This window comes from Triticum aestivum, chromosome 2D (assembly GCF_018294505.1).
Source record: "Triticum aestivum cultivar Chinese Spring chromosome 2D, IWGSC CS RefSeq v2.1, whole genome shotgun sequence".
Taxonomy (NCBI): domain Eukaryota; kingdom Viridiplantae; phylum Streptophyta; class Magnoliopsida; order Poales; family Poaceae; genus Triticum; species Triticum aestivum.
Genome location: NC_057799.1, coordinates 233651577 through 233723665, shown reverse-complemented (window position 1 = coordinate 233723665; position 72089 = coordinate 233651577). Strand labels below are relative to the sequence as shown.

At 45.9% G+C, this 72089-nt stretch overlaps 1 protein-coding gene and 1 non-coding gene across 6 annotated transcripts; one reads left to right on the top strand and one right to left on the bottom strand.

The window, feature by feature from the left end:
- Positions 1 to 38634: 38634 nt before the first annotated feature.
- LOC123056281 (small nucleolar RNA R24) lies at positions 38635 to 38721 on the bottom strand. The gene has a single exon (XR_006426710.1). It is a non-coding gene; the product is annotated as a small nucleolar RNA R24 (small nucleolar RNA).
- A 3402-nt stretch (positions 38722 to 42123) lies between these two features.
- LOC123052644 (DNA-binding protein EMBP-1-like) lies at positions 42124 to 49974 on the top strand. Of its 5 annotated transcripts, none has more exons than XM_044475947.1 (9): positions 42132 to 42461; positions 42550 to 42660; positions 42765 to 42910; positions 42989 to 43046; positions 43152 to 43200; positions 43281 to 43525; positions 44998 to 45078; positions 49253 to 49378; positions 49496 to 49974. In XM_044475947.1, exons 1-9 carry the CDS (start codon positions 42303 to 42305, stop codon positions 49655 to 49657), a joined length of 1137 nt encoding a protein of 378 aa, XP_044331882.1. In that variant the 5' UTR covers positions 42132 to 42302; the 3' UTR covers positions 49658 to 49974. The 5 variants fall into 5 exon arrangements, with proteins under 5 accessions (XP_044331883.1, XP_044331884.1, XP_044331882.1 ...); XM_044475945.1 differs by having other exon boundaries at positions 42547 to 42660; XM_044475946.1 differs by having other exon boundaries at positions 42133 to 42461; positions 42547 to 42660; positions 45001 to 45078.
- Positions 49975 to 72089: the final 22115 nt, after the last annotated feature.

The following is a 72089-nucleotide window of genomic DNA, read 5'->3' as shown; positions in this document are numbered from 1 at the left end:
AGAACTTAGGTGAAAAGTTGTCGTGCGAAAAATTGGTTATTCTCAATAAACCATTAAAATTCAACATAAGTAAGGCCGAGCCGAACTGTAGTCCTTTGTACATGTCGGAAGCCCCTGGTACCGCCTATGGGGGTATATCCATCAAACCAATCTCAGGTTTATCTAAGCTGTTACAGCTAGTGATGCGCCGGACTCGTCTAGCCGTGTCCGCGGTCTTGACGACCGATCGTTTATTCTGGTTGGAGGGGCCGTTTTAGTGTTCGGCTGCTAAAGCCGCCACACGTTCCTCCGCGCGTAAGGAACGCTCAACATTTTCGCTAACTGTGATGATGCCACGTGGACCGGGCATCTTAAGCTTAAGAGAAGCGTAATGCGGTACTGCATTAAAATGAGCGAAAGTTGTTCTTCCGAGTAGTGCTTGATAGCCGCTTTGGAATGGAGCGATGTCGAAGGTTAACTTTTCACTTTGGAAGTTCTCGGGAGAACCGAATACAACCTCTAGTACTAGAGAGCCCGTACAGTGGGCCTCTGGGCCTCGTTTACTCCTTTAAAGGTAGTATTGATGTGGCTGATTCTTGTCGGGTCTATCCCCATTTTGCGGACTGTGTTCTGATATATCAGATTAAGATTACTACCGCCGTCCATGAGGACTTGGGCGAGATGGTATCCGTCGATAATTGGGTCTAACACCAAGGCAGCCAATCCTCCGTGTCGGATGCTTGTCAAGTGATCCATGCGATCAAAAGTGATCGGGCAGGCCAACCAAGGGTTGGACTTAGGGGTGACGGGCTCTACAGCGCGTATGTCTCGGAGTGCATGTTTGCTTCTTCTTTTTGTTACGTGAATCATGTTCACTGTTTTGACCTCTGGTGGGAATTTTTTCTGTCCCCCAGTGCTTTGCTGGCGAGGCTCATCCTCGTCTTCACTTGGTGTATCCCTCCCCTTGTGTTCGGCGTTTAACTTGCTGGCCTGCTTGAAGACCCAGCATTCTCTGTGGGTGTGATTTGCAGGTTTATCGGAGGTGCCATGAATCTGACATAATTTGTCTAGAATCTTGTTTAGGCTGGACGGTCCATCTCTGTTGCCTTTGAAAGGCTTTTTCCGCTGACCGGGTCGAGAGCCCCTAAATCCGGCGTTTACCGCCGTGTTGTCTGGGCTGTCTTCGTTATTTCGACGCTTGCTTTTACTGCGTCATGGTTTTCCATTACCACCCCTGACTTCAGATGTGCCTGGGTCGCTGGTGCTACTACGTGCCAGCCAGCTATCTTCGCCCGCGCAAAAGCGGGTCATGGGGCTTGTTAGGGCTGCCATTGTTCTTGGCTTTTCTTGGCCGAGGTCTCTGGCGAGCCATTCGTCTCGGATGCTGTGTTTGAAAGCTGCTAAGGCTTCGGCGTCCGGGCAGTCGACGATTTGATTCTTCTTAGTGAGAAATCTGTTCCAAAGCTTTCGGGCTGACTCTCCGGGCTGTTGAAATATATGACTTAAATCGTCTGCATCCAGAGGTCGGACATAGGTCCCTTGAAAGTTAGCCCTAAAAGCATCCTGAAGCTCCTCCCAACTTCCAATTGAATTTTCAGGGAGGCTCTTCAGCCAGTGCCGAACTGGTCCTTTGAGCTTGAGGGGCAAGTACTTGATGGCGTGGAGATCGTCTCCGCGAACCGTATGGATGTGGAGGATGAAGTCCTCAGTCCAGACCCCAGGGTATGCCGTTCCGTCGTATGCCTCTATGTTCACGGGTTTGAATCCCTCTGGAAATTCGTGATCCAGCACCTCGTCGGTGAAACATAGGGGGTGCGCGGCACCCCTGTATTTGGATGTGTCATGGCGTTCTGACGGTTGTAGTGTTCGGTTTTGATTATGCGCTGGAGCGTGCTTCCTAGATCCATAGATGGATCTGGTCACGCCGTCCTTTTGATGCAAGTCCTCGCCTAGACCGTGTGCTGACTTATGTGCGGCCTCGTTAGCCGCCCTATCGCGGCCACGAGGTGGTCGATCCGACCGGTCGGCCATTTTGTTTTTCGGCTATGTGGGCTCTAAGGCCTCATCATCGAATTCAGGCAACAGCTTGCGCTTTGGATAGCTCTTTGTGTGGCGACTGCCACCATACTTTTCTTCAGTATCGAGCACTTTGTTCCATCTACTGTTGAGCGTATTCTGCGTGGCCTTAAGCCATTGCTTCTACTTCTTCAGACTCCTCGCGGTGGCAATAAGCCTTCTACGGAGGTTCTCTTGTTCCAAGTGCCTTTCCGGGATGATGTGTGCATCGTCGTCCGGACTGTTTTCCTCTCCGGAGAGAGGTTGATGAGCTTTATCCTCGGCGTCGCCGTGATCGGACAGCGGCTCCGTACTATGTTCGCCGTCCGCTGGTTCATCCTATTCTGTTGTTGGGTCAATGTGGTCGTCGTTTCCTCTGGCGTCGACCGGGGTGTTATTTTTTCTTGCGCTGTTATCGCTGTTCTTGCCGAGGTGGGATTTGGAGCGGCGCCTACGCCGTCGCTTTGGTTGCTTCTCGAGGGAGCTATCCTTCGCTGCATCCTTCCATTCCTCGTCATTGTTTTCTTTGGGTGTATCCACCATATATACATCCTGTGATGAAGTAGCTGTCCAGCGCCCTGTGGGCGGTGGTTCCTGTTCGTCTCCTGCATCGTCGTCCATATCGTCGATGTCTTCGGAGCCGAAATCGAGCATGTCGGTTAAATCTTCGACAGTGGCTACTAAGTGGGTGGTGGGTGGGGAGCGAATTTCTTCATCGTCCGCATCCCATTCGAGCCGGACATAGTTCGGCCAAGGTTCTCCTGACAAGGAGAGAGACCTTAATGAATTTAGCACATCGCCAAAAGGTGAGTGCTGAAGGATATCTGCGGAGGTAAACTCCATGATCGGCGCCCAATCAGATTCGATAGGCATGGACGCAGGCGGTTCGGGGCCCGTGGCCGGGGACGAATCCAAATGTCCAGCAACACGGGTCTCATAAGAGGTGAAGTCAGTGTTCGGCTCTATCGCCGCTGAGTGTGTGGCCTCCGTGGCGGGGTCCATCCTCCCGTCCTCGGACGGTGTAATTGCTCCGGATCGAGGGCCGGAGTAGCTGCAGGTGGGATCTCCCAAACACTGTCCGTCGGCAGAGCTAAGTCATACCTGTCGTGACTGTGCGGCGCACCTGACGCGGGCTCGAATCCGTCGAATATCAAGTCTCCGTGGATGTCGGCAGTATAGTTCAAGCTTCCAAACCTGACCTGATGGCCAGGGGCGTAGCTTTCGATCTGCTCCAGATGGCCAAGCGAGTTGGCCCGCAGTGCAAAGCCGCCAAATACGAAGATCTGACCGGGGAGGAAAACCTCACCCTGGATCGCATCGTTGCCGATGATCGAAGGGGCCATCAAACCTTGTAGTGACGGCACAGTGGAACTCTCAATGAAAGCACCAATGTCGGTGTCAAAACCGGCGGATCTCGGGTAGGGGGTCCCGAACTGTGCGTCTAAGGCGGATGGTAACAGGAGGCGGGGGACACGATGTTTACCCAGGTTCGGGCCCTCTCAATGGAGGTAATACCCTACTTCCTGATTGATTGATCTTGATGATATGAGTATTACAAGAGTTGATCTACCTCGAGATCGTAGAGGCTAAACCCTAGAAGCTAGCCTATGGTATGATTGTTGTTGTCCTACGGACTAAACCCTCCGGTTTATATAGACACCGGAGGGGGCTAGGGTTACACATAGTCGGTTACAAAGGAGAAGATCTACATATCTATATTGCCAAGCTTGCCTTCCACGCCAAGGAGAGTCCCATCCGGACACGGGTCGAAGTCTTCAATCTTGTATCTTCATAGTCCAACAGTCCAGCCAAAAGATATAGTCCGGCTGTCCGAGGACCCCTTAATCCAGGACTCCCTCAACCCACTTCCTATGCATAGGGATTTTGTGAGCAAACAACTTGTGGGAACAATAATCAACTAGCATAAGAAGGCAAAACAAGCATAACTTTAAAACTTTTAACACATAGAGAGGAAACTTGATATTATTGCAATATGTAGAAGCATATGATCCTCTCTCATAATAATTTTCAGTAGCATCATGAATGAATTCAACCATATAACCACCAAATAAAAGCATTCTACAAGCATAGAAATTTTATTACTCTCCACATAAGCAAATTTCTTCTCATGAATAGTGGTGGGAGCAAACTCAACAAAATAACTATCATGTGAAGCATAATCCAATTGAAAATTAAAATCATGATGACAATTTTCATGGTTATCTTTATTCTTTATAGCATACGTGTCATCACAATAATCATCATAAATAGGAGGCATGCTTTCATCATAATAAATTTGCTCATCAAAACTTGGGCGACTAAACATATCATCTTCATCAAACATAGCATCCCCAAGCTCGTGGCGTTGCATATCATTAGCATCATGGGTATTCAAAGAATTCATACTAACAACATTGCAATCATGCTCATCATTCACATATCTTATGCCAAGCATTCTTTGTAATTCTTCTTCTTGTACTTGAGCACAATTTTACTTCCCATCATTTTCACGAAAGACATTAAAAAGATGAAGCATATGAGGCACCCTTTATTCCATTTTTTGTAGTTTTCTTTTATAGACTAAACTACTGATAAAACAAGAAACAAAAATATTCGATTGCAAGATCTAAAGATATACCTTCAAGCACTCACCTCCCCGGCAACGGCGCCAGAAAAGAGCTTGATGTCTACTACACAACCTTCTTCTTGTAGACGTTGTTGGGCCTCCAAGTGCAGAGGTTTGTAGGACAGTAGCAAATTTCCCTCAAGTGGATGACCTAAGGTTTATCAATCCGTAGGAGGTGTAGGATGAAGATGGTCTCTCTCAAGCAACCCTTCAACCAAATAACAAAGATTCTCTTGTGTCCCCAACACACCCAATACAATGGTAAATTGTATAGGTGCACTAGTTCGGCGAAGAGATGGTGATACAAGTGCAATATGGATGGTAGATATAGGTTTTTGTAATCTGAAAATATAAAAACAGCAAGGTAACTAATGATAAAAGTGAGCACAAACGGTATTGCAATGCTAGGAAACAAGGCCTAGGGTTCATACTTTCACTAGTGCAAGTTCTCTCAACAATAATAACATAATTGGATCATATAACTATCCCTCAACATGCAACAAAGAGTCACTCCAAAGTCACTAACAGCGGAGAACAAACGAAGAGATTATTGTAGGGTACGAAACCACCTCAAAGTTATTCTTTCGGATCAATCTATTATAGAGTTCGTACTATAATAACACCTTAAGACACAAATCAATCAAAACCCTAATGTCACCTAGATACTCCAATGTCACCTCAAGTAGCCGTGGGTATGATTATACGATATGCATCACACAATCTCAGATTCTTCTATTCAAACCAACACAAAGTACTTCAAAGAGTGCCCCGAAGTTTCTACCGGAGAGTCAAGACGAAAACGTGTGCCAACCCCTATGCATAGGTTCATGGGCGGAACCCGCAAGTTGATCACCAAAACATACATCAAGTGAATCAATAGAATAACCCATTGTCACCACGGTTATCCCACGCAAGACATACATCAAGTGTTCTCAAATCATTAAAGACTCAATCCAATAAGATAACTTCAAAGGGAAAACTCAATCCATTACAAGAGAGTAGAGGGGGAGAAACATCATAAGATCCAACTACAATAGCAAAGCTCGCGATACATCAAGATTGTATCACCTCAAGAACACGAGAGAGAGATCAAACACATAGCTACTGGTACATACCCTAAGCCCCGAGGGTGAACTACTCCCTCCTCGTCATGGAGAGCACCCAGGATGATGAAGATGGCCACCAGTGAGGGATCCCCCCTCCGGCAGGGTGCTGGAACAGGGTCCCGATTGGTTTTTGGTGGCTACAGAGGCTTGCGGTGGCGGAAGTCCCGGTCTAGTCTGTTCCCCGATGGTTTTAGGGTATATGGATATATATAGGCGAAAGAAGTCGGTCAGGGGAGCCACGAGAGGCCCACGAGGGTGGAGGGCGCGCCCAGGGGGGTGGGCGTGCCCCCTGTCTCGTGCCTTCCTCGTTGCTTCCCTTACGTACACTCCAAGTCTTCTGGATTGCTTCCGTTCCAAAAATAACTCTCCCGAAGGTTTCATTCCGTTTGGACTCCGTTTGATATTCCTTTTCTGCGAAACACTGAAACAAGGAGAAAAACATAAACTGGCACTGGGCTCTGGGTTAATAGGTTTGTCCCAAAAATAATATAAAAGTGCATAGTAAAGCCCATTAAACATCCAAGATGGATAATATAATAGCATGAATACTTCATAAATTATAGATACATTGGAGACGTATCAGTGGATTGCCTCTTGGGCTGATGAAGAACAGTACAAGGGGAAGAACATCCTCCTGAGGTTGAGGTGTTCTTGTGCTCTGCGAACTTGTGTGGGTGAGACGGCTCTGAATGAGTTCAACCTGCCTCTACTGTGGTTCAACCTGCCTCTACTGTGGTGACTAGCTCTACTTATATAGGCCCTGGTCCTCTCCCCAAATATTGAGCGGGAAGGGAGCCAACAACGGCGGGAAAATTTGAAAGGGGACATCTAGTACAAGCTATCCTGACAAAAGTGGTCTTCGCCTGCAAAAGGCTCTGGTGCTGACGCCGTCTTGGGCTCCATGGTGACCTCCATCTTGCCGTCCTGCTAGTCTTGGTCTCGTTGCACCGATATGGTAACCTTTGCCTCATGCCTCAGTACTCTGCGCCTGCGCTTGCCTCCTTAGCACCAAAGAGGAAACAAGGACGCTGCGCGCTGGCGCCCGCCTGGCGCCCGCCTGATCTTGATCGTCATGGCTCACGTCACGAGAGGCTTGCGAGGTTTGCCCCGCCTTGATATCTCCGCTCCTCGCGAGGCAGCCTGGTGAGGCCGCTCCCGAGGAAGTCTTGCGTCGTCCGCCTCGCGAGGGTCTTGTACGCCTTGTCGATGAAGATGGGCCGTACAGGCCTGCTAACGCAGCCACGCCATGGGCCGCAGGCAGGCAAGTCTGGGGACCCCCGTTCCCAGAACGCCGACAGTAGCCCCCGGGCCCAAGGTGCACTCGGGCTTGGCTTCGAGGCGAAGCCAAAGGTCAAGTACGGAGCGCCGGGGGGCCCAAAAGCCTGCGGCCTCGGTTGACGCATGGCGGTTGATTAGACGTGGGTGTCTCCACTTCCCCATGCTACCTCGGCAACTGCCCGACTTGACAAGTCCCTGTGACATGCAAGGAAAACCATCATTACCTATGATCATGGGAGGCGCCGGTTGGCCTTCTTTCGCTATAAATGGGGAGGGGGCGGAGCCCCCGTCGCCCATCTCTCCCTTGCTCACTTGCTTCCTCCTCCTTGCTCCTCTGCTTGCAACAATGGCGCCCATCCGAAGGTTCTCCGCTGAAGAGAAAGGAAAGGCCCCCCGCGATGATCCGGGGCCGCTCCCACCGAAGAAGAGGTCAGTCCATCGTCGCGACGAAGCGGCGATGCAGGTGGTAATGAGGCCTTGGTGCGAACGGCCTCCTCCTTAGGGTACCCGCTTCCCTTGTACGCCCGAGCCGAGGGCTTAGGAGGGCGGAGCGACGAGCGGCGCCACCCGCGCCGCGCCCGTGGCCGCCGCGCAACAGCGATGCGTGCCGTTGCTCCTGGAATCCATGCCGCGGACTCCTCGCGCGAGCTAGTGCTATGGGCGCTGCCTCCAAGCTCCTGGATCCGCTTCCCGCGGTTCTTCTCTGACGCGATGCCGCCGAGGGGGCCTCTCGAGCTCTGGTTGCAGCATGCCGACTGCAACGCTCCGGCGACCGGAGCGGAGATCGAAGCGGTCCCCACCGGCAAGATCTTCATGACCCGCGGCTGGGGCGAGGTTGCGCGGGTCTGCCGTACGGAAGGCGCCCTCGCTATCCACTTTGAGTACGACGGCACCTCCACGTTCTTCTTCAAGGTCTTCGACGCGGAGGGCCGCCGCCTGGAGTGTTGCCCTGGAGGGGAGCGCCAGGCTGACGCGCGCTCCACTCGTGGCTACTCTAGCAGCAGCAGCCCCTAGGAGTCTAGCGATTCTCCTGAGCTTTACGAGACTCCGGAGATGAGCGACGACAGCTACGTGCCCCCGAGCTCTCGCCGGGCTCGGAGCAGAGCTGCGGCGCCCAGCCACCGCCACCTCTGATCTGGATGGGGTCGGCGCCGGCCTCCCGTGGCCCACTGTTGATGATGGTGTTCGCCACGGGAGGGTGTAGATAGGATTCCTCTTAGTGCTTGCTTTTGTTCCCTCGCGATAGCTTGTTGCTCTACGCTGACAGGTCCCAGTCCCCAGGCGGGCTGTAGTCGTCGCTGGTATGCCAGGTCGCGGCGTCTTCAGAGAAGGAGAAGCAGAGCGCCACCAATGCTACAGCCGATCATGAGGCGGCACTGAAAGACGCCAAGGCCGCCCGCGATCGCTGCCGAGAGCTGGAGGACGAGCTAAAGAGCCTGCATGACAAGCACGCCGAAGAAGCACGCGGCCGCCAGGCGAAGGAGGAGGAGATGAGGGCCCGGGAGGACGCCGTCAAGAACCGTGACACTAAGCTGGAGGAGTTGGGGAAGATGCAGGCCGCCAAGCGCAGCCGGCTGGAAGAGCTGGAGCAGAAGGTGAAGGCGAGGGAGGCTGATCTTGACGCCAAGGCACGGGTCCTGGCCAAAGATCGCGTGGCCTTTGCCGATCTCGAGGAGAGGTCTCGCAAGGCACTGAAGACGCTCTACGAGCATGGCTTGGAGAGGTCGCTGACCACCGATGAGGACGGCCCCACCCTGCTGCTTCCTCTCTTGGTGAAGGTGCTTGAGGAAGTCATGGATGGTATCAGTCCCATGGCGGAGGCGCAAGCTCGCGTCCTGTCTTTAGCTGCATTGACTCGTGTCTTCAGCCATCTGCACCTTCGCGACCCCAGCACTTGTCTTGACGAGCTGCTAGAGCCTGTGGCTGATGACCAATGCGAAGCCGCCACCGCAGCCGTGCAAGGTCAGGTGGAAGCCCTGCTGAAGAAGTTCCGCGGCTTTGCCTCTGCACCCTTGTCCGGCGATGCCGCCGGTCCTGCGGCTGGTGGTGCACGTGAAGATGACGTCACCCAAGGAGGAGCACCTTCTGCAGGCAATGGCGGTGTCCAGGGGTGACCTGCGGCTACTCTCCTGTTTCGCTCCTGTGACATGCATCAGGCCTCGTGGAGGCGTTAAACTTTTCATTTGGTATTGTTGGGACAATATGTTTTGTAATATTTGCTTCGAGATTTCGTGATTTCCTTCCTATTTGCTTTGCGTTCTGCGTCGGCAGAGCCCGGCCCCGCGCATACCTCAACCGCCATTGGGCCGACCGGAGACCAGGACGGACCAAGGAGTGAGGGGCTACGTGACCAGTTAGGTTCCTGAGTCGCGATGCTCAGGAGTCCCCCTTGACGCGCAAACGGCTTATAGGGAGAGTACGCGAGGATAGATTAATGTTCTACGTCGACAGAGCCCGGCCCCGCGCATACCTCAACCGCCATTGGGCCGACCGGAGACCAGGACGGACCAAGGAGTGAGGGGCTACGTGACCAGTTAGGCTCCTGAGTCGCGATTCTTAGGAGTCCCCCTTGACGTGCAAACAATTTCCATACCTGCCCTCACCGAGGCCTCGGGAGGGGCGTGCGACGACTAGGTCCGGGAGACCTGTTTGAGCGACGTGCGCTTGCGCGTGACCCGAGCGCAGCCCCCAGGCCCGGGAGACCTAGTTGGGTGGCGTACACTTGGGCATGACCCGAGCGCAGCCCCCGTGTCCAGCCCCCTCGCGTGGCTCTCCCGAGGGGAGGCGTTGCGGTGAGGCCGGACGCTGAGCTCTGGGGCTCCCTGAGGTTGGTACGACCGTGGAGCCGCCCTCAGTTGTTTATCACCAGCGCGGAGCATAGTGCTTCCGCTTGTGCACGGGCATAGCCGCTCCTCGGCAGTGTCGATGACCAGCGCGGAGCATGGTGCTTCCACTTGTGCGTGGGAGGGGGGCCCTCCGGGAGGAGCCTCCGGGGCGTGTACAGCCCCGCCCTGACATGTGGCTTGCACGGCAGGGCTGCGAGGTGTATTTGGGCACCCGTGAGCCAGCACGGGACTCATGAGGCCCTACCTCAAGGCGGCTTGCGCCTGGTCTTGAGTCTTTGATAGCTGTGCGTTCCTACGAGACGGTTAGGTGCAAGCGTTCTACGTCCTCAGGTCCCGGCCCTCAAGCGACCTCAGCCACCGCTGGTATGCCAGGTCGCGATGCCGTGGTCAAGGCCAGGGGGTGAGGGCTGGAGAGCCAGTAAGAGCTCCTGAGTCGCGATGCTTAGGAGCCCCCCTTTTAACGTGCAAGCGGATTGCATGGTGAAGGGATGGACCCGTGGCGGGTGGCAATCGAGCAGGTGATAATCATAGGCAGATTAAGCATGGAAGGCGAATCAGCTTGGGTAAATGCAGAAGATACATGCCACCGGGTCAGGCCCAAGCGGCTTGGGGGTGATGCAGCCTGTGGGGCGCCCCCAACAAGGTAAGCTAAATACATAAGCAACAGGGATACATGCCACAGGGACGGGCCCACGCGGCCTGGGAATAATGCAGCCCGAGGGGCGCTCCCAGCTAAACAAACTTGGAAAATGTCACCTGGTTCTGTTGATGAAGGAGAGTTGGGGCAGCTGAAGGTACGCGGCGAAGGAATGGCTCCTCACGATCCACCGGGGCCCTGAGCCTCGGGAGGCTCTGGGGGCTCAGTTGGTTCCCTGAAGACCGTCTCCATCTCTGCCAGGACGGCGTGGTACCTGGCCTCCTGAGCCGCCAGGACACGCCGCATGTTGCGCTGATAGGCTGATGCCACGCTCGGCAAGCGGAAGGGCATGCCAACGTAGCTGTGTGGTGGACCCTCGCAACGGCCCACACGTGAAGGCCAGAAAAGCTCCTGAGATGCGGCCATGTTGAGTCCTGGAACGTCAATGCAGATGCGTAGCCCGGCATCCTCGCCTGGATGGGGAGCTGCGCCTGGTGAGCGGCGGTCGCCGCGCATGGCCCTTGCGTCTTGCAGTTCCTGAGTGGTCTTGGTGATGAACTCCTGAGTGGTGGGCACTCCTTGCCCTGTGTTCTCCTGAGGGAAACGTGCCGCGAAGCATGCCTCCAAGTGGTGCCCAAGTGCCTCCCTCGTGAGGTTGGCAAGGTCTGAGGCCCTCCAGAAGAGAGCCCTCGAGCCCTGCCCGAGGAGGGCACCGGGTGCGCCTTCCTATGCGATGGAGGGAGGCGCCCCTGGAGCGGGCGCTGATCCTGATGAGGCTCCAGCTGCGACACCATCCTCCTAAGATCCTGCACGGCGCAGCTGCTTCTTCTTCTTGGGGAGGGCCTCAGGAGGGCCCTCGCCTTTGCTGTCGGGGTCGTCGATTGCTGCAGCTTGGAAGGCGCGCTCGAGGGAGCACACCGCATCTCTTTCTTCACATGGGACCGTGATGATTCCGCCGCTCCCTGGCATCTTGAGGACGTTGTAGCCGTGGTGGGTGACCGCCATGAACTTCGCCAGGGGCGGATACCCGAGGATGGCGTTGTATGGCAGGCGGATGTGCGCGACGTCGAAGTCGATGAGCTCGGTGCGGTAGTTCTTGCGTTCCCCGAAGGTGACAGGGAGGTGGACCTGCCCTATCGGTGTGGTGGAACCGTCGGTCACTCCTGAGAAAGGCTTGGTAGGCTGAAGCTGCTCATACGGGACTTGGAGGTTGTCGAACGTGTTGACGGACAGGACGTTGAGCCCTGCGCCGCCGTCGATGAGGGTCTTGATAACTTGTACATTGCTGATGACTGGTGAACAAAGCATCGGGAGGGCGCCAGCGGTGGCTGCGCACTTAAGCTGATCTGCCGAGTTGAAGGTGATGGCGCACTGGGACCACCTGAGCGGGCGCGTGGCCTCGAGCTTGGGGAGGACAGCATTCACTTCACGAGCGAACTGTTTGAAGATACGCTGCGAGGCTGGGGCCTGAGCGCCGCCCAAGATGCAGGCGATTGCGCGCGGCTCCTGGAAGCCCCCAGCCCCCTCGTCTTGATGGTGGTCGTCGTTCCTTCTTGGTGGTGGCGGCAACAGGGGAAGACCGGCGTTGCCCTGAGGACGATCCTCACGAGGCTGGTCCCTCCAGGCGCCCTCGCGAGGATGATCTTGCCAACGGTCCTCGCGAGGCCTGTCGCACCATTCCTGGCGTGGGCCACGGTCGTCCCAGCTTCCGCCTCCACGTCCTCCTCCTCGGCCGTAGCCCCGGTCGCTACGCTCGGGGCGTCGACCAAAGCGTCCTTCGCGAATGGCTCTGAGCTCTTGACAGTCGCTGGTGTTGTGGGTGTTCAGGTTGTGGAAGGCGCGGAACGGTCGACTATTCTTGGATGACTCGGGCTGGTCCCTGCCTCGCTTGGTGTCCGGCTCCGCGGCGAGCACGGCTGCTTCCTTGCGCTTCACGTCCTTGGCCTTGGTCTTCTTCTCCTCTGCGCCCGCAGCTGGCAGCTCGAGGAGGGAGAGGCGCCCCTCCTTAGCTCTCGCGCACTTGGTCGCCAAGTTGAACAGCTCTTGAGATGTGCACAGCTCCTCGTGGATAGCGAGCTCCTCCTTCATCTTGATGTCGCGGATGCCGTCAGAGAACGCGGAGATGATGGCCTCGTCCGTGACCTTGGGGATCTTGAGGCGGGTGTTGTTGAAGCGCTGGATGTACTTCTGGAGGGTCTCTCCTGGTTGTTGCTTGATGCGGCGCAGGTCACCCGCGGCCAGCGGGCGGTCGCGAGTGCCCTGGAAGTTGGCGACGAAGCGGTCGCACATCTCGTCCCAGGAGGAGATCGAGCCCTGAGGCAGGTTCAAGAGCCACGAACGGGGCGCCGTCCTTGAGCGCCATTGGGAACCAGTTCGCCATGATTTTCTCGTCGCCGTTGGCCGCCTCGATGCTCAGCTCGTAGAGCTGCAAGAACTCCGCGGGGTCGGCGGTGCCGTCGTAGCGAGGAGGCAGATCCGGCTTGAACTTGCTCGGCCAGGCGACGCTACGTAGCTCGGGGGTGAAGGCGCGGCAGCCGGCCGTGGTCGCCGGGGCCCGTCTCGGAGGTGGAGCTTGGTCTTGATGAGGCCCGCGTGCTGCCACCGCAAGTAGCGTGCGGTCTTGGCGAGGCGGCGTGGGGAGTGCAGATGCAGCTTCTCGCAGCCGAGGAATTTCTTGGCAGCTTCTTTCTTCACGCGCGGGCGCCGAGCGTGGTGGATCGCGCGGGGCCGCGCGCCTTGGCGCCAAGGCACAGTCTTGGGGCAGAGGTGGTGGAGGCGCCCCATGAGCCACGTCGCATGTGGCTGGCGGAGGGCGAGGCAGAGAGTGAGACGGTGCCGGGGAGCCCCCTACGGTGCGGACAAGCTCGGTGACGCGGTTGAGCCAGTCCTCGTAGAGGTCGTCGACCGGGCGATAGCACAGGAGCTCGTTCGCCATGAGGAGCGCGGCCTGCGCGTCCATGGGAGCGCGACGTGCGTGGGACGAGGAACCGGCCGGGGTCAGCGATGGAGTGGCGGTGCGGCCGTCCTGCCGCACCGATGGGTGCAGCGAGGACGCTTGCTGCTCGTTCCCCGCCGAGCCGGTGGCGGCGTTGGCGGCACGCGACGGGGAATGGCGAGGTGGGCCACCGACGGGAGCCGTGTGAGCAACGCGGGCGGTGAGGGCAGCCCGGTGCTCAGCTCGAGCGCGGCGAGCGTCCGCCATGGAGGCGACGGAGCGACGGATCAACGAAAGGGAAGCTATGGCGCACCCCTACCTTGTGCGCCAAATGTCGAATCTGGGGTTCCGGCAAAACCCTCAAGGCTCGAACTCTGGGGTGCGCACGAAGTTCTTTCCCTCCTACCGATCCACGCCCTAGCTCGCTAAAATCTCGTGGACGAACTCGACGAACTCGCAACACAGAAAGACACGAGATTTATACTGGTTCGGACCACCGTTGTGGTGTAATACCCTACTCCGGTGTGTGGTGGTGGATTGCCTCTTGGGCTGATGAAGAACAGTACAAGGGGAAGAACAACCTCCTGAGGTTGAGGTGTTCTTGTGCTCTGCGAATTTGTGTGCGTGAGACGGCTCTCAATGAGTTCAACCTGCCTCTACTGTGGTGGCTATCTCTACTTATATAGGCACTGGTCCTCTCCCCAAATATTGAGCGCGAAGGGAGCCAACAACGGCGGGCAAATTTGAAAGGGGACAACTAGTACAAGCTATCCTGACAAAAGTGGTCTTTGCCTGCAAAAGGCTCTGGTGATGACGCCGTCTTGGGATCCATGGTGACCTCCATCTTGTCGTCCTGCTAGTATTGGTCTCGTTGCACCGATATGGTAACCTTTGCCTGATGCCTCGGTACTCCGCGCCTGCGCTTGCCTCCTTAGCACCAAAGAGGAAACAAGGACGCTGCGCACGCTGGCGCCCGCCTGATCTTGATCGTCATGGCTCACATCAATAGAGCCTCGCGAGTTTTGCCCCGCCTTGATATCTCCGCCCCTCGGGAGGCAGCCTGGTGAGGCCGCTCCCGAGGAAGTCTTGCGTGGTCCGCCTCGCGAGGCTTGGCCCCTCGCGAGGGTCTTGTACGCCTTGTCGATGAATATGGGTCGTACAGGCCTGCTAACGCAGCCACACCATGGGCCGCAGGCAGGCAAGTCTGGGGACCCCCGTTCCCAGAACACCGACAGTGCACTAGTTCGGTGAAGAGATGGTGATACAAGTGCAATATGGATGGTAGATATAGGTTTTTGTAATCTGAAATTATAAAAACAGCAAGGTACCAAGCGATAAAAGTGAGCGTAAACGGTATTGCAATGCTAGGAAACAAGGCCTAGGGTTCATACTTTCACTCCTGCAAGTTCTCTCAACAATAATAACATAATTGGATCATATAACTATCCCTCAACATGCAACAAAGAGTCACTCCAAAGTCACTAATAGCGGAGAACAAACGAAGAGATTATGGTAGGGTAAGAAACCGCCTCAAAGTTATCCCTTCTGATCGATCTATTCAAGAGTCCGTAGTAAAATAGCACTAAGCTATTCTCTCCGTTCGACCTATCCTAGAGTTCGTACTAGAATAACACCTTAAGACACAAATCAACCAAAACCCTAATGTCACCTAGATACACCAATGTCACCTCAAGTATCCGTGGGTATGATTATACAATATGCATCACACAATCTCAGATTCATCTATTCAAACCAACACAAAGAACTTCAAAGAGTGCCCCAAAGTTTCTACCGGAGAGTCAAGACGAAAACGTGTGCCAACCCTATGCATAAGTTCACAATGTTACGGAACCCGCAAGTTGATCACCAAAACATACATCAAGTAGATCACGTGAATATGCCATTGTCACCACAGATAAGCACATGCAAGACATACATCAAGTGTTCTCAAATCCTTGAAGCCTCAATCCGATAAGATAACTTCAAAGGGAAAACTCAATCCATTACAAGAGAGTAGAGGGGGAGAAACATCATAAGATCAAACTATAATAGCAAAGCTCGCGATACATCAAAATCGTGCCTTATCAAGAACATGAGAGAGAGAGATCAAACACATAGCTACTGGTACATACCCTCAGCCCCGAGGGTGAACTACTCCCTCCTTGTCATGGAGAGCGCAGGGATGATGAAGATGGCCACCAGTGATGGATCCCCCTCCGGCAGGGTGCCAGAACAGGGTCCCGATTGGTTTTTGGTGGCTACAGAGGCTTGCGGCGACGAAACTCCCGATCTAGGTTATGTTCTGGGGGTTTCTGTATATATAAGAGGTTTTGGCATCGGGAACAAGTCAGGGGGGTCTCCGTGGCGGCCACGAGGTAGGGGGCGCGCCCAAGGGGTAGGGCGCGCCCCCACCCTCGTGGGTACCTCGGGACTCCTCTGGCCCATCCCCGGTGCTCCGTGGGCTTCTTCTGGTCCAAAAATAATCTCCGTCAAGTTTCAGGTCAATTGGACTCCGTTTGGTATTCCTTTTCTGCAATACTCAAAAACAAGGAAAAAACAGAAACTGGCACTGGGCTCTAGGTTAATAGGTTAGTCCCAAAAATCATATAAAATAGCATATAAATGCATATAAAACATCCTAGATGGATAATATAATAGCATGGAACAATCAAAAATTATAGATATGTTGGAGACGTATCAAGCATCCCCAATCTTAATTCCTGCTCGTCCTCAAGTAGGTAAATGATAATAACAGAATTTTTGATGTGGAATGCTACCTAACATATTTTTCAATGTAATTTTCTCTATTGTGGCATGAATGTTCAGATCCGAAAGATTCAAGACAAAAGTTTAATATTGACATAAAAATAATAATACTTCAAGCATACTAACCAAGCAATTATGTCTTCTCAAAATAACATAGCCAAAGAAAGCTCATTCCTACAAAATCATATAGTTTGGCCATGCTTCATTTTCGTCACACAAAATGCTCCCATCATGCACAACCCCGATGACAAGCCAAGCAATTGTTTCATACTTTAGTATTTTCAAACTTTTTCAACTTTCACGCAATACATGAGCGCGAGCCATGGACATAGCACTATGGGTGGAATAGAATATGATGATGGAGGTTGTGTGGAGAAGACAAAAAGGGAGAAAGTCTCACATTGACACGGCTAATCAACAGGCTATGGAGATGCCCATCAATTGATGTCAATGCGAGGAGTGCCATGCAACGGATGCACTAGAGCTATAAATGTATGGAAGCTCAACAAAAGAAACTAAGTGGGTGTGCATCCAACTTGCTTGCTCACGAAGACCTAGGGCATTTGAGGAAGCCCATTGTTGGAATATACAAGCCAAGTTCTATAATGAAAAAATCCCACTAGTATATGAAAGTGACAATATAAGAGACTCTCTATCATGAAGATCATGGTGCTACTTTTAAGCACAAGTGTGGAAAAAGGATAGTAGCATTGTCCCTTTTATTTCTCTCTTTTTTATTTGGCCCCCTTTTTTTTAATTGGCCTTTCTTTTTTTAATTTTTTTATTTGGCCTTTATTTTTTTTCCTTTTTTCGGGACAATGCTATATTAATGATGATCATCACACTTCTTTTTATTTACAACTCAAAGATTACAACTCGATACTAGAACAAAGTATGACTCTATATGAATGCCTCCGGCGGTGTACCGGGATGGGCAATGAATCAAGAGTGACATGTATGAAATTATGCATGGTGGCTTTGCCACAAATACGTTGTCAACTACATGATCATGCAAAGCAATATGACAATGATGAAGCGTGTCATAATAAACGGAACGGTGAAAAGTTGCATGGCAATATATCTCGAAATGGCTATGGAAATGCCATAATAGGTAGGTATGGTGGCTGTTTTGAGGAAGATATAAGGAGGTTTATGTGTGATAGAGTGTATCGTATCACGGGGGTTGGATGCACCGGCGAAGTTTGCACCAACTCTTAAGGTGAGAAAGGGCAATGCACGGTACCGAAGAGGCTAGCAATGATGGAAAGGTGAGAGTGCGTATAATCCATGGACTCAACATTAGTCATAAAGAACTCACATACTTATTGCAAAAATCTACAAGTCATCAAAACCAAGCACTATGCTCATGCTCCTAGGGGGATAGATTGGTAGGAAAAGACCATCGCTCGTCCCCGACCGCCACTCATAAGGAAGGCAATCAAAGAACACCTCATGCTTCAAAATTGTCACACAACGGTTACCATACGTGCATGCTACGGGACTTGCAAACCTCAACACAAGTATTTATCAATTTCACAATTACTCAACTAGCACGACTCTAATATCACCATCTTCATATATCAAAACAATCATCAAGTATCAAACTTCTCATAGTATTCAATGCACTCTATATGGAATATACCCATCTTGAATGCCTATCATATTAGGACTAGTTTCATAACCAAAGCAAATTACCATGCTGTTCTAAAGACTCTCAAAATAATATAAGTGACGCATGAGAGTTCATCTATTTCTTCAAAATAAAACCACCTCCGTGCTCTAAAAAGATATAAGTGAAGCACTAGAGCAAACAACAAACTACTCCAAAAGATATAAGTGAAGATCAATGAGTAGTTGAATAATTATGAAACTATGTGAAGACTCTCTAAGATTTAAGAATTTCAGATCTTGGTATTCTATTCAAACAGCAAGCAAAACAAAATAAAATAAAATGATGCTCCAAGCAAAACACATATCATGTGGTGAATAAAAATATAGCTCCAAGTAAAGTTACCGACGAACAAAGACGAAAGAGGGGATGCCATCCGGGGCATCCCCAAGCTTAGGCTCTTGGTTGTCCTTGAATATTACCTTGGGGTTCCTTGGGAATCCCCAATATTAGGCTCTTGCCACTCCTTATTCCATAGTCCATCGAATCTTTACCCAAAACTTGAAAACTTCACAACACAAAACTCAACAGAAAACTCGTAAGCTCCATTAGTATAAGAAAATAAATCGCCACTTAGGTACTGCTGTGAACTCATTCTAAATTCATATTTGTGTAATATCTACTTTATTCCACCTTCTCTATGGTTCATACCCTCCGATACTACTCATAGATTCATCAAAATAAGCAAACAACACAGTGAAAACAGAATCTGTCAAAAACAGAACAGTCTGTAGTGATCTGTATCAAACGTATAATTCTGGACCTCCAAAAATTCTGAAATAAATTGGTGGACCTGAGGAATTTGTCTATTAATCATCTTCAAAAATAATCAACCTAAAATCACTCCCCAGTAAAAAATGGCAGCTAATCTCGTGAGCGCTAAAGTTTCTGTTTTTTACAGCAAGATCATAAAGACTTCACCCAGGTCTTCCCAAAGGTTCTACTTGGCACAAACACCAATTAAAACATAAAACCACATCTAACCAGAGGCTAGATGAATTATTTATTACTAAACAGGAATAAAAAGCAAGGAACAGAAATAAAATTGGGTTGCCTCCCAACAAGCGCTAACGTTTAACGCCCCTAGCTAGGCATAATGATTTCAATGATGCTCACATAAAAGATAAGAATTGAAACATAAAGAGAGCATCATGAAGAATATGACTAGCACATTTAAGTCTAACCCACTTCCTATGCATAGGGATTTTGTGAGCAAACAACTTACGGGAACAATAATCAACTAGCATAGGAAGGCAAAACAAGCATAACTTCAAGATTTTCAACACATAGAGAGGAAACTTGATATTGTTGCAATTCCTACAAGCATATATTCCTCCCTCATAATAATTTTCAGTAGCATCATGAATGAATTCAACAATATAACCATCACATAAAGCATTCTTTTCATGATCTACAAGCATAGAATTTTTATTACTCTCCACATAAGCAAATTTCTTCTCATTCAGAATAGTGAGAGTATCATAAGAAACTCGAATACTATAAATTGTTTCCACATTGAAAGAATAAAGTTCAGAAAAAGGGTAATCGTAATCATGACAAGTTTTATAAATATAATCATCACTACTTTTTATTGCATAAGTATCATCACAATAATTATCATAAGTAGCAACTTTGTTCTCATCATAATCGATTGAAACCTCTTCCAAGATAGTGGAATCATTACTAAATAAAGTCATGACCTCTCCAAATCCACTTTTGTAATTATCACAATAAGATTCAACACCCTCCAAAATAGTGGGATCATTACTTCCTAAAGTTGACACTCTTCCAAACCCACTTTCATCAATATAATCATCATAAGTAGGAGGCATGCTATCATCATAATAAATTTGCATATCAAAACTTGGGAGGCTAGAAATATCATATTCATTAAACATAGCATCCCCAAGCTTGGTACAAACATTAATTGCAGTAAATAAATTCTCAAACATGCCATTCTCATCAAACATAGCATCACCAAGCTTGGGCCTTTTCATATCATAAGCATAATCACTCTCATCATTAATAGTATGGATAGCACCAATATTATATCAACTATTATCATCACAATGAGTAGTAGGAGCAACATAATTTGAGGGGGATTCCTTTTTACCTTTGCTTCTATGTCTTTTCTTTTTCTTCTTTGCATCATATGTGGGGTTAATCCTCTTTCTGGAGATCCTAATTAATGAGATTGGTTGAATAGAAGGCTCCTCCTCGTTACCTGATTCATCATAAGAAATAATAGGAGAATATTGGGAAGTCTCTTCCCTTTCATTAGTATTCTCTTCATCTTCTATTTGTCTTGTTTTCTTTATGTAATTGGCAATATAAGGATTTTCAATGCAATTCACCGCACAACACATATAAATTACCTCTAGATCAAAATCAGGAACTGTATCAAGGACAAATTCTGGAAGATCCTTAGTTATACGTTTCATTTCTTCATAACCCACAAGCAAACTAAGTTCATTATGATGTGCAAGGGAAATCAAGTCATCACAATTTTTGGACACGATACGATCATGAAACAATTTGCATTGGGGATTTAAATGATCGCGTTCATAGCAAAGTTCACAAGGATGGCAAAGAAATTTTAAATTTTCAGCACAAGCATCTAGCCTCTCTTGCAACCATTTAGTTTCTAAATACTTATGCCTCTTGCAAAATCTATCTTCCCTATTTGGTGTGTACTTGCAAACTCTATGCACTCCACAAAAATTGACATGCTTATAAGAGACATTTTCATCATGACTAGTGCAATCATCATTAGTACTATGGATATTCAAAGAGTTCATACTGACAACATTGCAATCATGCTCATCATTCAAAGATTTAGTGCCAAACATTCTAATGCATTCTTCCTCTAGCAATTGAGCACAATTAGCGGAATTCTTATTTTCATGAAAGATATTAAAAAGATGAAGCATATGAGGCACCCTCAATTCCAATTTTTTTAGTATTCTTTTATAAACTAAACTAGTGATAAAATAAGAAACTAAAGGATTCAATTGCAAGATCTAAAGATATACCTTCAAGCACTCACCTCCCCAGCAACGGCGCCAGAAACTGCTTGATGTCTACTACGCAACCTTCTTCTTGTAGACGTTGTTGGGCCTCCAAGTGCAGAGGTTTGTAGGACAGTAGCAAATTTCCCTCAAGTGGATGACCTAATGTTTATCAATCCGTGGGAGGCGTAGGATGAAGATGGTCTCTCTCAAACAACCCTGCAACCAAATAACAAAGAGTCTCTTGTGTCCCCAACACACCCAATACAATGGTAAATTGTATAGGTGCACTAGTTCGGCGAAGAGATGGTGATACAAGTGCAATATGGATGGTAGATATAGGTTTTTGTAATCTGAAATTATAAAAATAGCAAGGTAACAAAGCGATAAAAGTGAGCGTAAATGGTATTGCAATGCTAGGAAACAAGGCCTAGGGTTCATACTTTCACTAGTGCAAGTTCTCTCAACAATAATAACATAATTGGATCATATAACTATCCCTCAACATGCAACAAAGAGTCACTCCAAAGTCACTAATAGCGGAGAACAAACGAAGAGATTATGGTAGGGTATGAAACCACCTCAAAGTTATCCTTTTTGATCGATCTATTCAAGAGTCCGTAGTAAAATAGCACGAAGCTATTCTTTCCGTTCGATCTATCCTAGAGTTCATACTAGAATAACACCTTAAGACACAAATCAACCAAAACCCTAATGTCACCTAGATACTCCAATGTCACCTCAAGTATCCGTGGGTATGATTATACGATATGCATCACACAATCTCAGACTCATCTATTCAAACCAACGCAAAGAACTTCAAAGAGTGCCCCAAAGTTTCTACCGGAGAGTCAAGACGAAAACGTGTGCCAACCCCTATGCATAAGTTCACAATGTTACGGAACCCGCAAGTTGATCACCAAAACATACGTCAAGTAGATCACGTGAATATCCCATTGTCACCATAGATAAGCACGTGCAAGACATACATCAAGTGTTCTCAAATCCTTAAAGACTCAATCCGATAAGATAACTTCAAAGGGAAAACTCAATCCATTACAAGAGAGTAGAGGGGGAGAAATATCATAAGATCCAACTATAATAGCAAAGCTCGCGATACATCAAGATCGTGCCGAATCAAGAACACGAGAGAGAGATCAAACACATAGCTACTGGTACATACCCTCAGCCCCGAAGGTGAACTACTCCCTCCTCATCATGGAGAGCGCCGGGATGATGAAGATGGCCACCGGTGATGGATCCCCCCTCCGGTAGGGTGCCGAAACAGGGTCCCGACTGGTTTTTGGTGGCTACAGAGGCTTGCGACGGCGGAACTCCCGATCTACGTTATGTTCTGAGGGTTTCTGTATGTATAAGAGGTTTTGGCATCGGGAACAAGTCAGGGGGGTCTCCGAGGCGGCCACAAGGTAGGGGCGCGCCTAGGGGGTTAGGGCGCGCCCCCACCCTCGTGGGTGCCTCAGGACTTCTCTGGCCCATATCTGGTGGTTTGTGGGCTTCTTTTGGTCCAAAAATAATCTCCGTCAAGTTTCAGGTCAATTGGACTCCGTTTGGTATTTCTTTTCTGCAATACTCAAAAACAAGGAAAAAACAGAAACTGGCACTGGGCTCTAGGTTAATAGGTTAGTCCCAAATTACATATAAAATAGCATATAAATGCATATAAAACATCCTAGATGGATAATATAATAGCATGGAACAATCAAAAATTATAGATACGTTGGAGACGTATCAACCTTCATCTGGCTGACCGTTTCTTTTGTGTTGCCTAATCATAAACAGTTCATCCGAGTGAACCGTATGCTGTACATCGCACACACCTTCATGTGGCTGCCCGTTTCTTTTGTTCCTCCTCATCGAAAATGGTTAATTAACTGAGCCGTATGCCCTGAATCACACACGCAACTAAAATCTGAACCGTGTTTGATGCATCCTCCATCGCAAATGTTTTGCACCTTTTTGACGGGTTTTTTTACACCACCGTTTGCGATTATGGCATCGCATACAGTTTTGTCGAAGGGTCTCTGATCGTAGTGTCGCGTTAGCAGCATCCTGCAGTAGTGTTTATGTTGATGCTCATAAACTATATATATCTTCAACGAAATGTTACAATTGGTTTTTATTCTAAATTTCAACAGAAATTGCCCGCTGTAGCTATTCCTGGATTGATTTCCGGCGTGGTCGAATTACACTTGTGCCTGCTAATAATGCCAAAGTGATTGCAAGGTACTTCATTTCCCGCAGAAATGGAACCATTCAAATTAACAAGTTCTCCCTTGTCGTGGCAATGCATCCATATTGGAAAACTGGAGACACCGTTCTACTCATGCTCTACCAAGGCACAGGAGGGATCTTCCTTTTCATTGATGACATGTCGAGTCGCCGTGATCAAGCTGCTTCCAGTGGATAGTTGTGGTTGTTAGCCCTCGGCCTCTTAAAATGTGGTAGTTGTTACTATGTTAAGTATGTAGATATGGACCATATGGTTGTTGGCCCTCGGCCTCTTAAAATGTGATAGTTGTTACTATGTTAAGTATGTAGATATGGACCATATGGTTGTCAACACCGTGTTACGAAGATCCTCCTTTTGTCGAATAGTGTAACCACTATATATATATTACTCAAATGTTGTTAGCCAAGTTCTTAAATTTCCATGGAAAGTATTAGTATCGTACAATGTTCATTGACTTTAAACATGTACCTGGTAGAGCGGTAGAGTAGAGGACGCCCATGTTTTGGACGTGGCGATCAGCACCGATGTCCAGAAGGCATTTGCATATTAATTGTCCGTATGGAAAATTCACACATGTGTTAGCATAAGGAAACATGTGTGTAACTTACTAACCATCGCACATGAGTACTCGCAGACACATCTTGTGCGATACTACTAGCCACCGCAAGCAACTAGTTTGCAATATTCAAAGTTTTTTGTACACACACAATCACACACGAATTAATTGTAATAACCGTCTGAGTTGTAATTTCTCATCGCAAATAGTTCATCCGAGTGGGTTGTTTGCCGCGTATCACACATCTTGTTTAGACGACTCGTTTGTGTTCTTTTGGCTCATCACAAACAGTTCATCTGAACTGTATGCCGCATATTGATACATCTCCAACGAATCTATAATTTTTGATTGTTCCATGCTATTATATTATCCATCTAGGATGTTTTATATGCATTTATATGCTATTTTATATCATTTTTTGGGACTAACCTATTAATCTAGAGCCCAGTGCCAGTTTCTGTTTTTTCCTTGTTTTTGAGTACCGCAGAAAAGGAAAACCAAACGGAGTCCAATTGACCTGAAATTTCACAGAGATTATTTTTGGACCAGAAGAAGCCCACGGAGTATCAGAGATGGGCCAGAAGAGTCCCGAGGCAGCAACGAGGGTGGGGGGCGCGCCCCCTACCTCGTGGCCGCCTCGGAGACCCCCCCCCCGACTTGTTCCCGACGCCAAAACCTCTTATATATACCCAAACTTCCAGAACATGACCTAGATCAGGAGTTCCGCCGCCGCAAGCCTCTGTAGCCACCAAAAACCAATCGGGACCCTGTTCCGGTACCCTGCCGGAGGGGGATGCCTCTCCAGTGGCCATCTTCATCATCCTGGCGCTCTCCATGACGAGGAGGGAGTAGTTCACCCTCGGGCCTAAGGGTATGTACCAGTAGCTATGTGTTTTATCTCTCTCTCTCTCTCTCGTGTTCTTGATTTGGCACGATCTTGATGTATCGCGAGCTTTGCTGTTATAGTTGGATCTTATGATGTTTCTCCCCCTCTACTCTCTTGTAATGGATTGAGTTTTCCCTTCAAAGTTATCTTATCGGATTGAGTCTTTAAGGATTTGAGAACACTTGATGTATGTCTTGCATGTGCTTATCTATGGTGACAATGGGATATTCACGTGATCTACTTGATGTATGTTTTGGTGATCAACTTGCGGGTTCAGTGACCTTGTGAACTTATGCGTAGGGGTTGGCACACGTTTTCGTCTTGACTCTCCGGTAGAAACTTTGGGGCACTCTTTCAAGTTCTTTATGTTGGTTGAATAGATGAATCTGAGATTGTGTGATGCATATCGTATAATCATACCCGTGGATACTTGAGGTGACATTGGAGTATCTAGGTGACATTAGGGTTTTGGTTGATTTGTGTTTTAAGGTGTTATTCTAGTACAAACTCTAGGATAGATCGAACGGAAAGAATAGCTTCGTGTTATTTTAGTATGGAATCTTGAATAGATCGATCAGAAAGAATAACTTTGAGGTGGTTTCATACCCTACAATAATCTCTTCATTTGTTCTCCATTATTAGTAACTTTGGAGTGACTCTTTGTTGCATGTTGAGGGATATTTATATGATCCAATTATGTTATTATTGTTGAGAGAACTTGCACTAGTGAAAGTATGAACCCTAGGCCTTGTTTCCTAGCATTGCAATACCGTTTACGCTCACTTTTATCACTTGTTACCTTGCTGTTTTTATTTTTTCAGATTACAAAGACCAATATCTACAATCCATATTGCACTTGTATCACCATCTCTTCGCCGAACTAGTGCACCTATAAAATTTACCATTGTATTGGGTGTGTTGGGGACACAAGAGACTCTTTGTTATTTGGTTGCAGGGTTGTTTGAGAGAGACCATCTTCATCCTACGCCTCCCACGGATTGATAAACCTTAGGTCATCCACTTGAGGGAAATTTGCTACTGTCCTACAAACCTCTGCACTTGGAGGCCCAACAACGTCTACAAGAAGAAGGTTGTGTAGTAGACATCAAGCTCTTTTCTGGCGCTGTTGCCGGGGAGGTGAGTGCTTGAAGGTATATCTTTAGAACTTGCAATCGAATCTTTTTGTTTCTTGTTTTATCACTAGTTTAGTGTATAAAAGAAAACTACAAAAAATGGAATTGAGGGTGCCTCATATGCTTCATCTTTTTAATATCTTTCATGAAAATAAGGATTCCGATCATTGTGCTCAATTGCTAGAGGAAGAATGCATTAAAATGTTTGGCACTAAATCTTTGAATGATGAGCATGATTGCAATGTTGTTAGCACGAACTCTTTGAATATCCATAGTACTAATGATGATTGCACTAGTCATGATGAAAATGCCTCTTATAAGCATGTCAATTTTTGTGGAGTGCAGAAGTTTGCATGTACACACCAAATAGGGAAGATAGATTTTGTAAGAGGCGTAAGTATTTAGAAACTAAATGGTTGCAATAAAGGCTAGATGTTTGTGCTGAAAATTTAAATTTTCGTAGCCATCCTTGTGAACTTTGCAATGAACATGGTCATTTAAATATCCAATGCAAATTGTTTCATGATCGTATCATGTCCAAAAATTGTGATGACTTGATTTCCCTTGCGCATCATAATGAACTTAGTTTGCTTGTGGGTTATGAAGAAATGAAACGTATAACTAAGGATATGCCAGAATTTGTCCTTGATAAAGTTCTTGATTTTGATCTAGAGGAAATTTATATGTATTGTGCGGTGAATTGCATTGAAAATCCTTATATTGCCAATTACATAAAAACAAGAAAACAAATAGAAGATGAAGAGAATACTAATGAAAGGGAAGAGATTTCCTAATATCCTCATATTCTTTCTTATGATGAATCAGGTAACGAGGAGGAGCTTTCTATTCAACCAATCTCATTAATAAGGAGCTCCAAAAAGAGGATTAAACCCACACATGATGTGAAGAAGAAAAAGAAAAGATGGAGAAGCAAAGGTAAAAAGGTATCCCTCCCAAATGATGTTGCTCTTACTACTCATTGTGATGATAATAGTTGCTATAATATTGGTGCTATCCGTACTATTAATGATGAGAGTGATTATGCTTATGATGTGAAAAGGCCCAAGCTTGGGGATGCTATGTTTGATGAGAATGACATGTTTGATAATTTATTTGCTGCAATTAATGTTTGTACCAAGCTTGGGGATGCTATGTTTAATGAAGATGATATTTTTCTAGCCTCCCAAGTTTTGATATGCAAATTTATTATAATGATAGCATGCCTCCTATTTATGATGATTATATTGATGAAAGTGGGTTGGAAGAGTGTCAACTTTAGGATGTAATGATCCCATTATTTTGGAGGATGTGAAATCTTATTTTGATAATTATAAAAGTGGATTTGGAGAGGTCATGACTTTATTTAGTAATGATTCAACTATCTTGGAAGAGCTTTCAATTGATTATGATGAGAACAAAGTTGCTACTTATGATGATTATTGTGATGATACTTATGTTATAAAAGTAGTGATGATTATATTTACAAAACTTGTCATGATTATGATTACCCTTTTTCTGAACAGTACTCTTTTAATGTGGAAACAATTTATAGTATTCGAGTTTCTTATGATACTCCCACTATTCCAAATGAGAAGAATTTTGCTTATGTGGAGAGTAGTAAAATTTCTATGCTTGTAGATCATGAAAAGAATGCTTTATGTGATGGTTATATTGTTGAATTCATTCATGATGCTACTGAAAATTATTATGTGGGAGGAACTTATGCTTGTAGGAATTGCAATAATATCAAGTTTCCTCTCTATGTGCTTAAAGTTTTGAAGTTATGCTTGTTTTGCCTTCCTATGATAGTTGATTATTGTTCCAATAAGTTGTTTGCTCACAAAATCCCTATGCATAGGAAGTGGGTTACTTAAATGTGCTAGTCATATTCTTCATGATGCTCTCTTTATGTTTCAGTTCTTATCTTTTATGTGAGCATCATTGAAATCATCATGCCTAGCTAGGGGCGTTAAACGTTAGCACTTGTTGGGAGGCAACCCAATTTTATTTCTGTTCTTTGCCTTTTGCTCCTGTTTAGTAATAAATAATCTATCTAGCCTCTGGTTAGATGTGATTTTATGTTTTAGTTAGTGTTTGTGCCAAGTAGAACCAATAGGATCTTCTTGGGTGATAGTTGTTTGATCTTGCTAAAAAAGACAGAAACTTTGCGCTCACGAAAATAATTGTTAAAATTCACCAGAACGAGATAAAATGCTAATTATTTTTGAATATGATCAATATATAAATTATCCAGGCTGTCCTAGTTTTTCAGAATTTGTGTAGTTCCAGAAGTATTCGAACAAATCAGATTGCTACAGACTGTTCTATTTTTGACAGATTATGTTTTCTATGTGTTGTTTGCTTATTTTGATGAATCTATGAGTAGTATCGGAGGGTATGAACCATAGAGAAGTTGGAATAAAGTAGATTACACCAATATGAATTTAGAATGAGTTCACAATAGTACCTAAGTGGTGGTTTTATTTCCTTATACTAACGGAGCTTACGAGTTTTCTGTTGAATTTTGTGTTGTGAAGTTTCCAAGTTTTGGGTAAAGATTCGATGGACTATGGAATAAGGAGTGGCATGAGCCTAAGCTTGGGGATGCCCAAGGCATCCCTAGGTAATATTCAAGGACAATCAAGAGCCTAAGCTTGGGGATGCCCCGGATGGCATCCCCTCTCTCGTCTTTGTTCATCGGTAACTTTACTTGGAGCTATATTTTTATTCACCACATCATATGTGTTTTGCTTGGATCGTCATTTTATTTGTTTTGTTTTGCTTGTTGTTTGAATAAAATACCAAGATCTGAAATTATTAAATGTTAGAGAGTCTTCACATAGTTACATAATTATTCAACTACTCATTGATCTTCACTTATATCTTTTGGAGTAGTTTGTCGGTTGCTCTAGTGCTTCACTTATATCTTTTTAGAGCACGGTGGTGGTTTCATTTTATAGAAATTATTGATCTCTCATGCTTCACTTATATTATTTTGAGAGTCATTTAGAATAGCATGGTAATTTGCTTTGGTCATGAAACTAGTCCTAATATGATAGGCATCCAAGATGGGTATAATAAAAACTTTCATATAAAGTGCATTGAATACTGTGTGAAGTTTGATACTTGATAATTGTTTTGAGATATGAAGATGGTGATATTAGAGTCATGCTAGTTGAGTAATTGTGAATTTCAGAAATACTTGTGTTGAGGTTTGCAAGTCCCGTAGCATGCATGTATGGTAAACGTTGTGTGACAAATTTGAAGCATGAGGTGTTCTTTGATTATCCTCCTTATGAGTGGCGATCGGGGACGAGCGATGGTCTTTTCCTACCAATCTATCCCCCTAGGAGCATGCGCGTAGTGCTTGGTTTTGATGACTTGTAGATTTTTGCAATAAGTATATGAGTTCTTTATGACTAATGTTGAGTCCATGGATTATACGCACTCTCACCCTTCCATCATTGCTAGCCTCTTCGGTACCGTGCATTGCCTTTCTCACCTCGAGAGTTGGTGCAAACTTCGCCGGTGCATCCAAACCCCCTGATACGATACGCTCTATCACACATAAGCCTCCTTATATCTTCCTCAAAACAGCCACCATACCTACCTATTATGGCATTTCCATAGCCATTCCGAGATCTAATATATTGCAATGCAACTTTCCACAGTTCCATTTATTATGACTTGCTTCATCATTGTCATATTGCCTTGCATGATCATGTAGTTGACATCGTATTTGTGGCAAGGCCACCATGCATAATTTCATACATGTCACTCTTGTTTCATTGCCCATCCTGGTACACCGCCGGAGGCATTCATATAGAGTAATACTTTGTTCTAGTATCGAGTTGTAATCTTTGAGATGTAAATAAATAGAAGTGTCATGATCACCATTATTAGAGCATTGTCCCAAAAAAAGAGAAAGGCCAAATATAAAAAAAGGCCAAAACAAAAGAGAAAGGCCAAATAAAAAGAAAGGCCGAGAAGGGACAATGCTACTATCCTTTTACCACACTTGTGGTTCAAAGTAGCACCATGATCTTCATGATAGAGAGTCTCCTATGTTGTCACTTTCATATACTAGTGGGAATTTTCGTTATAGAGCTTGGCTTGTATATTCCAACAATGGGCTTCCTCAAATGCCCTAGGTCTTCGTGAGCAAGCAAGTTGGATGCACACCCACTTAGTTTCTTTTGTTGAGCTTTCATACATTTATAGCTCTAGTGCATCCGTTGCATGGCAATCCCTACTCCTCGCATTGACATCAATTGATGGGAATCTCCATAGCCCATTGATTAGCCGCGTCAATGTGAGACTTTCTCTTTTTTGTCTTCTCCACACAACCCCCATCATTATACTCTATTCCACCCATAGTGCTATGTCCATGGTTCAAGCTCATGTATTGCGTGAAAGTTGAAAAAGTTTGAGAATACTAAAGTATGAAACAATTGCTTGGCTTGTCATCGGGTTGTGTATGATGGGAGCATTTTTGTATGACGAAAATGAAGCATGGCCAAACTATTTGATTTTGTACGGATGAGCTTTCTTTGGCTATGTTATTTTGATGACATAATTGCTTGGTTAGTATGCTTGAAGTATTATTATTTTTATGTCAATATTAAACTTTTGTCTTGAATCTTATGGATCTGAATATTCTTGCCACAAAAAAGAAGATTACATTGATAATTATGCACATCAAAAATTCTGTTTTTATTATTTACCTACTCGAGGACGAGGAGGAATTAAGCTTGGGGATGCTTGATACGTCTCCAACGTATCTATAATTTTTTATTGTTCCATGTTATTATATTATCCATCTAGGATGTTTTATATGCTATTTTATAAGATTTTTGGGACTAACCTATTAACCTAGAGCCCAGGCCAGTTTCTGTTTTTTCCTTGTTTTTGAGTATTGCAGAAAAGGAAAACCAAACGGAGTCCAGTTGACCTGAAATTTCACGGAGATTATTTTTGGACCAGAAGAAGCCCACGGAATATCGGAGATGGGCCAGAAGAGTCCCGAGCCACCCACGAGGGTGGGGGGCACGCCCCCCTACCTCGTGGCCGCCTCGGAGACCCCCCCTGACTTGTTCCCGACGCCAAAACCTCTTACATATACCCAAACTTCCAGAACATAACCCAGATCGGGAGTTCCGCCGCCGCAAGCCTTTGTAGCCACCAAAAATCAATCGGGACCCTGTTCTGGTACCCTGCCGGAGGGGGGATCCCTCACCGGTGGCCATCTTCATCATCCCGACGATCTCCATGACGAGGAGGGAGTAGTTCACCCTCGGGGCTGAGGGTATGTACCAGTAGCTATGTGTTTGATCTCTCTCTCTCTCTCTCGTGCTCTTGATTTGGCACGATCTTGATGTGTCGCGAGCTTTGCTATTATAGTTGGATCTTATGATGTTTCTCCCCCTCTACTCTCTTGTAATGGATTGAGTTTTCCCTTCGAAGTTATCTTATCGGATTGAGTCTTTAAGGATTTGAGAACACTTGATGTATGTATTGCATGTGCTTATCTGAGGTGACAATGGGATATTCACGTAACCTACTTGATGTATGTTTTGGTGATCAACTGGTGATCAATGGGATATCCACCCAATTTTTATTTTTGTTCTTTCTTTTTGGTTCTGTTTAGTAATAAATATTTGATCTAGCCTCTGGTTGGATGCGGTTTTATGTTTTATTTAGTGTTTGTGCCAAGTAAGACCTATAGGATCTTCTTGGATGATAGTTATTTGATCTTGCTGAAAATTCCAGAAACTTTCTGTTCACGAAAACAATTGTTAAAAATCACCAGAACGTGATAAAATACTGATTCCAATTGCAGTAGATCAATAAAACAAATTATCTAGGTCGTCCTATTTTGGTAGAATTTTTTGAGTTCCAGAAGTTTGCGTTAGTTACAGATTACTACAGACTGTTCTGTTTTGACAGATTCTGTTTTTCGTGTGTTGTTTGCTTATTTTGATGAATCTATGGCTAGTAAAATAGTTTATAAACCATAGAGAAGTTTGAATACAGTAGATTTAACACCAATACAAATAAAGAATGAGTTCATTACAGTACCTTGAAGTGGTGTTTTGTTTTCTTTCTCTAACGGAGCTCACGAGATCTTCTGTTAAGTTTTGTGTTGTGAAGTTTTCAAGTTTTGGGTAAAGATTCGATGGACTATGCAATAAGGAGTGGCAAGAGCCTAAGCTTGGGGATGACCAAGGCACCCCAAGGTAATATTCAAGGACAACCAAGAGCCTAAGCTTGGGGATGCCCCGGATGGCATCCCCTCTTTCGTCTTCGTTCATCGGTAACTTTACTTGGAGCTATATTTTTATTCACCACATGATATGTGTTTTGCTTGGAGCGTCATTTTATTTTTCTTTTGTTTTGCTTGCTGTATGAATAAATATCAAGATCTGAAATCCTTAAATTTTAGAGAGTCTTCACATAGTTACATAATTATTCGACTACTCATCGATCTTCACTTATATCTTTCGAGTAGTTTGTCATTTGCTCTAGTGCTTCACTATATCCTTTTAGAGCACAATGGCGGTTTTATTTTGAAGAAATAGATGAACTCTCGTGCTTCACTTATATTATTTTGAGAGTCTTTAGAACAGCATGGTAATTTGCTTTGGTTATGAATTTAGTCCTAATATGATGGGCATCCAAGATGGGTATAATAAAAACTTTCATATAAAGTGCATTGAATACTATGAGAAGTTTGATTCATTACGATTGTTTTGAGATATGAAGATGGTGATATTAGAGTCATGCTAGTTGAGTAGTTGTGAATTTGAGAAATACTTGTGTTAAAGTTTGTGATTTCCGTAGCATGCACGCATGGTGAACCGTTATGTGATGAAGTCAGAGCATGATTTATTTATTGATTGTCTTCCTTATGAGTGGCGGTCGGGGACGAGCGATGGTCTTTTCCTACCAATCTATCCCCCTAGGAGCATGTGCGTAGTACTTTGTTTCGATAACTAATAGATTTTTGCAATAAGTATGTGAGTTCTTTATGACTAAGGTTGAGTCCATGGATTATACGCACTCTCATCCTTCCACCATTGCTAGCCTCTCTAATACCACGCACCTTTCGCCGGTATCATACACCCACCATAAAACTTCCTCAAAACAGCCACCATACCTACCTATCATGGCATTTCCATAGCCATTCCGAGATATATTGCCATGCAACTTTCCACCGTTCCGTTTATTATGACACGCTTCATCATTGTCATATTGCTTTGCATGATCATGTAGTTGACATCATATTTGCGGCAAAGTCACCGTTCATAATTCTTTCATACATGTCACTCATGAGTCATTGCACATCCCGGTACACCACCGGAGGCATTCATATAGAGTCATATTTTGTTCTAAGTATCGAGTTGTAATTCTTGAGTTGTAAGTAAATAAAAGTATGATGATCATCATTATTAGAGCATTGTCCCAGTGAGGAAAGGATGATGGAGACTATGATTCCCCCACAAGCCGGGATGAGACTCCGGAATAAAAAAAAAGAGGCCATAAAAAAAGAAAGAGAAAAGGCCCAAATAAAAAAATGAGAGAAAAAGAGAGAAGGGACAATGCTACTATCCTTTTACCACACTTGTGCTTCAAAGTAGCACCATGATCTTCATGATAGAGAGTCTCCTATGTTGTCACTTTCATATACTAGTGGGAATTTTACATTATAGAACCCATCTGATGACGTTGCCAAGGGGAAGGGAGTGATTACCTATGGTGGCCGCACGTCCGGCAAAGAACGACATAAAATACCAAGCACTTGCTCACGTCCTATTGAGCACTGGAGCAAGCCTCCATTTGGCTGGGTAAAACTAAACGTGGATGGTGCATGGAAGGAACAGGAGGGGACAGGAGGTGCTGGGATGATACTTCGTGATCATACAGGTGCCGTCATTTCCGCTTCTTGCCGGTTCATCCCACGTTGTACGAACGCCCTCGAGGCAGAGATGGCGGCGCTCATGGAGGGAGTGACTCTGGCTATGGAACGGAGCCCGGACAGGTTGATAGTGGAGACGGACTGCTCGACGGCGGCTCACATGGTCAGGGACACCGAAACCAACAGGGCTCCAGTGGCGGCCATGGTTGGGGACATCAAGCAGATCCTAGCTGTCCGGCCACATGAAATAGCGGTGATTAAACGAGAGCAGAATAAAGCTAGCCACGCTCTCGCACAAATGGGCCGTTTGCTGCCCAAAACTGCTGTTTGGCTTCGTTGTGCCCCCGATGAGGTTGACATCTTATGTCAACAGGATTGTAATGACTCTGGTTAAGTAATGAAAGTTTCATTATGCGCAAAAAAAAAGAACTTGGCTTGTATATTCCAATGATGGGCTTCCTCAAAATGCCCTAGGTCTTCGTGAGCAAGCGAGTTGGATGCACACCCACTTAGTTTCTTTTGTTGAGCTTTCATACACTTATAGCTCTAGTGCATCCGTTGCATGGCAATCCCTACTCACTTACATTGATATCTATTGATGGGCATCTCCATAGCCCGTTGATACGCCTAGTTGATGTGAGACTATCTTCTCCTTTTTGTGTCCTCCACAACCACCATTCTATTCCACCTATAGTGCTATATCCATGGCTCACGCTCATATATTGCGTGAAGATTGAAAAAGTTTGAGAACATCAAAAGTATGAAACAATTGCTTGGCTTGCCATCGGGGTTGTGCATGATTTAAATACTTTGTGTGGTAAAGATAGAGCATAGCCAGACTATATGATTTTGTAGGGATAGCTTGCTTTGGCCATGTTATTTTGAGAAGACATGATTGCTTTGTTAGTATGCTTGAAGTATTATTGTTCTCATGTCAATATTAAACTTTTATCTTGAATCTTATGGATCTCAATATTCTTGCCACAATAAAGAGAATTATATGGATAAATATGTTAGGTACCATTCCACATCAAAAATTCTGTTTTTATCATTTACCTACTCGAGGACGAGCAGGAATTAAGCTTGGGAATGCTGATACGTCTCCAACGTATCTATAATTTTTGATTGTTCCATGCTATTATATTATCTGTTTTGGATGTTAATGGGCTTTACTATGCACTTTTATATTATTTTTGGGACTAACCTATTAACCCAGAGCCCAGTGTCAGTTTCTGTTTTTTCCCTTGTTTCAGTGTTTTGAAAAAAATGGAATATCAAACAGAGTCCAAACGGAATGAAACCTACGGGAGAGTTATTTTTGGAACGGAAGCAATCCAGGAGACTTGGAGTGCACGTCAGGGAAGCAACGAGGTGGCCACGAGGCAGGGAGGCGTGCCTGCCCCCTGGGCGCGCCCCCACCCTCGTGGGCCCCTCGTGGCTCCCCTGACCGACTTCTTTCGCCTATATATATCCATATACCCTAAAAACATCGGGGAACACAATAGATCGGGAGTTCCGCCGCCGCAAGCCTCTATAGCCACCAAAAACCAATCGGGGCCCTGTTCCGGCACCCTGCCGGAGGGGGGATCCCTCACCGGTGGCCATCTTCGTCATCCCGTCGATCTCCATGACGAGGAGGGGGTAGTTCACCCTCGGGCTGAGGGTATGTACTAGTAGCTATGTGTTTGATCTCTCTCTCTCGTGTTCTTGAGGTGGTACGATCTTGATGTATCGCGAGCTTTGCTATTATAGTTGGATCTTATGATGTTTCTCCCCCTCTACTCTCTTGTAATGGATTGAGTTTTCCCTTTGAAGTAATCTTATCGGATTGAGTCTTTAAGGATTTTAGAACACTTGATGTATGTCTTGCCGTGCTTATCTGTGGTGACAATGGGATATCACGTGATCCACTTGATGTATGTTTTGGTGATCAACTTGCGGGTTCCGCCCATGAACCTATGCATAGGGATTGGCACACGTTTTCGTCTTGACTCTCCGTAGAAACTTTGGGGCACTCTTTGAAGTACTTTGTGTTGGTTTGAATAGATGAATCTGAGATTGTGTGATGCATATCGTATAATCATATCCACGGATACTTGAGGTGACATTGGAGTATCTAGGTGACATTAGGATTTTGGTTGATTTGTATCTTAAGGTGTTATTCTAGTACGAACTCTATGATAGATCGAATGGAAAGAATAGCTTCATGTTATTTTACTACGGACTCTTGTATAGATCGATCAGAAAGGATAACTTTGAGGTGGTTTCGTACCCTACCATAATCTCTTCGTTTGTTCTCCGCTATTATTGACTTTGGAGTGACTCTTTGTTGCATGTTGAGGGATAGTTATATGATCCAATTATGTTAATATTGTTGAGAGAACTTGCACTAGTGAAAGTATGAACCCTAGACCTTATTTCCTAGCATTTTTACGCTCACTTTTAACATTAGTTACCTTGCTGTTTTTATATTTTTAGATTACAAAAACCTATATCTACCATCCATATTGCACTCGTATCACCATCTCTTCGCCGAACTAGTGCACCTATACAATTTACCATTGTATTGGGTGTGTTGGGGACACAAGAGACTCTTTGTTATTTGGTTGCAGGGTTGCTTTAGAGAGACCATCTTCATCCCACGGATTGATAAACCTTAGGTCATCCACTTGAGGGAAATTTGCTACTGTCCTACAAACCTCTGCACTTGGAGGCTCAACAACGTCTACAAGAAGAAGGTTGCGTAGTAGACATCACCCCCCCCCCCCGCCACTGCCGTCGCCTCGAGCCACCTGTGCACCCTGCTTCCTCTCCTGCAGCTACCACGGCCTTCCCTCGTCTGGCAGGCCACGCATCCACTACCGTTGCCCGCCAGTCGTCCGATTTGACTAGCCCTCTCTTTTCTCATCATTCCTTTGTCCGATCTGCACTTTGGTTTAATTAGCCCACTTTTTTCCCGGTCTCTTTGTCACACTCTCTAGAATCCTCAATCCTTAGCTTCTCCTTATTGATATCTCAGAAAACTCAAATGAGTATATAAATTGGAATAATTAGAATTAAAATAGCGATGTGAGACTATTAAATTTTCAATAGATGAATTAACCCTCAAATTGTAAACGTGTGTGACGTAGACGATGCATCAATCGGGAAGCCTACTACGTGTTGTTGTTACATACGGGAAAATTCCAGTACATGAAGGTTCTTTTTTTTTTGAGTCCAGTACGTGAACGACGTGATGCATCGTGGGTTGAATACTAATTGCGGGTTGAATACCCAAAATCAGAAGGATTTTTTTTAAAACGGCGCGACAGTGAACCTGATGGAAACCATGCGTGCTTTATTACAGCATATAGGTAAAGATAAAGATAAAGATAAAAATCTTCCCTAATAATAAAGCAGCTAATGCTTCTGGTCGTCTGTCACGGCATTTTACAGAAAAGTCCCTCTATTTTAAAGATCAACCCACAGTCCCGTTTTAAGTGAGAACGAATCGTTTTGTCGCATTTTACACAAAAGCCCCTATCTTTCATGCTAATTAACCCGTGATCCACATTAAGTCACTTCGAATTGTTTTTTGCCATTTTACATAAACCCCCGTGATATATGCATTAATCACCCCGCAGTCTATTAAAAAATATATTTTTTAAATAACCATATCTTTTAAACTGTAACTATAATTTTAATATATTATACATGAAAATTGATTATAAAAATGTGTAGAATATTAATATGACGTTATTTTTACACGTCAACCATTTTAAAATTCGCTTTAGGAACATATTTAAATGTTTTAAAAATATATTCATATCTTCTAAACCGTAACTCCGATTTTAACATGTTATATATGAAAATTGATTAGAAAAATGTGTAGAATATGAATATGACATTATTTTTACAAGTAATTTTTTTTTGAATTTGGTTTAGGAACAGATTTAAATGTTTTAGAAAATATTCATATCTTTCATACCGTAATTCGAATTTAACATGTTATATATGAAAATGATTAGAAAAATATGTACAGTGTTGATATGACGTTATTTTTACTCGTTAACCATTTTAAAATGATGTTTAAGTACAGATTCAAATGCTTTAGAAAATATTCATACCTTTTAAACCCTAACTTTAATTTAACATGTTATATATGAAAATTGATTAGAAAAATGTGTACAATCTGAATATGATGTTGTTTCATATGTGGTATTTTTTTTGTTGCAACGCACGAACTCTGTTGCTAGTAAAGATAAGGCTGGTCTCAATGGGAGTATCATAAGCGGTATCATGCATGCCAACTAGATTTTTTGGATGATGTGGCACCGAATTAAATGAGGAAGGAGAGGATATGGTATCATATCATGATACCGTATCATATTAAATGTTGTACTAATTTGGGTCATGCATGGCAACTAATAAGGCAACCTAAGATACTAACTTATGATACTATGTATTATGGAGGTAGTATCATATACTAGTATCATATGCATGATATTAGTGATACTAGTATATAATACTCCCCATTACAACCAACCTAAAGATTCGCTTGGGCGCCTCAAACCGCACACATCGATTTGCATTTAGGGAAGCTGACACATGGACCCTAGGACCCAAGAAACTCGACGTGTCATTCCCTTTTAGGTCGGTCGTAATGGTAGTATCATAACTAGTATCATGCATGCCAACTAGGCAATTTTGATGAGGTGTCATAGAATTAAATGAAAAAAGAGAGGGTTGAGTATCATATTCATGATACCATATCATAATAAATACTATGCTACTATGTGTCATGCATGACAATAAATAAAATACTATATGATACTATGCATTAGAGAGGTATAAGTATCATACATTAGTATCATATGAATGATACTAGTACTAGCAAAAATGCCCGTGCGTTGCAACGGGTGAAAATAACCTAATATATGCTCACTAACGTGAAAATAGTTTGCCAAATAATCTAATTTTATACAGCAAAAACAATCTTCTTAACTGGTTGAGCACAGATGCCAAGTGTAAAAAAGCATTTCAGGGATACCAATTGATCAATTGGTATCCTTATTGTTACACATCATTACAGCAATACCTTTGGTCACCATTTAAAAACAAGACCAAAACAGATTCTCCAATGACAAAAAAACTTATTAAATGTTAATAGTATAATCCAAAAAAAGGTTTAATCCCTATAAGAGAAGGTGCACAAAGAAATGAGTTACATCATAGAAACCAAGCATAACATGTGCATTCCAACTTTTCAAGTAGAATTTTTGTGGTGTTAGTACCTGGTTCTTGATAGGCTTGGTCATCTTACGGAAATACTTGCACATTATAGGCTTGTGCTACAGCTTGGAAAGGGTGTCCCGATTGGCCTTGCTCGTGGATATGACTGCTTGGTCTTGGTCTTGGTGTAGTACAAATGCCCGTGCGTTGCACCGGGCGAAAAAACAGGCACAACCTACTTAAGATCTAGCTCCAGCGACAACATCCTTTTTCCCACTAATATGATGTTAATATGCCAGCAGTTTATTGTGCCTCTGTTGTGATCCTTTTTCCAACCAACATAATGAGCCTTGTAGAACACTATTTTGATGGATAAAGGGGATGCAGCAACCAGATGAAGTAATCATATACTCCCTCCATCAGAAATAAGCTAGTGATGTTGTTTTAGTTCAATTTTGAATTAAAACGGTGCCACTTATTTCCGGAAGGAGGGAGTAATAGTTAATGTTCTGTACATTATTGCACTTTGAATCCAATCGAATGACAGGTGCATTGTGGTATTTAAAGATACTTTCATCCTTATACTTATAAACCAGAGTCTGAAATCTTATGTACTGAAAGGAGAATCAAAAGAGGAGAACAACATATTTCGAGAGCTCTTAGATCCTTGATGACAAATTCTTATTGTTTCTGATAAACTTGTGTTCTCCAATTTTAGTCCAACACCGTGAACTATCTCATCATACAGTTTTAATAAACAATAAAAAAAATTGTTTTTGCTTTTGAATATGCTTGGAGATGAAAACTGCTTGTTGCTATTTATAAAGAATGGAAGTTTGTTATGTACTGATAAAGTGGTAGCACGTTATACCTCCATCGCAAGAATTTTTGCCTTCAATACGTCCGTAGACAGTAATCCGACATTGTATACCCTGAATCTGAAGGATTGTCACTGTATTAGTAATCTGCAAGAGCACAGACCACCAGATTCATCAATTGGAGGGTTATCCAACAAAAAAATCATGTTATCACAAAAGAACACAAGGTAACAAATAGAGTGGAGCACCCATTTATTAAAAGAAAACCATGCCAAACTTTAATAGAGTGTACAAACGTGGCCATGTCTTTGAGAGCGACTTCGATGAAAATCAAGGGCTCGACTGGTCTTAATGAAGGCAATAACATCACCCAGACCAAGTTACTAACAGACCTAAAACTATCATCTAGAAAACTGTTTTTTGAGAACCTTCCATAGTGGGGGAACCCCACCACTGACCTTTGTATTAGATCAGAGCGTCAAAGCTACAGTACAATATTTACATTGAGAAGTTAGCAGGGGAGGGGGAGGAGAGGTCAGAGTACAACCAAAAGAGGGTCTAGCAGCTAGCTATGAATCATATAGAAGTAACGAGATGCAAAATTAAAGGCTCTGGGCTACTCTTAGATCTATGTTTCAGAAGTTTGAAGTAACGCTTGAACCTGTTCAGCCAAGAATCTAGAGTTGAAGCAATCCCCCTAAAGTGCTTGTTGTTTCTCTCTTTCCATATACTCCATGCTGCCACCACAAACACTTCCATGAACATATGTCAAATCCAGTTTCTTTTCGCTGCGTGCAACAATTCCAATCTGTTATCCAGATCAGGCCATCTAACACCAAGTTTCTCCCAACATGACTTACTGAACGGGCGTTTGAAAAATAGATGTCCGAGGCAAGACAAAGCAACAACACGAGCCTGGTATCCTGCAATATTAAGGCAACATTTTACCATTTGAAGGGAAAAAGGGATGCTGATTGCAAATGGATATATGGGTAAAATACAACAACAACAATAGCAGTAGTGAAGCTTTACCTTTTGATCAACTATGGACAAGCACAAATAGACCTTACTGATAATTTCAAACATATTAATGAACAAAAGTGGGTAGTTTCAGCACAGGATGTGATCTAGCCCAGGCTGATTCGCCAACACGAAACCACTAACGAATTTCAAATTTCATTCTATCATGCTAACGCTTTGACCGGAGATGAACATTATAATAGAGGAAATCATGAACCGAGGAACCTAAAAGCAGCACAGGTTTGATGGGGGATACGGTGATTAATCTAAGCAAACAACGATGCAAACTCCAAGAAAGGGATCCACTGCTTACAGGGGATGAAGTTGCTGCAGCGCAGCCTTGCTCTGCTCCCGTGCTTAGGGGTGGTGGTGGTTGTGGAAGGTTGGAATAGCTCAGAGCTGGGCGATTGGTAAACGAAGAGTTGACTACCTGAACCTGTATACACCTAAACTACATGTGCACAAGAAGCTCGTATGCTCATGCTAATTAATCGCCTAAATTCACTTGTTGGACCAGATGGATACTCTGTTGATTCATCTGCTCTGTGATGGATGGATCGGATCCCTGGATGGATACTCTGTGATGGATGGATGGAATCCCTGGCATCGATGAGTGGGTCACTCAACTCCACTGTCTGAAGAATCTGCTCCAACACCCGGCGGGCCTCAGTCCTCCGCTGCTCCATCTCACGATAATGGATGGCCTCGGCCTCGACATCTACAGCAGCAACACGCGGTTGAGATCGACCGGCTATGGGATTTGACGATGGGGGCGAGCCGGCCACCTCCTGCAACTGGCCGACAATAGAGAAACATCCCACGCGTGCGTACGCTGGAGCGGCAAAGGGCGGCGGCGCGGACTGCGGTGGTGGCGGAGGTAAATGGCGGCGACACGAACGATGATGGTGGCGGAGGCAGAGGGCGGCGGCGCGGACGGCGGTGGTGGCGGAGGCAAAGGGCGGCAGCGTGAACGATGGTGGTGGCGGAGGCAAAAGCGGTTGCGCGAACGATGGTGGCAGCGGAGGCAGAGGGCGGCGGCGCGAACGATGGTGGTGGCGGAGGCAGAGGGTGGCGGCGCGGACGGCGGTGGTGGCGGATGCAAAGGGCGGCGGCGCGCGTGTGCGTTCTCGTGCTACTGGATAAGACGAACAAAGGAGCGCGGACGAAATTCTTACAATGCAGGGGTAAATTTGCAAAACTGAAACATTTTCCAGATCCACTTACCTAGGGACTGCGGGTTCAATTATCGGAATCCACGGGGACTTTATTATCAGGGATATCTGCTTTATTATCAGGGAAAGATTTGATACTCCCCACTACAACCAGCCTTACGTTATGGCGGGCCACACCTCCATTGGCAGCCAATCATCGCGTGCCACGTTTTTGTCAGTATTGCTATGTGTACCCGGGAGGTGTAAACGCAGTAAGAGGACACCAAACCCTAGCCTTTTTGCTCTCCCACTACTCGCCCCTCCTGCTCGGCTGCTGCTTCCCCACACCGCCCAGGTAGCTCCACCGCCGGTGGCTCGATATACCCACCACCTCCGCCGCTTCCTTCTCGTGCAGGGGAGGTGCAGAAACACCCTAGATCTCTCCCGTGAGCGCGCATGGCGTCCTCCTCCGATGAGCAGCCTAAGCCGCCCGAGCCTCCCGCGGCTGCCGTGGCTGTGGCCACCACCGCGCCGCAGTCCCACTCAGAGTGGGCCGCCTCGATGCAGGCGTTCTACGCGTCCGGGGGGCATCCCTACGCCGCCTGGCCCGCGCAGGTACGAGATTGCCCAATTTTGGGCTGGGCGAGGAGGGGAAAGGAAGGGGTGTTCTGACTAGGTTGTTGCTTTTCCTCTGATTCAGCAGCTGATGGCGGCGGCGGCGGCCTCAGGGACATCGTACGGCGCGCCGGTGCCGTTCCCCATGTACCACCCGGGGGCCGCGATGGCGTACTACGCCCACGCGTCCATGGCCGCGGTGAGTGCACAAGTCTCCGTTTCTAGTCGGTTTCGTGCTCAATCGGGGGAATTGGACTTGGATTTGGCGGGATTTTTGGTGGTGAAATCGTTGCCTCTGCGCAGGGTGTTCCTTACCCGACTGCTGAAGCTGTTGCTGCCGCCGCCGCTGCGCCAGTTGTGGCAGAAGGGAAGGGCAAGGCTAAGGGCGGTGGCGTGTCTCCTGAGAAGGGCAGTTCTGCTGCGCCCTCTGGCGACGACGCTTCGCAGAGGTACTTCTTAATTCTCCCTCACCTATCTGTTAATGTAGTTTAAAACAATTTATTTAGGATTTAAATTTTCTTGTGCAGCTGTGAGAGCGGCAGCGACGAGTCTTCAGACACGAGAGATTATGACACTGACCAAAAGGTACAGAAGAACTTGCTGTGACGCAAGGGAGCATTTTAAAGTTGTTTTCTTTTGCAATTACTATGTTTATGACATTATTATGTGGTTTATATTGGCTCTCTTCAGGATTCGTCTGCACCTAAGAAGAGGAAATCTGGTAATACCTCAGCGGAAGGTGGGTCATCGGATGCTCAACTATGTGGTAGCTTCAGTTGTTCCTTTAGAAGATTGAATAATTACATTGGTATTTGCCAGGTGAACCGTCTCAAGCTGCTGCTGTTCCATATGCTGCTGTCGAGTCACCGTATCAGTTGAAGGGGAGGTCTGCCTCAAAGCTTCCAGTTTCTGCCCCTGGGCGGGCAGCACTTCCCAATGCCACGCCAAATCTGAACATAGGGATTGATCTTTGGAGTGCTTCTCAATCCTTAGCTGTGATCCCAGTGCAGGGGGAAGCAAATCCTGGGTTGGCGCTTGCCCGATGTGATGGTGTTGGTCAGCTGGTATGGAGATTCTTTTTTTCTAATTTTTATGACAGCATCCAGAAAGTGATTTTTTGATGTGCGCCTGTTTTAATGCCTCGAAAGTCACGTCGTGAATGGTTTTTGTCTTACAATACATGTTTAAAGACCATGTTTCTGGGAATAAAATTCTATGAGACCAGGTCTCACGGGCCAGCACGTGAGACCCGTCCCGATGGATGACACGTCACGATGCCAATCCCAAAGCACGTGTAATCCCTCTTTGCCTAATTACCCATTCCCGACTCCAATCACGTATATGTATCCTAACGTGTTGTATGGGATACCTACAACTCGCACCCCATGAGCTAGGGCTCACATGCTGCTCTCATGCATGGCGGTGCCGGATGACCTCGTCGCTTGCTGCTGCACGGTACTACGCAAGTCGTCGATGGCCACGCCGAACCACCTCGCTAGCGGCCGCGTGGCTTCATGCTACTATGACTCCTAGCCATGGTCGCCCCAAAGGATCTCATTGCCGGTAGTTGTGTGGCACGATCCTATGATGACTTATCGTCCATGGCCGTATCGAAAGACCTCGCCGTCGGTAGACGCGTAGTGGTACCGTGCGACAAGATGCATCCAGCTGCTATGTGACGCTGCACTCGTCCAAGACGACGGACTCCCGGCCGGTGGTTCTAGTGTCAGCTAATTAACACGCCGTGTTCATCTAGGACTCTTCCACTCCCGGTGAGTGATCCATGCAAAGTTAGGCTGGTCGAGCGAGTACAGTAGTTCGCTGGTTAAACCAATCTTCATATAGCTCATACTGAAACTTGGAAGTAATTAATCTACTAACTATGAAGGTTATATACAATTCCAAAGCCAAGAAGAACATATGGTGGTCGTGCACCAACACATCGCCGCGCTTGCAGCAGGAAAGGAATGTGTTGATGACGAGCAGCTGCATACGTCTTGGCACCCAGCCGGCGTTGAGGAGTTAGTCCCGCCCTCGGCGAGGACGTCTTGGTGCCTGACCACCATCAACAAGGAGTCGTCTTCCAGCGTAGCCGCCGTCGACGAGGTGTCCGCCCAGCCACCGGCATTGGCGTGTTGGCGCGTGACCACGACGAACGTAAAGTCCGCCCAGCCAGCAACGCCGGTGGCGAGGTCTTCCAGCGTGGACACAGACAGGAAGTCTCCACAGGGTCGTCTCGTGCGGATGCTGGTGACGAGCATTCGGCACGACCATGGACGAGTAGTTGTCAAAGCAAATCCTAAATCGCTGTGTACTTGTGTACGTATACGTACCTGTTCAAGCGTAGGAATTGCATTCAGGAATTTGGAAATTAATGGGCAAAGTGGGAGTAGCTCTTTAAGATTGTGAATGCCACGTATCATCCATCGGGGCGGATCTCACGTGCTGGCCTGTGAGACCTGGTCTCATAGAATTTTTTTTCCATGTTTCTGTGTTACTTATCTGATTCTACTGCTCTTAATCATTCCTATTTTAGCAGGATGAGCGTGAAATTAAGAGGGAGAGGCGAAAACAATCTAATAGGGAGTCTGCGAGGAGATCAAGGTTACGCAAGCAGGTAGTAATGGAAATATTACACCTCATTGCAAAAATACATGTGAACAATAAATGCTGCTGCTTCTCTTCATTTCTTAATTTGTACTCCCTCCGTATTTCCGGACGGAGGGAGTATCAATTATGATGGTACTAGTGATGAACCTGGTAAACACTTATTTTTACCATGAAAGGAACTTGGAGACTTAAACTATGATATTGCAGTTTTATGCCAAAAATTACTGTACCCAGGTTTCCCTACTGTTGGTATTGTTAAGCATATTGAAAACATGAGCAGTTGCACAGTGTGATAACTCTTCGGCAGCAGCAGTCACACATGCCTGCAGTGGCATGCAGAAGAGATAGGGAGCAATTAGTTTGTCGGATAGGAGATTAGCAGTATGCTAACATTATCTTTTGCCTATTATCCTTTAGCTCTGTTTTTATCTGTGTTATATCTGCCATCTCTCTATTCAGCAAATGGCTTAAGAAAGTTCCAGATCCACTATGTACCTCTCTCCTGAATCTCTTGTCCCTGCCAAGTGAATTTCATTGCTTAGCATTTGTCCTCAAATCATCACTGTTCGACGTCTCTGATGGTTGTTCAAACCTGCAGTGTACTAGTGCATATCATAATACTCCCTGCGTTAGTATACAACCATTTTCCTATATAGGACTAATTTTCTATACTCCCGGGAGTATGTACTCCCATCTTCAATATACCCTGTAGACGCATTAATTATACCTCTATCATTCTCAATATACTTCATTAAATATTCTAGGATACCCCAATACGAGTTTTGTGGAAAAAATATCATTTTTGACGTACTTTTTGCAATATACCTTTTTCACATACGAACAAATCAGTATATACGTAAACCTTTAAAAATATGTATACTCACATAATTTTTTCATGAAAATCATTTTAAGGTATCTAGTACTCCCTCCGTCTGGAAATACTTGTCCTAGAAATGGATAAAATGGATGTATCTATAACTAAAATAAGACTAGATACAACCATTTCGAGGACAAGTATTTTCGGACGGACGGAGTAGTTAATAATGAAGTATATTAAAAATAATAAAGAGGTATAAAAGATTCATCTATGTGGTTTATGAGGAGCGGGAGTACGTACTCTCAGGAGTATACAACCATTTTCCTATATTCTATACTACTATATAGTGTACGAGTCCTGGATTGCACCTAGAGCATCAACCCAGCCACTGATATCCTAAATCTAACAGCTGAGATTGGAGGGATTCGCAGTGAACAGTGCCTGCAGCTGAATCTACTTGGTTCTGGAACCATAACAGTGCGTGCAGCTGAATCTACTTGGTTCTGGAACCATAACAGTGTGTGCAGCTGAATCTACTTGGTTCTGGAACCATCGCTGCACCATGTCATACCTTCCAGAAAAGAAGACCTATGCCTCCTCTACTATGCTGCAACTGTCAGGTTGTGATGAGTAAAAAAAAAGAGTAGGTTGTGAGCCGATGTGAGATGGTCTGGAGGAGAAACTAAAGTTGAAGTAAACAATTTGTGGGTTCCACCACGTACTTTTTTTAATATTCTTCGAAAATTTCTGGATGGCCGCAGGCAGTTTGTACTACCAATTAGTAAATTTCTAAACTCTATTTCGTGTGCGTCAACAATATAATTTTTTGCTCGGAAGTCATTTTTCAAAGTAAATTTTTTTGGATGGAATCACACCATACTGTTAAGACGTGCATTGCACGTGCATACACACTAGTGTATATATATATATATAATATATATATATATATATATATGTATATATACTTAATACTAAGTCAAACTATAAAAAGTTTGACCAAGTTTATAGAGAAAAATATATACATCTAGAATATCAAATATTCCCTCTGTCCTGAAATATAATATCATTTTTGACACTATTAGATACATCATGAGACGCATATTCATATTATATATACTCCCTCCGTCCCAAAATTCTTGTCTTAGATTTGTCTAGATACGAATGTATCTAATACTAAAACGTGAGTTGATACATCCATATTTAGACAAATCTAAGACAAGAATTTTGGGACGGAGGGAGTATTTGATACTGTGGATATAAATAGTTCTTTCGATTAACTTGGTTGAACTTTGTAAAGTTTGAGTTTTAAAAATATATGTATGCACTACATTATGGAACGGAGGGAGTATGATTTAGCTTTATTGTGTATTTTCTAAAATCGGTTTCAGCATACCGCGTTCAAAATTCAGTAAAGTAGAAGTAGCATATGTAACAGCCCCCCCTTTTTTAGGTTTGGTATTCACCTCTACGGAGGAAGCATACAGAACCACAAAGAGGATGAATATGCATCATGCATTCATCATTTTAGTTAAAAGTTAAATCTAACAGTGGATTAGGGAGTTAGATGAGGAACCTGCAAAAAAACTACCTTCTCAACTGGATGCTGCCATATTACTGGCAGGAGGGATTTAGTGCGCCATCTCGCTGTCGGAGGCCACAGGAAGGATTTGGCATGATTTCGCCTCCTCACCAGATGCTGCCTTGTTGCAGTTGAATGGTCACAGTTCACCACGAGCCACCAGTTGATGGGTCAGTCAAGTAATGATATGCACATGCAGACATGCTAGTGTTTGGCCTCTAGGTGGGCTTGACTTTTATCACCTGAATCACCGGGCTATTCCTTATGCATTGCAAAGCCCAGTAGTTCAATAAATGTGGGTTGCTTAATATATAATACCGGGCTATTCCTTATGCATTGCAAAGCCCAGTAGTTCAATAAATGTGGGTTGCTTAATATATAATTTGTATTCTGGTCATGCTAGTTTCTTGTACTTAGAAAATAAGCTGAATACTACATATCAAATCAGGCAATTTTCTTACAACTGCAGGCATACCAGTTTTTGACTGGGCTGCCTATCCTTCCCACACATTTTGAAATGTTTGTTGTACTGAAACTCAGTCAAAATTGCCGTCAAAATTGCCTTTCAGGAAAGACACCAGTTGTGACAGCTGCATAAGCCACACCTTCTGTTTTGTAAGCGGAATACTGAAGTGAGTAGATGCAAAACGAATATTGAACATTCATGTTGTTTTACACTTCTAGTAAAAGAAATGGCCCACAAATGTGCAATTACCCCCTTGAATTTTTTGGTTTGCATAACCACCTGAACTTCCAACACTTGGCACTTCATCCTTTGAGGTTGTTTTTTGAGTGGTTTCAACATCGTGGCCATCATGTAACTGAAATCGGTCGCAGGGGGAAGTTCAGGGTGGTAAGAGCATCTACAACTGGAATGGGATAATTTGGCCCCTTATAACTCGGACGCGTCTGGATGGTGTCTGCGCGTGTCCGTTTTGAACCCTCATTTGTCCGTGCACGCAGCCATGTCGCCCAAATTGTCCGGTCAAATGCCTATGATTGGGGGGGGGGGGGGGGTGGATGGAGAGAAAGAGAAAAGAATGAATAAAGAAAGAGATAAAGTGGTCCGGGGTGGACTGTGTACAGCGTGGCGGAGATAAGCCAGAACATGCCCGGACACCCTCATATCATCCCCACATGTGGACTGAGTTTGAGGGTTCGCGAACAGCCCAGACATATGAGGACGATTTGGGGGGTCCGGTTGAGTGGCTTTTTCCTTCTCTCTCCTGTCCGGACCCTGTCCGCCCAGACATAAACAGTGGACAAAGAGAAGTTAGGGGTGAAGAGTTGACACTCATAAAAGCTCAGAAGGGTAAAGCAGACTCAAAACTATTGGCGATAGTTGCATATTTGCTATAAATTTCACCTCTAGAATTTGGTCCAGGCAGCTAATTTTTTGTTGATTTCTTACTTGCATGTTTCCATTGATGAGGTGTGCATGCAACCGCAGTAGAAGAAATTTAGAGATGACACCAGGAATTTTGTTGTAAAACATAATTCGAACTCTGAAAATCAGCTTCATAAAACTATAATCTATCCCCTCTGAAATTTTGTTGATGGGGTAAGGTGCTGACCATCTCTTTTTCTACTCTCCTCTGGAATGCCATCACACACAGCCATGAATAGTATGACTAAGCAGAGCTGTACATAGTGACTTGCTGGGACATAAATTTGCTATTCCCTTTGAATCCTTTGCGGTGGCATCTTAGTACTTACATTTGCAAAAAAGGTCCTAATTATAAGTAATCCTTTTGCATTGACATGATTCTTTCCACTGTTTATCAGCAAGAGTGCGAGGAATTATCGAGGAAGGTTGCTGAGCTGACAACAGAGAACAACGCCCTCAGAACTGAGCTTGACCAGCTTAAGAAGGCCTGTGAAGATATGGAAGCACAGAATGCACAACTAATGGTGAGCACATGGCACTCCGCCCATACTTTGCCATATGTACATATGAGGAATGCCGATTTCATTCTTGGTAGTACTTGCCCTGATGGTATTCTAACTCTGAATGGTGAAATGATTCAGTCTCAGGAACCTGCCGCGGTCACAACCACACTGGGCATGAGCATCGCAGCGCCCAAAGTGCAGCATCACGATGATGAGGGTAAGCTTCATAAGAAGGCTAATAATAACAGCAACGGGAAGTACGTAGGTGGCAGCCACAAACTGGAGGCTAACCCTAGGTGAGAGACCCCACGAGGGAGTGACAGAGATGAGATGTGGTGTTCCTTTATCTAACCACAACACCCATCATCGATTCAGTGTGCTTTTAGCAAAGATGATGTTTTAGTCCACTTCTCACAGCTCACCGGGGGCCCTGTAGAGTTGCCCCGTCGCAGCCATGTATTATTTGTGGCTCGTTGCCGAGAAGAATGTGTAAACTGATTGGTGTACCTAGAGCTTAGAAATTTTATGTTTGCTAACTTTTCATGAGGATTCATATAACCCGCCAATTTGATGGCCTGATCGGTTGATCATATGCGTAACAAATAACCTTTACACTACGTCTCACACTTCCTCTAACAAGTTCTTTTTTTGAGGGGAAATGCCCTTGGGCGCACTTTATTATTTTCAAATAACAGTTACATCGAAGATGATGTGTGGAAGAAAAAAGCTAGGAGGATCACCGTCCTCAAAAACTACAACTTTAGAATCATAAACATGCCTAGCTAAATTATGTGTGACCCTATTGGTGTTACTAGGACGGTGCTGAAAGCTAAGTGTGTGTTCAGTTCAGGTAACTGACTGGAATGGAACGGGTCGGACCTGTTCCTAGGCCTCGTTCATGCGTTTGGTACACAATTGGAACGGTAACCAACTCGTGCTTGCAAACCGAATATTCGGTCAAGATCCGGAACCTGCTCGTACCTCCAAATCGACGGAACGATGTGGAACCACTCGCTCTCACATCTCGCTTCCGAAACCCCCTCGTCGTGCGCCGCTTCTCCCTCGTCTCTTGTTCTCTCGATCTGCACCGCCGGCTCTCCTCTCTCGATCTGCGCCGCCTCCACCTCGTCTCTTCCTCTCCCGATGTACCCCATAGTAAGGGAATAGGATGGGGTGGTAGACCGAAGAAAAGCAGGTGCGGCGGACGAGCGGTTGCGGGCCGGCCGGCGAGTGGTTGAGGAGTGGCAGCGGCAAGCATCGACGTCTAGTTCCGATTCAGATGGGATCCTGGGCATAGCAACAGTGCCAAGCAGCAGTATCAGGTAGCAATGGCAGATCGGCGGCAAGCAATTTGACGGGGAGCAGAGCAGCAGCGGCCAGCTCGCCTCTCTTCCTGTCGCTTGGGTAGCTGTGGCTGAAGCTTGGGTACGGCTTGCAGGTGGTGGCGATGATTTGGCGGGCGGCGGGGTTGGATTAGCGGCCACACCTATGCAACGACGGAGCCCAAACCTAGCCAGATAGCATTGCTCGTTTACTGCTCGTGTGTGTATAACTTAAAAATGGGCAGGTGTTCAATACAAATGAAATACGATACAACTTTGAATAAATTGCAACTGAAAATGCAAATTAGTGATGTGAAAATTTTATAGATATGCAATTGGAAACATCATCACTCCTATACAAGTAATTTGAATTAAATTCATCACATTCTAATATTTTATCTGCTCAACCAAACACCAAGACGGAACCATTCCATTCCATCTCGTTATCTTTACCAAACACAGGAACCGTTCCATTTCAGTGGAATGTAACCATTACATTCCATTCCACTTGGTTCCTCAACCAAACACACCCTAACTGTACATAGTCTTGTTGCTTGCTGGAAACAATCTGCCGGACAGTGCTGAAAGCTAACTGTACCTAGTCTTTGCTCGCTGGAAACAATCTGCAAGTATTGCCGTGGCCGAGCTCAAATCTTCATTCACACTAGTGCAAGCTTGAATTAATTCCAGTGAATCAGACTCCATGATAACATTGCATCCTATATTTTCAAGCATTATCAAACCCTTTTGCACAGCTATTATTTCAGCTGTGCTAGCATCATACACATTATTCAGAAGCCATGAGCCACCTGCTACTGCCCTCCTTGCAATTTCAAATCACTGCTTCTGCTCCCGACCCATCTTGAAAAAAAGATGCGTCCACGTTCATCTTGTAGCTGTCAGCCGAAGGTTTCTGCAATGGTAGTCCACGTTCATCTTGTAGCTGCCAACCGAAGGTTTCTGCCATGGTATTTTATGTGGCTGTATCACACTCTGAGCAGCTGCAAAGTTCGATTTGATTGTGTTGATAGCGAATGCTGTCCTGCGAGGCGAAGCCACTGGGTGTTCTTTTACAAATTCTCTCCTCTGCCACCGTATATACCAAGCGTTCATGACAACCGATTCTACAACACCAAGGTTTGAAAGAATTAGTCTAGCACATGTGCCCGTGCGTTGCAACGGAAAAAACAATTAGAATGTCTACCAAAACGCTCATTAATGCGACAGTACAACATCCAAACGACGCAAGCTGGCGGCAACCGGGAGGTGCATGCCGAGGTCTAGCAGAAATGCACATTAGTCCGGCATTAAAAATCATGATAGACGTGGGATATTTTTGGTATGATTGTTGTTTGACAGTTTATTGAGACCATCCATGAATAAATCAAAGTTGAACAAAACCTAGATTGAAATCTACTTCATCATTTCATCCCTTTTAGTTTCTTGGGGCTATCTCAGGAATTTGAACCAGCCCACTGTCCAATCAACGCACTTTTTTTTTCTCTTGAAAAAATAGATTAGCTGTGTTAAAAAAAAAGGATGAACTGGCTTACACCAACAACCCCAGCGCATGCACGCGCCCCCCTCGCTGAAGCTTCTTGGAAATTAAAAAATAACGCTCACAAATCCGTCGAGATTCGTCAAAAAGGAAAAATCCGTTTGGGATTTTTTATAAGGAAAAATCGAGCAATATAATTTAATGAGCGGAATTGATCTCGCACCGGAGCTCACGCGTGTGCACTCGCGCGCATGCATGCACGACCTGATCCATTTCTCTTTTTTTTTTCCGCTGTTCCTGCATGCAACGCTGACTTAATTCCTTTTTTTTTTTGACACTTACGCTGACTTAGTTCCTAAGGATCCCATTTAATTAGCTAGCCAAATCAGCCAAATCAGCAGTCGTGCATGTCCCTTCTTCGTACCATCCGTCAGCCATGTTCATTACTCCAGCCCATCTAAATTAGGAGCGCAGCCCACAAATCCATTTATAGCATCCGCATGTCCTTCCTAAATTAAGAGTTTTTCTCGATTTAATTGAAACTTGCATCAACCAACTGAGAGGGGGTTTTCAAGCGGTAGCTCAGCAAGGAGGCACAAGGAGGCCCGGTGAGTGACTAGGAGCAGCAGAGGTGTCAAAGTTGAGGAAGAACGCCGACAGCAGTAGCGTGGCGTAGAACTCGAGCTCGTGGTCGGGGAGGAAGCATCGGACGACGTCGGTGCTCCCGGCGCAGTCCTAGGTGGCGGGGAGGTCGTAGAGCGCGCGGGCAGAGGAGGCCATGGGGACGGTGGCGCCTGTCATCAAACGAAACGAAGAGAGCGAGGGAGTGAGGGAAAAAATGCCGATCTAGGGTTGGGTGGGCCGCGGCCCACGGGGCAGGTCTTGTAGGCGTCGGGAGGTGTTGGATGGCCGCCACACATCCAGGTGCGGCCATGGCGCCGTGGATGGCTGCCAGCCAGCCTGCCACGGCTCTGTTCAATGAACAGAGATAGAAGGAGAGGGGGGAGTTGAGCTGGACCGTACACTGTGCACTTGTGGCCCAGTGGCAGAGTGCCAGTTTGTTCTTTTCTTTATTCTTTTTCTGTTTTCTATTCTAGTCTCTGTTTTGTATTTCTTTAAGGCACCAAATGATTTTTTTTCTCTAGTTCAAACTTGGCACATAATTTAACTAGCAATATAACAAGGCAGCACATAAAGTCTCAGTCCATTTGGAAACACCCAAACTTACGTTTGGATTTAAATAGGCTTGTTTTGGTGTTGCTGGTACACCAATTTGTTGCTAGGGTCAATTTCAGAAAACCAAATGGTGTTGGATTCTGCATGAAAAATTCTTGGGGAATATTTAGAATACTACCGACATTTTTGTTTTACTGTTTTAAGAAATATTAATTTTGACTTGCAATTTAAATTTGAATTTGACTTGAGTTTTAATTAAGTGACAATATAGCTTAGCAAACACGGTGACATGCCATCACTAGGGTGAGATCACTGTAGCTTAATTGTAGGGGCGTTACAATCATGCTGGTGGTGCCACTCTACATAGTACGGCGAGAGCTCAGTAAAGGCATATGACATAGTAAAGTTCCATGCTACAAAATCCAAACATTCAGTGGAATTCTCAAAATCCTCTCATCATCTGTAGGGAGAACATGTTTCTGACGAGTGTTTCATCCCACTCTCCTAAGTACGGACCAATCAATTCTTACACTTTAGACAGCAAACAAGCTCCCTTTGGTGTCAAAACCTTTCTAATTGGGCCGTTTTCACCCAGCAGTCATTCCATATATTGGTTTCCGATCCTGTCCCAACATGCCAAATATGAAACAATAGACTGCCAAGTAAAGAAAGATCCTGCCTTCAAAATATTACCATCCAGATAGTATTTCACGCAAAGCACATGTGCACATGACGTATCTGGATTAGAGATCAATCTCCAACATTACTTAGCCAACATTGCAAGGTTAAAAGCATGAAGGTCACGGAAGCCCATTCCACCCTCATTTTTTGGTATGCACATTCACCACCATGCCAAGCAATGCATCCTCTTCTGCTCTTCTTCGTCACCCACCAAAAGCTAGCGATGGCGTCTGCAATTTCCTTCCATATTTTCTTTGCGATCTTAAACACCCCCATTGGGAAAACTAGCAGAGACTAAATAACCGCTTTAAGTACGATTCTTTAGCTCCCATAGATAGACATTTCTTCTTCCAACCGTTTAGCCGAGCAATCACCCTCTCCACCAAATAGGCAAAACTATCACTTATGTCCACTCCAACCATAGCAGGCAAATCGAGATACTTTTCTAATAAAGCCTCTGTCATTATATTCAGTTGTACACACATACTTGTTTTTGTTTCCACCTCCACACTTGGACTGAAATAAACTAGTAAGCTTGCACATGCAACGCATGTCTCGACTGAAAGCATGTTATACAATGAAACATAATATTTCTATATCATAATTTCATTTCAAAAAATAAAATTTCTAATTCCCGAGTCATAATGACGCGTTGATTGTTTCATGAATCAACATGCCCCTTACCCAATAGGGTGATGCCAGGCATTAGCCGGGCGATCACGTTCGGCGATCGCCCCCCTTCTCGAGTTGTACGATCGAGACGTTTGCGCCGCTGGATTTGCCCTACTACCCTGGCTTCTATACCCCCTCAACACCACTTGCTACGTACGCTACTCCCCAGCAGACATCGGCCCTCGTATCACTGCTCGTAGCGCCCTGTTCCACATCATCTCCATAGCCGACGCCAGCCGCCCTGCGGCACCGCTCGCAGCAATGAAACATGGCATTTGCAGTGCCGCTTTGCCCGACTCGCAATAGTTGTCGTCGGCTCGCTCGCCTCCCTCACAGAACGGCATCGCTTCACTTGCGGCAAACCGTCAGGCTACATCGATATCATATCTTTATCACGAACATAAGACATGAATCATGCTACTCATTACCTACAGGTCCTGATCAATGTAGTTCAATGGCCAGCCCTTCCCCCTGCGGATGTACCAAGCGATGGCCCATAGATACCCGTCGACGGACAATGCGGATGCCCGTGCCAGTGTAGCAAGAATAACACTTATTACGTGGAGATCCTGACCAATGTAGTTCACTTGACAATATTTAGTGTTCATTCTTCCATGGTCAGGTCCTGACCAATGGAGGTATAATATTTTTTCAATCTATCTATTTTAAATAGAATGCCTCTCCTGCAACTTTTAGGAAACGTACTGGCATGTCCTATGCCCAAATAAGGGCCATTCCAGGTCCGCAAACAAATTGAAAAATATAGGTAGCCGTTCAAGATTGTAAGTCTAATAGTAGCTCTTAGATGACAAATGAAAAAAAATCTAATAGTGACTAGGATGGGCATCCCATCGTGTCGGGCCATGAAGATACAAGACAGAAGACTTCCTCCCATGTCCGGATGGGACTCTCCTTTGCGTGGAAGGGAAGCTTGGCGTTCGGATATGAAGATTCCTTCCTCCGTAAACTGACTCTGTATACCCTAGGCCCCTCCGGTGTCTATATAAACCGGAGGGTTTAGTCCGTAGAGGCAATCACAATCATACAGGCTAGACATCTAGGGTTTAGCCATTACGATCTCGTGGTAGATCAACTCCTGTAATCCTCATATTCATCAAGATCAATCAAGCAGGAAGTAGGGTATTACCTCCATCAAGAGGGCCCGAACCTGGGTAAACATCGTGTCCCCCGTCTCCTATTACCATCGACCTTAGACGCACAGCTCGGGATCCCCTACCCGAGATCCGCCGGTTTTGACACCGACATTGGTGCTTTCATTGAGAGAGATCTGCTGTGTCATCGCCAGAAGGTTCGATGGCTCCATCCATCATCTACAACAATACTGCCCAGAGGGAGGTCTTTCTCCCCGGCCAGATCTTTGTGTTCGGCGGCTTCACACTGCGGGCCAACTCGCTTGGCACTCTAGAGCAGATCGACAGCTGCGCCCCAGATCACCAGATTAGTTTTGGAAGCCTAGATTATGTCGCTGATATCCGAGGAGACTTGATCTTCCAAGGGTTCGCGACCCAACCCCCGCTCTGGCCTTAAATCCGGAGCACATCGCCAGGTCCGAAGACGGGATTCTTGAGCCCGCCGGACTCTCTGCGGCCATTGAGCCTAGCATGGGAGTGCCAGAGGAAGTGGTATCAATGACAATCATCATGAAGCCGGACTCTTCTCCGAACACTAGCCCCGAACCCTTGGAGTCCGCATTATGTGAGCCCGGCCAAGGGATTTTCTTCCCGCCGTACTCCACGGACTCTCTTTTCCCTGGCCGAACCTCACCTTTAAGTGAGACTCTGGACCTAATGCGATCACTCGTCATTACAAAGGAGCAACGTCCGAATTACGCCCAACCCGGACTATGGGCCGAGGGCGGGAAATTTTATGTCCCACCCACCACCCACTTCATAGCCACTGTCGAGGACCTTACCGACATGCTTGACCGTGACTCTGAAGACATCTATGGTATGTACATTGATGCCGGAGACGAACAAAGCCAAAACCCGCCACATACCACACGCTGGGCGGCCACCTCCACATTCGACGTTTGCATGGTAGATACGCCAAGAGAGGATGGCGGTGAGGGCAGTAAGGATCCAATCAAGGACAACAACACTGATAAACCACCCAAGAAGCGGCATCAGCGACGCCGTTCAAAATCACGCCACGGCAAGGAAAGCAATACCGACAATGGAGACAATAACACTCCGGAAAACGCCAAAGACCCAGATGCCCCAGTCGAACCAACACCCGAACATGATGATAGGGAGGAGGGTCAGGGTAACCCTGACGAGCCAGTCGGAAGCGAGGACTCGGAGGACAGCAATTACATGCCACCCTCCGAAGACGACATAAGCCCCGGTGACGAAGATTTCATCGTGCTAGAGGAGCCCCTCGAGCAAGAACGCTTTAGGCAACAACTCATCACAACCGTGAGGAGCCTGAAAAGGAAGCAACAACGGCTTCAAGCCAAACGGGATACGCTTAACGACAGATGGACTAATGTACTGGCAGCCGAGGAATACAGCCTTGCACGACCAACCAAAAGTTATCCAAAACGTAAGCTGTTACCTCAATTCGACGAGGAGGCCTTAGAGCCCGTACCATCAGCGCGTAACATGGCTGACCGACCACCACGTGGCCGGGACAAAACGGCAACTCAAGCCGAACACCAGCCCATACTACCTCACCGTAAAGATAGAGACACAACAGCTCGGGGATATACATATGAACCGCGGCAGGACCTGGAAAATAGAGCAGGTTAGACCAGATCGATCTACGGATCGCGAGGGCGTGCCCCGCGCGCGATGACGGCTATCTAGCCGGATGTGACAAGCATAACCACGTCCGGGCCAAAAACCACAGACGGACTCCATCCGAGCTATGTCGCAACTTGGCCCGATATAGAGGCGCCGCACACCCCCTCTGTTTCACTGATGAAGTAATGGAGCACGAATTCCCAGAGGGGTTTAAACCCATGAATATTGAATCATATGATGGAACAACTGACCCCGCAGTATGGATCGAGGATTTTCTTCTCCATATCCACATGGCCCGTGGTGATGATCTCCACGCCATTAAATACCTCCCACTAAAATTAAAGGGACCAGCCCGGCACTGGCTAAACAGCCTCCCAGAGAACTCCATTGGCAGCTGGGAAGACTTGGAAGACGCATTTCGCGACAATTTCCAAGGTACATATGTCCGGCCTCCGGACGCCGATGACCTCAGTCACATCATCCAGCAGCCCGGAGAATCAACCAGGAAACTCTGGACTAGGTTCCTAATTAAAAAGAACCAAATTGTCGACTGTCCGGATGCCGAAGCACCCGCGGCCTTTAAACACAGCGTCCGCGACGAGTAGCTCGCCCGCCACCTCGGCCAAGAAAAGCCAAAATCCATGGCAGCTCTTACCGCACTAATGACCCGCTTCTGCGCGGGAGAAGATAGCTGGCTCGCTCGTAGAAGCAATAGCACGAGCGATCCTGGCACCTCCGAAGTCAGGGACGGCAATGGCAAGCCAAGACGTAATAAAGATAAGCGCCGAAATAATAATCCAGGAACCCAAGACACAATGGTCAACGCCGGATTTAGTGGCTCCAAAACCGGTCAGCAGAAGAAGCCATTTAAGGCAAACTGAGATGGTCCATCCAGTCTAGACAAGATACTGGATCGGCCCTGTCAGATCCATGGCAGCCCCGACAAACCCACCAACCATACCAACAGAAATTGTTGGGTTTTCAAACAAGCCGGCAAGCTCAATGCCGAACAAAAAAGGAAGGGGCCGCCCAGACAGTGAAGAAGAGGAGGCTCTCCTACCAAGCAACGGGGACCGAAGCAATTTCCCCCCGAAGTAAAAACAGTAAACATGATATACGTGACGCATACCTCTGAAAGGGAGCAAGCACGAACTACGAGACGACCACGCCATAAAGCCGGACGCCCCAAAATTCAACCCATGGGCGGCCTGCTCGATTACTTTTGATCACAAGGACCACCCAACCAGTATCCATCACGGAGGTTCGGCAGCTTTGGTCCTCGATCCAATTGTCGGCGGATTCCATCTCACGCGAGTCCTCATGGACGGCGGCAGTAGCCTCAATTTACTCTATCAAGACACTGTCCGCAAAATGGGCATTGACCCTTCAAGGATCAAGACCACCACAACTACCTTCAAGGGAGTAATACCTGATGTAGAAGCTCACGACACAGGCTCAATCTCACTGGAAGTCGTCTTCGGTTCACCGGGAAACTTCCGACGCGAAGACTTGATCTTCGATATTGTCCCATTCCGTATTGGCTAGCATGCACTCTCGGGCGGACCGCTTTTGCTCGTTTCAATGCGGTCCCAAACTACGCCCAGCTAAAGCTTAAGATGCCCGGTCCACGTGGCACCATAACGATCAATGGAAATACGGAACGCTCCCTCCGCACTGAGGGGCACACTGTGGCAATCACAGCCGAAGTACAAAGCGGCCTCCTCAAGCCGCATATCTCATTGGTCATTAAACCGCCGGCCTCTACTACACAGGACCGGTCAATTTTAGAGCCGGATTAGCAGCTCCGCCTCCGTCTTTCGCCTCTTATACCCACGGAGTCTGCACCACGCATACATAATTATGCACTCAAAATACCTTGGTCATCGACGGAGGCACAATATGGACAGGCCTACAAAGCGGTTCGTCCGGACTTTAGCCTTTTCTCTTCTCTAACTATTTTCTTATGTTTTTGCCACATGTGAATCAATACATGTCTGTCCTATGGACCTGAAAGGACTCTTTATGAGCCCGGCTTCCTACAAATAACCGGGGATTGCTCCCTTTAAGGAAGCCTTTTCGCGGAAGCACAGGCAGCTGATACGTCTCCAACGTATCTATAATTTTTGATTGTTCCATGCTATTATATTATCCATCTAGGATGGTTTATATGCATTTATATGCTATTTTATATGATATTTGGGACTAACCTATTAACCTAGAGCCCAGTGCCAGTTTCTCTTTTTCCTTGTTTTTGAGTATCGCAGAAAAGGAAAACCAAACAGAGTCCAATTGACCTGAAATTTCACGGAGATTATTTTTGGACCAAAAGAAGCCCACGGAGTATCGGAGATGGGCCTGAAGAGTCCCGAGGCACCCACGAGGGTGGGGGGCGCGCCCCCTACCTCGTGGCCGCCTCAGAGACCCCCCTGACTTGTTCCCGACACCAAAACCTCTTATATATACCCAAACTTCCAGAACATAACCTAGATCGGGAGTTCCGGCTCCGCAAGCCTCTGTAGCCACCAAAAACCAATCGGGACCCTGTTCCGGCACCCTACCAGAGGGGGGATCCCTCATCGGTGGCCATCTTCATCATCCCGGCTCTCTCCATGACGAGGAGGGAGTAGTTCACCCTCGGGGCTAAGGGTATGTACCAGTAGCTATGTGCTTGATCTCTCTCTCTCTCTCTCTCTCTCTCTCTCGTGTTCTTGATTTGGAACGATCTTGATGTATCGCGAGCTTTGCTATTATAGTTGGATCTTATGATGTTTCTCCCCCTCTACTCTCTTGTAATGGATTGAGTTTTCCCTTCGAAGTTATCTTATCGGATTGAGTCTTTAAGGATTTGAGAACACTTGATGTATGTCTTGCGTGGGATACCCGTGGTGACAATGGGGTATTCTATCGATTCGCTTGATGTATGTTTTGGTGATCAACTTGCGGGTTCCGTGACCTTGGGAATCTATGCATAGGGGTTGGCACACGTTTTCGTCTTGACTCTCCGGTAGAAACTTTGGGGCACTCTTTGAAGTTCTTTGTGTTGGTTGAATAGATGAATCTGAGATTGTGTGATGCATATTGTATAATCATACCCGCGGATACTTGAGGTGACATTGGAGTATCTAGGTGACATTAGGGTTTTGGTTGATATGTGTCTTAAGGTGTTATTCTAGTAGGAACTCTAGGATAGATCGAACAGAAAGAATAGCTTCGTGTTATTTTACTACAGACTCTTGAATAGATCGATCAGAAAGGATAACTTTGAGGTGGTTTCATACCCTACAATAATCTCTTCGTTTGTTCTCCGCTATTAGTGACTTTGGAGTGACTCTTTGTTGCATGTTGAGGGATACTTATATGATCCAATTATTTTATTATTGTTGAGAGAACTTGCACTAGTGGAAGTATGAACCCTAGGCCTTGTTTCAAAGCATTGCAATACCGTTTACGCTCACTTTTATCGCTTGTTACCTTGCTGTTTTTATAATTTCAGATTACAAATACCCATATCTACCATCCATATTGCACTTGTATCACCATCTCTTCGCCGAACTAGTGCACCTATACAATTTACCATTGTATTGGGTGTGTTGGGGACACAAGAGACTCTTTGTTATTTGGTTGCAGGGTTGCTTGAGAGAGACCATCTTCATCCTACGCCTCCCACGGATTGATAAACCTTAGGTCATCCACTTGAGGGAAATTTGCTACTGTCCTACAAACCTCTGCACTTGGAGGCCCAACAACGTCTACAAGAACAAGGTTGTGTAGTAGACATCAGCAGCGCAGACGTGCGACAGGAGGTCCAAAAGATTTTTTGTAGACCAAAAACTCTATTTGAAACATGTACAGAGCCTTTTTCCTTAGCCCTCGACCCCTGGCACGAAAAATGGCCTGGGTGGTGGTGTCATAATCTGTAAGATTACGTTTGATGTATCAATCAGATTTTAGTGAACATAACCCGTCTTCAGTATTTGCTTTTCCGCATACACATGTACCTTTCTTCTTCGGTTGTTTCATGCAGACACCTCGGCACAAATCGCCAGGGGCTTGATACGGCAACATATGGGTTGCCGAAAAAGTCCGAACAACTCTATAGCATACTTCGGCGTCACGAGTTTGGCATTATATGCATCAGCTCCGAATCATGTCTTTGGTCAATAGTTGGGTTGCCTAGCTCCTGTGCTTGCTACCCTACATTCCGTCTTATCGGCTAGGGTAGTAAAGGGAGAACTGCTGCGATTGTGTTTCCGGTTCACCTGGTCAAACACCTTAGTAGAGAAAGTCGAAAACTGACTGTCATGATGCGGCGAGAGCTGGTCAACCACTCGGTGACTTATCAGAATCTTTTGCGATTTCTTCCGTGTTACACGAAGGACGTTTTTCTGGTCACTTATGTAATGCAACCGTATTCGGATAACTGCGTACATACCAGGGGCTACATAGTAGACCCGCCGTAAAACTCCTATGGCTAAGTGAAGGTGTTAAAGCCATATAGTCCGATTGCCTAGTTCGCCGCACTGACACCTCCGTTCCGGACCAAGACGTTGGGTAAAGAGTGATCAGGTGCTATTCCGAACACCCCCGTATTATACGCGAGGTGGCCGAAGCCGACGACTGGCGAACTTTCAAGTTATAAGAAACGGCCGCACAGGAGGAAATAATGGCAAAGATATATAACACAGCTTTAACGTATCATAATATTGTTTTCACAATTCTGGTACATTTATCCAAATATAATATCCTTCGAGCACTGACCCTCTATCAAGCAGGCGCCCTCTAGGACATCCTCCAAATAATGCTCCGGCGTGCGATGGTCCTTGCCTCCAGGCGGATCCTTGGTTGCAACATCGGTGGCCTTCATCTTTGCCCAGTACATCTTGACACGGGCGAAGGCCATCCGGGCACCTTCTTTGCACGTCGACTGCTTGACGGCATCAATACGCGGCACTGCATCGACAAGCCGCCGCACCAAACCGAAATAGCTGCTCGGGACGGGTTCGGCTGGCCATAGCCGAACCACGACGTCCTTCATGGCAGCTCCGGACATCTTGTGTAGCTCGGCCCACTGGGCCATCTGTTCGTTTAGCAGTGCCGGACGCCTGGCCATGTTGAATTGCGACCAGAAAAGCCTCTCCGCAACACGTCCTTCCTGTGCTTGGAAGAACTGCGCCGCGTCAGAAACACTCTTCAGCAGATCCAAGAACGCGTCTGGAGAACTCCACATTTGGTTAAGCAGAGCATACTTTGGGTCGCCGAACTTAGTCTGTAAAAGAAAGGGCTTACCAGCGGCTATCTCCCTAGCCTGTCGGATCTCCTCCCGAGCCGCTCTAGATTCAGATCGCGCTTCTTTGGCCTCTAGTAAGGCCTTGTCGAGTTTGGCTGCCTTGGCTTTGTTATCCTCCTCGAGAGATTTGCACCTGCTAGTGGCATCCTTCAGCTCCCGCTCCATGGTAGATATTCTCTCTTGACACTGGGGCTGAGCGGCCTGTTCGGCCTTTAAATCCGCAGCCGCCTTCTTGGCAACCGCGTCGCTCACTCTGGCCTGCTCCTTGGCCTGGGCAAGTTCAGCCCTAAGGGTCTCAACCGCGGCAGCACCATCTACAGTTATGCATGTCACAATATATGATTTTCAGCCCCATGCTCATACTAGTATACATGCATAAACAAGCTGCCCCAACACATACCTTGTGCCTCGTCGAGCCGCCTGTTAATAAGAGTGATGTCCTCATCCGCTAACTCAAGTTTCTCCTTTGAATCTGCAACTTCCGTAGCTTGGGCGGTCGCCATGGACGTAACAGCCTGTGTTCGAATTAATTAGGTTACTTCCTGAGCGTATCTTTTTGATCCTCTGATCGCCTCCCTGTGGAAGCCGACCAGAGCCTCAGGGGCTACTATCTGTACACGGGCGCATTGCGCATTTAAAATAGTTAAGCTATTACAATGCATACCTTGAAGCCTCTCAACAGGCCCATGACAGCTTCATTCAATCCGCTTCTCGCGGACAATACCCTTTCAACTACCCTACCCATTAAGGTATGATGTTCCTCTGAGATGGACACACTTTGTAATGTGTTCATCAGAGTATCCGGCACCTCTAGATTTCTGGAGGCTGCTGCGGGAGTATGCATTCCCTTCAAAGGGGTACATCGGCTCGACCCTAGAGTCGTCTTCGGGTATAAGCCGGATAGTTCGAGGCCTTCATTGCTGGCCCCCGTAGGGGCTGCGCCCCTTGGACCCTTGATGATCGAAGTACCACCCTCAGGCGTTGTTTTCATTGTCCCCCACGCCGCTTGATGGTCAGGGGAGATTCTCTGAGATGACACCTCGAAGTCGCCCGCCCTAAGAGGCGAGGAAGCATGAGAAGGCGTTTCGCTTTCCATCATTCCCGGAGATAAGTCCCCTAATGAGGAGGACTGTCGGGGCGGACTATGGGCCGAACTGCAAGCATATAGCTCGAATGTTACCCCTGCAACCCTAAAAGAGCGGGATATGTCTAGAGCATCCTTGTTCACTTACGATTCGGCAAGGGGTTTGTCCCTAGAGAGATGCCTTGCGACGACATCGGCTTCGGAACCCGAACCATATGGTAGGGATACCTTCCCTCTCTTTGGTGCTTCCACCTCCAAGTCTTCGGATGCAGTCCTTTTCCTCCCATGAGGGGAAGGGATATCACCTTCTCCTTCCCCTTCGTCTTTCGATGAGGGAGCTTTAGTCTCCCCGGACATAGTGTCCGGCATACCTGTAGAGTGTAGGCCGCTTTTGGCCTCTTCGCTCTTCTTCTTATTCTCTTGCGCTGGCACTTGATACGGCACCGGGACCAGCATCCTCGTCAACACAGGATCGGCCGAGTCTTCGGGAAGTGGAGGTGAACACCTAACTTGTTCCGCCTTCTTTATCCAGCCCTGGTCAAAGGTAGAGCTCTCAGTACATCGCTATGGGATAATCAACCGAGTTGCGGTCAGAAATTAGGTGCTTACCGAGGTATCCGGATGGTTCCAGTCGAGACCGATGTCCTTTGATGTGTCCGGCCACTGCTTTCGAGTCTTGAAGAATAGTTTCCACATCCCTTCATGCGTTGTGCCGAAGAATTGCTGAAGGGTCCGCGGTCCTTCCGGATTGAACTCCCACATACGGAGAGGCCGTCGCTGGCATGGGAGGATCCGGCGGACTAGCATCACTTGGATCACGTTAATAAGACCAATGTCCCTTTCGAGGATACTCCGGATACGACTTTGCAGCGTCTGTACTTCATCAGCTGATCCCTAGTCTAGCCCCTTATTTATCCATGATGCGAGCCGCAATGGAGGGCCAGATCGGAACATAGGTGCGGCTGCCCATTTGGTGCCGCGGGGTTCAGTGATATAGAACCACTCCTGTTGCCATGATTTGGTGGTTTCTGTGAAGGTGCCTTTTGGCCAGATAGTGTTGGCAAGCTTGCTCACCATAGCACCGCCACACTCCGCTTGCTCCCCGTTAACTAGCTTCGGCTTCACATTGAAAGTCTTGAGCCATATGCCGAAGTGTGGGGGGATGCGGAGAAAGGCTTCGCACACGATGACGAATGCCGAGATGCGGAGAAAAGAGTCCAGAGCTAGATCGTGAAAATCTAGCCCATAATAGAACATGAGGCCGTGAACGAAGGGGTGAAGAGGGAACCCTAGCCCACGGAGGAAGTGGGAGATGAATACAACCCTCTCGCCGGATTTTGGTGTGGGGATGACCTGCCCTTTAGTAGGGAGCCTGTGGGGGATTTCCACAGTCAGGTACCTTGCCTTCCGAAGCTTCGCGATATCCTCCTCGGTGACCGAGGAGGCTGCCCACCTACCTTGGGAGATGGATCCGGACATAACTAGAGGGCCTGGTAACAATGGAAGAAATCGAATCCTGGGCGTTGGAGCCTGAGGTTGGGAAGGTTGAGGAAAAGGTAGGCGTGGGGGGAGAAAGACGGGTCTGTACCCCTTTATAAAGGCGAAGAATATCGAACGCCTCCTCACGAGCCTTAAAACTCGCCTATTCCCAAGGGATCGCCAACAACATGGTTGGATTACCCACGCCCATATTGATGAGGATCCCGTGATAAGGGGACACGATCTCTGCTTTGACAAGACGTGCCAATGGAAACCGCATCTCGAAACACGGAGCGGGAGGCTAAAAAAGGTTCAAAAATAATGACCGGGCGGAGACGTGGCATCTCACTACAGAAGATGTCAGTAGATGGGACTTGTTAAATATTATACTCTTTGCGGAGCTTGTTTTGCAGAGCCGGACACATTCTCTGTGTTCGAAGACTACTTTGAAATATTCGGAGGAGGAACCCGCCTTGCAATGCCGAAGACAATGTGCACGCCGGACACATCGTCATTGAAGCCTGGTTCAGGGGCTACTGAGGGAGTCCTGGATTAAGGGGTCCTCGGGCGTTCGGGCTATGTGACGTGGGCCGGACTGATGGGCCATGAAGATACAAGACAGAAGACTTCCTCCCGTGTCCAGATGTGACTCTCCTTTGCATGGAAGGCAAGCTTGGCGTTCGGATATGAAGATTCCTTCCTCCGTAAACTGACTCTGTATAACCCTAGGCCCCTCCGGTGTCTATATAAACCGGAGGGTTTAGTTCGTAGAGGCAATCACAATCATATAGGCTAGACATCTAGGGTTTAGCCATTACGATCTCGTGGTAGATCAACTCTTGTAATCCTCATATTCATCAATATGAATCAAGCAGAAAGTAGGGTATTACCTCCATCAAGAGGGCCCGAACCTGGGTAAACATCGTGTAACACCCCAGATGTAACTTTCCATATTTGTAACTCCAAATCTTGCCATTTTCGGCTATGTGTTATGATATTCCTTCGTGGTCGGGTTTTGTTTTTCGTTTTGCTTTTTGTTCATGTCATGCATCTCATATCATGTCATCATGTGCATTCCATTTGCATACGTGTTCGTCTCATGCGTCCGAGCATTTTCTGAAGGAAATATGCCCTAGAGGCAATAATAAAGTTATTATTTATTTCCTTATATCATGATAAATGTTTATTATTCATGCTAGAATTGTATCAACCGGAAACTTGATACATGTGTGAATACATAGACAAACAGAGTGTCACTAGTATGCCTCTACTTGACTAGCTCGTTGATCAAAGATGGTTATGTTTCCTAGCCATAGACATGAGTTGTCATTTGATTAACGGGATCACATCATTAGGAGAATGATGTGATTGACTTGACCCATTCCGTTAGCTTAGCACTCGATCGTTTAGTATGTTGCTATTGCTTTCTTCATGACTTATACATGTTCCTATGACTATGAGATTATGCAACTCCCGTTTACCGGAGGAACACTTTGTGTGCTACCAAACGTCACAACGTAACTGGGTGATTATAAAGGTGCTCTACAGGTGTCTCCAAAGGTACTTGTTGGGTTGGCGTATTTCGAGATTAGGATTTGTCACTCCGATTGTCGGAGAGGTATCTCTGGGCCCACTCAGTAATACACATCACTATAAGCCTTGCAAGCATTGTAACTAATGAGTTAGTTGCGGGATGATGTATTACGGAACGAGTAAAGAGACTTGCCGGTAACGAGATTGAACTAGGTATCGAGATACCGACGATCGAATCTCGGGCAAGTAACATACCGATGACAAAGGGAACAACGTATGTTGTTATGCGGTCTGACCGATAAAGATCTTCGTAGAATATGTGGGAGCCAATATGAGCATCCAGGTTCCGCTATTGGTTATTGACCGGAGAGGTGTCTCAGTCATGTCTACATAGTTCTCGAACCCGTAGGGTCCGCACGCTTAACGTTACGATGACAGTTTTATTATGAGTTTATGAGTTTTGATGTACCGAAGGAGTTCGGAGTCCCGGATGAGATCAGGGACATGACGAGGAGTCTCGAAATGGTCGAGACGTAAAGATCGATATATTGGACGACTATATTCGGACATCGGAAAGGTTCCGAGTGATTCGGGTATTTTTCGGAGTACCGGAGAGTTACGGGAATTCGTATTGGGCCTTAATGGGCCATACGGGAAAGGAGAGAAAGGCCCCAAAGGGTGGCCGCACCCCTCCCCATGGACTAGTCCGAATTGGACTAGGGAGGGGGGGCGCCCCCTTCCTTCCTTCTCCTTCTCCCTTCCCTTCTCCTACTCCAACAAGGAAAGGAGGAGTCCTACTCCCGGTGGGAGTAGGACTCCCCCCTTGGCGCGCCCTCCTCCTAGGCCGGCGGCCTCCCCCCTTGCTCCTTTATATACGGGGGCAGGGGGCACCCCAAAGACACAACAATTGATCTCTTGATCTCTTAGCCGTGTGCGGTGCCCCCCTCCACCATAATCCACCTCGATAATATCGTAGCGGTGCTTAGGCGAAGCCCTGCGTTGGTAGAACATCAACATTGTCACCACGCCGTCGTGCTGACGAAACTCTCCCTCAACACTCGGCTGGATCGGAGTTCGAGGGACGTCATCGAGCTGAACGTGTGCTGAACTCGGAGGTGCCGTGCGTTCGGTACTTGATCGGTCGGATCGTGAAGACGTACGACTACATCAACCGCGTTGTGTTAACGCTTCCGCTTTCGGTCTACGAGGGTTCGTGGACAACACTCTCCCCTCTCGTTGCTATGCATCACCATGATCTTGCGTGTGCGTAGGAATTTTTTGAAATTACTACGTTCCCCAACAGTGGTATCAGAGCCTGATTTTATGCGTTGATGTTATATGCACGAGTAGAACACAAGTGAGTTGTGGGCGATATAAGTCATACTGCTTACCAGCATGTCATATTTTGGTTCAGCGGTATTGTGAGATGAAGCGGCCCGGACCGACATTACGCGTACGCTTACGCGAGACTGGTTTCACCGTTGCGAGCACTTGTTGCTTAAAGGTGACTGGCGGGTGTCTGTCTCTCTCACTTTAGTTGAACCGAGTGTGGCTACGCCCGGTCCTTGCGAAGGTTAAAACAGCACCAACTTGACAAACTATCGTTGTGGTTTTGATGCGTAGGTAAGAACGGTTCTTGCTAAGCCCGTAGCAGCCACGTAAAACTTGCAACAACAAAGTAGAGGACGTCTAACTTGTTTTTGCAGGGCATGTTGTGATGTGATATGGTCAAGACATGATGCTGAATTTTATTGTATGAGATGATCATGTTTTGTAACCGAGTTATCGGCAACTGGCAGGAGCCATATGGTTGTCGCTTTATTGTATGCAATGCAATCGCCATGTAATTGTTTTACTTTATCACTAAGCGGTAGCGATAGTCGTAGAAGCAATAGTTGGCGAGACGACAACGATGCTACGATGGAGATCAAGGTGTCGCGCCGGTGACGATGGTGATCATGACGGTGCTTCGGAGATGGAGATCACAAGCACAAGATGATGATGGCCATATCATATCACTTATATTGATTGCATGTGATGTTTATCTTTTATGCATCTTATCTTGCTTTGATTGACGGTAGCATTATAAGATGATCTCTCACTAAATTTCAAGATAAAAGTGTTCTCCCTGAGTATGCACCGTTGCCAAAGTTCGTCGTGCCCAGACACCACGTGATGATCGGGTGTGATAAGCTCTACGTCCATCTACAACGGGTGCAAGCCAGTTTTGCACACGCAGAATACTCAGGTTAAACTTGACGAGCCTAGCATATGCAGATATGGCCTCGGAACACTGAGACCGAAAGGTCGAGCGTGAATCATATAGTAGATATGATCAACATAGTGATGTTCACCATTGAAAACTACTCCATTTCACGTGATGATCGGTTGTGGTTTAGTTGATTTGGATCACGTAATCACTTAGATGATTAGAGGGATGTCTATCTAAGTGGGAGTTCTTAAGTAATTTGATTAATTGAACTTAAATTTATCATGAACTTAGTCCTGATAGTATTTTGCAAATTATGTTGTAGATCAATAGCTCGCATTGTTGCTTCCCTATGTTTATTTTGATATGTTCCTAAAGAAAAATTATGTTGAAAGATGTTAGTAGCAATGATGTGGATTGGATCCATGATCTGAGGATTATCCTCATTGCTGCACAGAAGAATTATGTCCTTGATGCACCGCTAGGTGACAGACCTATTGCAGGAGCAGATGCAGACGTTATGAACGTTTGGCTAGCTCAATATGATGACTACTTGATAGTTTAGTGCACCATGCTTAACGGCTTAGAATCGGGACTTCAAAGACGTTTTGAACGTCATGGACCATATGAGATGTTCCAGGAGTTGAAGTTAATATTTCAAGCAAATACCCGAGTTGAGAGATATGAAGTCTCCAACAAGTTCTATAGCTAAAAGATGGAGGAGAATAGCTCAAGCAGTGAGCATGTGCTCAGATTGTCTGGGTACTACAATCGCTTGAATCAAGTGGGAGTTAATCTTCCAGATAAAATAGTGATTGACAGAATTCTCTAGTCACCATCACCAAGTTAGTAGAACTTCGTGATGAACTATAGTATGCAAGGGATGACGAAGGTAATTCCCGAGCTCTTCGTGATGCTGAAATCGACGAAGGTAGAAATCAAGAAAAACATCAAGTGTTGATGGTTGACGAGACCACTAGTTTCAAGAAAAGGGCAAAGGGAAGAAGGGGAACTTCAAGAAGAACGGCAAGCAAGTTGCTGCTCAAGTGAAGAAGCCTAAGTCTGGTCCTAAGCCTGAGACTAAGTGCTTCTACTGCAAAGGGACTGGTCACTGGAAGCGGAACTACCCCAAGTATTTGGTGGATAAGAAGGATGGCAAAGTGAACAAAGGTATATTGGATATACATGTTATTGATGTGTACTTTACTAGTGTTTATAGCAACCCCTCAGCATTTGATACTGGTTCAGTTGCTAAGAGTAGTAACTCGAAACGGGAGCTGCAGAATAAACAGAGACTAGTAAAAGGCGAGGTGACGATGTGTTGGAAGTAGTTCCAAGATTGATATGATCATCATCGCACACTCCCTATACTTTCGGGATTAGTGTTGAAACTAAATAAGTGTTATTTGGTGTTTGCGTTGAGCATGAATATGATTTGATCATGTTTGTTGCAATACGTTTATTCATTTAAATTAGAGAATAATTGTTGTTCTGTTTACATGAATAAAACCTTCTATGGTCATACACCCAATAAAATGGTTTGTTGGATCTCGATCGTAGTGATACACATATTCATAATAATGAAGCCAAAAGATGCAAAGTTAATAATGATAGTGCAACTTATTTGTGGCACTGCCGTTTAGGTCATATTGGTGTAAAGCGCATGAAGAAACTCCATACTAATGGGATTTTGGAATCACTTGATTATGAATTACTTGATGCTTTCGAACCGTGCCTCATGGGCAAGATGACTAAAACGCCGTTCTCCGGAACTATGGAGAGAGCAACAGATTTGTTGGAAATCATACATACAGATGTATGTGGTCCGATGAATATTGAGGCTCGTAGCAGGTATCATTATTTTCTGACCTTCATAGATGATTTGAGCAGATATGGGTATATCTACTTAATGAAACAGAAGTCTGAAACATTTGAAAAGTTCATATAATTTCAGAGTGAAGTGGAAAATCATCGTAACAAGAAAATAAAGTTTCTACGATCTGATCGTGGAGAAGAGTATTTGAGTTACGAGTTTGGCCTTCAGTTAAAACAATGTGAAATAGTTTCACTACTCACGCCACCTGGAACACCACAGTGTAATGGTGTGTCCGAACATCGTAACCGTACTTTATTAGATATGGTGCGATATATGATGTCTCTTACCGATCTACCACTATCGTTTTGGGGTTATGCATTAGAGACAGCTGCATTCACGTTAAATAGGGTACCATCTAAATCCGTTGAGACGACATCTTATGAACTGTGGTTTGGCAAGAAACCAAAGTTGTCGTTTCTTAAAGTTTGGGGTTGCGATGCTTATGTGAAAAAGTTTCATCCTGATAAGCTCAAACCCAAATCGGAGAAATGTGTCTTCATAGGATACCCAAAGGAGACAGTTGGGTACACCTTCTATCACAGATCCGAAGGCAAGACATTCGTTGCTAAGAATGGATCCTTTCTAGAGAAGGAGTTTCTCTCGAAAGAAGTGAGTGGGAGGAAAGTAGAACTTGATGAGGTAATTGTACCTGCTCCCTTATTGGAAAGTAGTTCATCGCAGAAACCAGTTTCTGTGACGCCTATACCAATTAGTGAGGAAGTTAATGATGATGATCATGGAACTTCAGATCAAGTTATTACTGAACCTCGTAGGTCAACCAGAGTAAGATCCGCACCAGAGTGGTACGGTAATCCTGTTCTGGAGGTTATGTTACTAGACCATGACGAACCTACGAACTATAAAGAAGCGATGGTGAGCCCAGATTCCGCAAAATGGCTTGAGGCCATGAAATCTGAGATGAGATCCATGTTTGAGAACAAAGTATGGACTTTGATTGACTTGCCCAATGATCGGCAAGCCATTGAGATTAAATGGATCTTCAAGAGGAAGACGGACGCTGATAGTAGTGTTACTATCTACAAAGCTAGAATTGTCGCAAAAGGTTTTCGACAAGTTTAAGGTGTTGACTACGATGAGAGTTTCTCACTCGTATCTATGCTTAAGTCTGTCCGAATCATGTTAGCAATTGCCG

Excerpts from the sequence above, each read along its gene's own strand:
- LOC123052644 (XM_044475945.1), top strand. The coding sequence starts at position 42,303 with ATGGCGTCCTCCTCCGATGAGCAGCCTAAGCCGCCCGAGCCTCCCGCG. Across the intron at positions 42,911-42,988 it reads GGCGACGACGCTTCGCAGAG|CTGTGAGAGCGGCAGCGACG; the intron begins GTACTTCTTAAT and ends TTTCTTGTGCAG. Across the intron at positions 43,201-43,280 it reads TGGTAATACCTCAGCGGAAG|GTGAACCGTCTCAAGCTGCT; the intron begins GTGGGTCATCGG and ends GGTATTTGCCAG.